Raw genomic sequence first — 72,089 nt, forward strand, 5'->3', positions numbered from 1 at the left:
TTCATATAACGTTAGACTAGTCACTAATGAATTGGTTTGTACTTTAAAAGGTTCCCTTGAGGGGAACTAGTGAAGGTCTGTTATGCCCAAATCTATGTCTTCTTTAATTAGTCAGCTCTAATGAAAGGAATGGGTTCTAATCTTAGCTTCAACTTAGATGTATCACTTAACTTGTTTGTGTCTCAATTTGTTCATCTAAAAAAATCATTGGCTGATCCATTCATAATATGTGGCATTCTGTTTATCATTGTTTATAACGCAATAGTATTCTATCACAATCATATACCAACAACTTGTTCAGCCATTTCCCAATTGATGGGCATCCACTCAATTTCTACTTCTTTGACACCATAAAAAGATCTACTTTAAATATATTTTTACAAATAAGTCCTTTCCTTTTTATTTCTTTGTATATTTTTAATCTTTAATTGATGCTCTTTTCCCTTCTCTTATTTTTGCATCACTATCCCTACTTATTAATTCCTTCCACCAAGAAGTCCTTCTTTGTAAGCTTTATTAGTAAAAAAAAAATCAATGTATTTGCTTACTAACTTGTATATTCCTTGCACACCAAGATTCCTCCCCCCAAATTCTGGCTTCTTTTTAAGAATTTTGACAATGAACACAAACATTGTTGTTGATTTTCCACAGAACTTGCTGCCAAGAGATGGGAAACATTTCTCCATTAATTTTCTGAAGTCGTAATTAGTCACTGATTCAATTAGAGCTCTGAATTATTTCAGTTGTTTGTCTTTACATTATTGTGGTCATCTGTTTCTGCTCACTTCACTCTGCATTAGTTAATCCAAGTTTCTCCAGATTTCTTTGAAACTGTCATATTCTTCATTTCTTAAAACATAATGGTATTCTGTTAACTTATATACTCCATTTTGTACAGTCACTCCCCAGTTGGTGGGTAGGCATTTTAGTTCTAGATCTTTGCTAAAACAAAAAGTGCTGATACACACCCACAGACACAAACCCACACCTGCACCCACCCACTCACCTACACATACACATTCTTTTGTTTTTAGGGTATATGACTTGTCATAATATCACAGAGTTAAAGGGAATGAATAGTTTCATGCCCTCTGGGGTAGAGTTCCAGATATTTTTTCATAATGTTGGACCAATTTATAATTTTACTGAAGAACACTAGTGGCCTGCCCTTCCATAGCAGTTCTAATAATTGCCACTTTTCTCTTTTTTCCCATCTATCTATTGGAGGAGATAAAACCCACAGTTTAATGTGCATTTCTCTTACTATTAGTGATTTGGAACATTGTTTTGATTATTTATTTTGCACACGGCTGCCTATAGATTATAATTCTTCATGTACTTTGGCCATTTTCCTATTGAGAGTGGATCTCTTAAATGCATCAATTCCTTGTATATTTTGGATATCAATATTTTATCAAAAATTTGCTGCCACATTATTTTTTCCCAGTTAACTTCTTCCCTTCTAATACTAACTATATTTATTTTGCTTGCACAAAAGCTTTTCACTGATGTAATTGAAATTGTCTGTTTTATCTTTTATGATCATCTATATCCCTTCTTAGTTCAACACTCTCTCTCTAGTCATAGTTGTAGGTTTCTTCCCTTCTTGAATTTGTTCATGATACATATTTTTAGATTTAGGTTATGTATCCATTTGGAGCTTAATGTAGTATAATGTGATCTATTGGTCTAGCCCCATTTCTGTCAGATTTATTTCAAGTTTTCCCATACTTTTTCTAAAAAACCGTTAGTTGTTAATTTAACATAATACTACTATATTCAGGGTCTTATGGGCCTAATTGGATTAATCTATCAACTTTTAATTTGTAACTGTAAATATTTATGATATTGCTTTGTGTTATAGGTTAAGATCTGTTCATGCTAAGTCCCTTTTATTTCATTTTTTTGTTATTTCTTTTGAGATTCTTTACCATTTTTATACGTTAATTTTATTAATATCTAAATAATATTACCAATATTAGTTTAGTATTCCGCAAAGCAATCCTTTGATAACATAATCTGTATAGCACTAAATCTATAAATTATTTGAGATAGGATTGATATGGTCTAACCATGGGCAATTACTATGATTCCAATTGTTGTCTTCCTTGACCTCTTTAAGCTTCAGTTTCCTCATCTGTAAAATGAAAACGTTGGACTAAATGACCTTCGTTCAGTCTCTACTCTCAAATCCTTTGACGTCATGATCTTATGATTTTATGGTAAAGAACCATTTCCTCAGGCACTCTGCCTCCAGAGATCATTTAGTATTTTTAACTATGGAAATTAAAGAACTCTGCTGGCAGAGACCATCTTCCCCACTCTAGTTTTCATTTGTGCTACATTTCCTTTTTGATTTTGCTTACAGACACAATAGTCATGGGATTAGCAATAGCTCACACTTATAGGAGTACTTGAAGGCTCACAGAGTCTTTACACACATAATCTCATTTAAGCCTTATAGCCACCCTGTAAGGCAGGCGCTTTTATCACCGCAGTTTTACAGATGAAGAAACTGAGCCTGAGAGAGGCTAAGTAACTCTCCTAGTATCCCACAACTATTAAGTAAAATTCAAACCTACGTCTTCTTGGCTCTACGTGTAGCACTTTTCCCACTATGCCAAACTGCCTCTATTAATGAACCCTCAGCCAGTTAAGTAATTAATCTCTCACAAGTAGCTGCCTCAGGATATTTGGAGGATATTTACTGTGCCACCTTCTCCATGAAGCCATTACTGATTCTCCCAGCTGATAATGCCTCCCCCACCCCAATTATCTTCTACTGATAGTGTACATATGTATATGCTTATTTTGTATATTTTCATACTTGTACCATGCAATCTCTCCCAACAGACTTGAGGACTGGGATTGCTTCATTTCTGCCTAAGTATTTTCAGCACCTTGCACAGCACCTGGCACACAACAGGCATTTAATAAATGCTTGGTGATGGATTGATTTGTAAATACGGTGTTTTATGGAGCTTCGGAGGTTTCCAGAAACAGCCCTCCATAAACCACTTTTGTGAATTCAGTTAAAGTCTTCAAGCGGGGGACGAAGCCCGAGGAACTACGGTTCCGGTTCGGCGGCTCCTGGTTTCCCAAGGATCTTTGCTCCGTGTTGGAGTGAAGCTCCTGGGACTAGCAGACCTTGCTCCCCATAGTAGCTAAAATGCTTCTCCGTCCTTTCCCCTCACGCAATGAAAGAAGCTTCGATGAGCTGCAGGTGGTGGAGTAATGACAGGGAAGGAACCAGGAGATTAATTTTAGCTGCTAATGAGCTGAGCTTTTGTGAAGCGGCAATATAAACCACACATGCCTCTGCAGCCCCAGTAGCCAGAGGCACCCAGCTTTTCAGCTCCAGAAAATCCAGCCAAGCCTCAGCCAGAATGGAGGGGGAGGGCCAAGAATATGTGCGAGACTTTGATGCATTGGAAGTAACTGACAAGAAACCGTAATGTAGGAAATCAGAACAGCTGGGAGCACCTCAAAAGCAGCAGATGGGTATGTGGGGAATGCTGTACAGTTTTAATCACATTTAACATGCCTGTCATAAAATTGGGCTCATCAGAGTATTAATTCGTGTTTTATAGCATTGTTTGTCAGAGTCCGCCCTTACCCGGCATAAAACCCTGAAAGATGCCCAGAAACAAAAATAAAATCTATCTGATATTTCAGCAGAGAACAGCTCTAGAGAGCTGTAGTTGTGCCAGGGCCAGCTAGTTTGAGAGGGTGATGGTAACCTAAGCTTTTGTCTGGGGAGGTAAACAAGAGGGCAAAGCCTGGACAGACAAGGAAATGGAACAATTCTCCACAATGGTATTTTGTGACAGGTTGGGGCAGAGGGAAGAGAAGGTGCCAGATTCCCAGTTTCTCTCCTTCCCTTCTGCGTGACCTCAAGAAATCAATTCACCTCTATGGGCTTTGGGTGTTTCTTACCTGTAAAAGTGAAGATGGGGGGCAGCAGCCAGAGCCTGGAGTAAAAAAATTCTGAGTTCAAATCCAGCCTTAGGCATTTGCTAGTTACTTTAACCCCAATTTGCCTTATTCCTCATCTGTAAAATGGGACATACTGGAGAAGAAAATGGCAAACTGCTCTGATATCTTTGTTAAAAATGCCTCATGTATGTGTAAAACTCAATGGAATTGCTACTTGGCTATGGGAGGGGAAGGGAGGGAAGGAAAGAACTTGAATCACGTAACCATGGAAAATTTTCTAAGTTAGGTAATTAAAGAAATACATTAAAAAATAAAAATGCCTTATGGACAAAGTACACGGGGTCACATAGAGTCGACAACAACCTGTAAGAAGAAAGACTTAAAATGAGATAATCTCCAAAGTTCCTTTCAGCTGCAAATCCTATAAACTCAGCAGCAAATAATGGAAGCAACCTGTAGACGAGGTCCAGATTTTTGGCAGTTGTTTGGCGGTTGGTTTTTTTTAATAGTGAATTTAGTGCTTGTAGGAAAGGTGGTGGATGTGCAGCTGTGCAAAATATCTTCCCTTTAGCTACACACTGAGCTAGGCAAATGTCAGCTTGCTGGCAGCCCTGTGGCAATCATCCTTAGCCGTCCTTGCTACAGACCAACCCCAAGTGTTAGGTTTTATGTTGTTGTCAGAAAAAAAGATAAACCTCAAACAAAATCAATTACCAAAGATCTACCTGTATATGACACTATCTTGAATGAAGCACAAAACACAGGGGACCTGCTATATCCCCAGTCCTCAAGGAGTTTACAATCAAATTCCTAAATGGTGAGCAGATTAGGAATTTGCAAAGTAAATTCTGAAGCAAACACTGAGATAGGATCACAGAAACAAAAGCTGTTAAGAGTTGTAAGGGACCTTAGAGATCACCTTTTTAAAGATCCCTAATTTTAGAGATTCCAGCTAGGAGCTGGAATCAAGAAGATCTGAGTTCAAATGTGATTCTCAAACATTTGAAGGTGTGACCCTGGAAAAGTCACTTACCTCTGTTCGTCTCAGTTTCTACATCTATGAAATGAGTGGGGGAAGTAAATGGCAAACCACTCAATTATCTTTGCCAAGAAAATCCCAGATGGGGTCATGAAGAGTTGGATATGACAAAAAACAAACAACAACAGATTTTAAAGGAAGACTAAGACCCAGATAGATGAAGTACTTGTTCAAGGTCATACAGCTAGTTAGGGCAGAGTAGGGACTGAAACCAAATCTGGTCCAATACCACTTAGGAATTTATGATTTGAATAAATATAATTAGAAATCTGTTTATAAAATCATAGATTTAAAGCTGAAGGGAATTAAAAAAATCTTACTTTCCATCTTAGGATCAATACTTTATAATAGTTCCAAGTCAGAAGAGTGGTAAGGACTCGGGCACTGGGGTTAAGTGACTAGTCCAAGGTCACATAGCTAGGAAGTGTTTGAGACTAGAATTGAACCAGGATTTGCCATCTCCAGGCCAGGATCTCTATCCACTGAGCAACCTAGCTGCCCCTGAAAGGTATTTTAAGAGGTTACCTAGAGTAAATCCAGGATTGTGCTAGTAAATATTTAAAAAGTTTTCTAGGGGGAGAGGTGGGGCGCAAAAAGCACACAGAATGTACTTTAAATTTAAACCTGCTTTAGATTGGCTAAAATACAGGGGAGAGTAATGAATGTTGGAGGGGATGTGGCAAAATTGGGACATTAATGCATTGCTGGTGGAGTTGTGAACTAATCCAACCATTCTGAATGGCAATTTGGAACTATGCTCAAAGGTCTTTAAAAGACTATCTGCCTTTTGATCCAGCCATAGCACTGATTGGATTATACCCCAAAGAGATAATAAGGAAAAAGACTTGTACAATAATATTTATAGCCGCACTCTTTGTGGTGGCAAAAAATTGGAAAATGAGAGAATGTCCTCTTGGGGAATGGCTGAACAAATTGTGGTATCTGTTGGTGATGGAATACTATTGTGCTCAAAGGAATAAAGAACTGGAGGAATTCCATGTGAACTGGAATGTCCCTCAGGAATTGATGCAGAGCGAAAGGAGCAAATCCGGGAGAACATTGTACACAGAGACGGATATACTGTGGTACAATTGAACATAACAGACTTCTCTACTAGCAGCAATGCAAGAATCCAGAGCAAAACTGAGGGACTTATGAGAAAGAAAACTAGCCACATTCAGAGGAAGAGGAGGAGAAACACAGAAGAAAAACAACTGCTTGAACACATGGACTGATGGGGATATTATTGGGGATGTAGACACTAAACGATAACTCTAGTCCCAACTATCAATAATATGGAATTAGATATTGATCAAGGATACATGTGAATCCCAGTGGAATTGTGCATTGGCTAGAAGGGGAGAGGGAAAGAACATGAAATATGTAACTATGGGAAAATATTCAAAATAAAAATTAAACCTGCTTTATTAACATTTTCTCCATCACTTTCTTAAGTCTAGCCAATCAACAAAACAATAAATCAAGCCCTGATTTGTAGTATTTGTTGATTTTGAGGTAGAAATTCTTACAATGAGAATTTAACATTTGCCTCAACTAGTTCAAGCAGACTGGCTCACCCCTGACTAAATCCTTTCCCTCCTCCTCCAGTTTTCTAAATGAGGATTCCAAGGCCCAGAAAAATTAAGTGGATTGTCCAAGGTCAGGTAGGTAGTATGTAACAGAGGTAGGATTTGAACCTAGATCATTAACAGCTAATGCTCTTTCTTCTGTACCATGTTAGGAGAATGAAGTAGTGGGAAGAACTATGGATTAGGAATCCAAAAAGTGAGGTTGTTGGTATAAATGACCTTAAAGTTTCCCTTCCAATTCTAAAATTCTATGATTTTGTGACCCATAAATGGACGGTTTTTAAAGTATCAGTTATTAACCTGTCTATAATGGCCCGAGGTTCAGACACTTTACCAAAGTTCAAAAACAAGAAGTTTAAGAAGTATCTGTAGTAATATTTGAACTTTGAAACTAGATTCAGCACTCAATTCACAATATTACCTTGCTTCTTTTGAGAACCAAAATTTAACTAAAGATTACCTTTTATATGAAGAAAAGGGAAAAGCGAATAAGAAAATGTAGGAGAGATATTAGAGTTGTTTTTGAATGTTTAAAAAAATTTTCTATTCTGCAATAACCTAAACATTGTAGATCCATTATTTCATGGATTTTGACAAGAAATCCATGTAAAAAGGATAAGGATTTTGAAAAAGCCTTGTTTTTTAGGATTTACAATTGGGATAGCTACTGTCTCCATTCATTCCTCAACATTTAGACTCAAGACTACATTGAAGAGAGAAAGGAGAAATATTTGCTCTTTGGACATCAGGCTATTGGGAATGCAGCTGATTCCTACTATTATATCTCAAGGTGATAAAACTTGGGAAATGGTAACAGGCCCATGATGCATTTGTGTGCCCTAAGTTCATAAATTGTAAATTTTTGCCTATTAGGGATTTTGAGCCTTCCCTATAACATGCAGTTGAACTTATTAAATAATAAATATCCAGGTTCAAGGGATATGGAATAAAATATTTACATATAGTCCACATTTTAGAGATCTGTCAAAAGGAATTGAAGATAGAGCTACAGGTAACAGGGCAGGGCAAAATGACTGACAAGGTGTCAAAAGATGTCCATGGGTCATGGATGGGGAAGCATGGTCAACAGCCACTTAGAAATATAGTCCTTTAGGTGAATTTTAGTTTGCTTCTTGGCCAACTGAGTTCAGTTTTTCAGGGCATGAAAGCAGTATTGTGGCAGTTCTTCCTTTCAGTACAGGTCACTGTGTTTGTCCTTAATTGAGGATTAAGCCAAGACTTTAGAATTCTTTTCAGAGCATTGACTAACCATAACCATTTTCAGAACTGAAAGTGAAAAATGCTTCCTACCTTTTGACAGAGGGGTGATGGGCTAGAGGTGAGGAATGCGACATACAATTTTAGACATTGCTAATGTGCAGATTTGTTTTCCTGGACTATAATTCTTGATTACAAGGGAGAGGTTGTAAAACATTGTAGGGTCAAGGAAATAATGAGTGTAGGGCAGGAAAAAATACTAATAAGAGCATTAGTGGAGCACTAAAAAGAGTTTACAGAAGAGAACAGAAGGAACATTGACAAGCAGGATAACTTTGGAATTAACATGTCAATTTATTATATGTTTTTTCACTTTTTCAAAAAATATGTAATTTTATTTAGTCAGTTTTCATAATCCAGATTCTTGATATCACTTGGATTCTATGTTTAATGGCCTTGACAGAAAGATTGCTTCTGACCTTAGGTCAAACCATCCCACTATTTCCATGAGTCTGAGTAACTTTTCCCTAGATCACTTTTGTTCAGTTGTTTTTTGCTTTGCATACACAGGTACATCTCTTACCTAAATAGAATTCAGTTTCATTCCAAGCATAGATCCCTTCAGTTTCAGAGGACCTGAATATTTTCTCTGGTTTCATAGACCTTCCTTGTAGTCAGCAAAAATGGCCATGCACCATGACTTTCCAGGCATTTTGCTGTTCTAAAGGTCCTCTTTCCAGCAGGCATCTCAGTTTCCAATGTGGCAGAAAGAGCTATTATATGCTTTTGAAAAGAGCATGCTTACATAATAAAGATATGATATTTCTACTTCCTATATGTGGACATATTCATAGTTATTGGTGTTGGCTAATTTCAGGAAAAAAAAAGACAGAAAATAAAGAAAAAAATTATGTCAGGATCCCAGGCATTCTTGCTCCCACATTGGACTTTCTACTCCAGTTCAGTTTATCATTCTGAATAGCTCAGAATGTCTCTCCTTGTTCTGAGTATCTCAGGAATACACCATTGCTCCTGGCTTACTGGGCAGTGCCATTGCAGACTCATCACAGCTCTTCTCCTTTCCAAAACAACTTAGCTTCTCCAATCTTGGTTTTTTTCAGGCTTTATGGTAAGGCAAACTACCCAGAGTTCCTTGAATCTAGACTTTGAAGGGGCCACTGATTTCAAAGGGGCCTTGAGGGTTAGAGAGTTGGAATCCAAGCCAAAGGGAGATGAATAAAAGCAGAGAGGATTAGGGCTGTTGATGAAATCACTTTGGAGACATCCCTCCTGAGCTCCTGGGGAACTGAAATCAGCTCTCCTCTTATTCAACCCTATTTCTCCTTACTTTAACGATTCCCTAATGAGAACTGGATACAGGGGAAAGTCAGCTATTCTTCTGCTGCCTCTCCTCTCCTCTCTTGTGAAAACATATTGTGACCATTTAAAAAACTGCTTGTTCTGTAAATAGCATTATTTTAAATGTTTCTCAGTGTATGTGACAATGTATTAAAATCTGGATGGCCATTCGATCTGTGCTCATTCTGCTTACTTGTAGGCTAGCAATGAGACTGGGAACAGATGGAGGGCAAAATCTGGAAGGGAAACATTTAAAATACTGAAGTTTAAAATGCCCAAATTTGGATTTGTCAGCATAAACCAGCTGGGGACCTGAATTTTATGTTGAATTGAGAGTAAAGTGCATTAAAAGGATAAAAAGAATATTTTCTTATTTCTTTTCTTATTCTATCATGTCCTTTCCAGCAGACTGAGCCCTCCATCATCTCCATTCACTATTCTATGGTGTCTCCTAGTCTACTAGACTTTTTCCCTGCTGCCTACAAACATGCCCATGTCTCCCCCATCCTCAAAAAGATCCCTCTTGTTCCAGCTGCCTGTCTTTCTACTTCACCTCTCTTTTGTCACTAGGATCCTTAATAAGGCTGCTTATGATCAGTGTTTTCACTTCCTTTTCTCTCTTTCTTTTCTTAACTCTCTATAAACTCACTTCTGAACTCTTCATTCAGCTGAAATTGCTGTCTCCAAAGTTATCAGTGATCTATTGATTGCCAAAATCATTCATCTTCTTTATCTCTCTTGAGCCTTTGACACTGTCCATTGCCTTCTCTTTAATACTTTCTTCTCTTCAGGTTTTCATGACATTGCTCTCTCTTGGATGTCCTACTTATCTGATTGCACTTTCTCAGTCTCCTTTGCTGGATATTCTTCTAGGTCATGCCCACAATGTGAGTGTCACCAAAGGTTGTGTCCTGGGTCTTCTTTTCTCCCTCTATACTATTTTACTTGGCTATCTCAATAGCTCTAATGTAGGTGATTCTCAGGTCTATTTATTCAACTTTAACCCCTTTCAACACCAGACTCACATCTTCAACTGTCCATTAGACATGTCAAAATGGGTGTCCTGAAGATATCTTAAATTGTAAGGGGGGGAAGGGTTTTTTTTGGTTCAATATATTAAAAGATGGTTGCCGGAGGACTGAACTATTATCCTCAATTATGAATAATCAAGTCAAAATCGACTTTTATGGAAGTTTATTTACAATTAAGAAGAGAGAGAGGAAATAAGGAAACAAGAATCTAACCCAGTAGGTAATTTATTACGATCCTCTAATTAATCCACAACACATTCAGGAGTTTCTAGTGATTTCCTTTCACTTCCAAGATCAAATATAAAAGTCTCTATTTGATTGAAAGCCTTTCATAACCTGGACCCTTCCTACCATTATAGTCTTCTTATACCTTATTCCCCTCTACCTAATATACAATACACTAACACTGGCCCCCTCATTATTCCTTTCATGGGACATGCCATCTCCATACTCCATGCATTTTCATTGGCTGTTCCCCATGACTGGACTTTTCTGCTTTCTCATCTCCATCCCCTAGCTTCCTTGACATACTTTAGGTAAAAGCTAAGATGCTCCCTATTGCAAGAAGCCTTTCCTGATTCCTATTAATTCTAGTGCCTTCCAAGGCCTTATTTCTCAATAGAAATGGTCAAACTGAGCCAAATTCATAAGAATACCAAACATTCTCCAATTGACAAATTGTCAAAGGATATGATGAACAAGCAAGAAATGCATCTAGCCTGTAGAGCCCCCAACCCACCCACCTCCCACCAAAGTAAACTAATCAGAGACAAGGGACAAGTGGTACATAGGATGGCCAATTAGGATGGGTTGAAATGGCAATAATAGAGGGGAAAATATATTGATGAAAAATCAGATCTCTCTGAATATTTGTGATTAAGGAAAAATAAATTCTAAGAAATGTTGCTCAGAATTAGATTTGAAGGAAAAATGTATTTATCAAATAAATAGAGAATGGAGTCAAGTATGAGAATATAAAGTATTCCTCAATTGACAAATGGTCAAAGACTATGAACGTGCAGTTTTCAGATGAAGAAATTTAAATTATCTTTAGTCATATGAAAAAATAGTTCAAATAACTACTGATTAGAGAAATGCAAATTAAAATAATTATGAGGTACCACCTCACATCTTTCAGACTGGTTAATATGAAAAAAAGGAAAATGATAAATGCTATAGGGCTTGTTTTAAAACTGGGACACTTTTACACTGTTGGTAGTGCTGTGACCTGATATAACTATTCTGGAAAGCAATTTGGAACCATGCCCAAGTGGCCATCAAATTGTATATGCCCTTTGACCCAGACTACTACTAGGTAACCACTACTAGGTTTATAGCCTAAGAGATCAAAGATAGGGGCAAAGGACCTACTTATACAAAAATATTTCGAGCAGCTCTTTTTTGGTAGCAAAGAACTGAAAATTGAAAGGATAGCCATCAATTGGGGAATGGCTAAACAAGTTGTGATATATGATTGAATGTAATAGTATTGTATTATGAGAAATGATGAAAAAGATAATCACAAAAAACATGAAAAAATTTATATGAATGGGTGCAAAGTGAAGAGAGTAGAACCAGGAGAAAGTTCTACCAACTAATAGTAATAAAGACTGATGATCAACTGGAATCACTTAACTAATATCAACAATGCAAGGATCCAGGACAACTCCGAGGGACTCAGGACAAGAAAGTCTATCCACCATTATAGAAGGAACTAATGGAGTCTCAATGCAGATCAAAGCATACTATTCTTCCCTTTATCTCCTCCATGAATTTTTCTCTAGTGTATGCATTATGTATCTTCATTCACAATATGATGGACATGGAAATGTGTATTATATGATAAAACATATACAATTTATGTTACCTACTATCTTGGGGATGGTAGAGAGGTGGAAGGTTGGAAAAGAATATGGATAGCTTATATACTTTTTGTATAGAGTTGTTTGCATATTATCTCCTCCTTTTGGACTATGAGATCCTTGAGAACAAGATGTATATTTTCCCTTTTTTTGTGTGTGTGTCACCAGCACTTAACACAGTACCTGGCTCATAATAATACCCTTTATTAAAAGGGTAGCTAGGTGGCAAAGTGGATAGAGTGCCAGGCATGGAGTCAAGAAGACTCATGTTCCTGAATTCAGTTCTAGCCTTAGGAACTTATTAGCCTGTGTGACCCTGGACAAGTCACTTAAAACTAGTTGCCTTAATTTTCTCATCTGTAAAGTGAATTGCAAAAGGAGATGGCAAAATTGCTTCAATATCTTTGCCAAGAAAACCCCAAATAGGGTCACAAAGCACAGGACACAACTGAAAATGATTGAACAACAGCAAAATGCTTGTTAACTTGGTTGATTTAATTCAAGATCATATGTCTTTTGAGATATGAGCTGATAAGCAAGTACCCAGGCTTCAGAGAGTCAGCTTCGTTGGTAGGTTATGTGTGAAAGGTAAACCATTCCTCCAAGGAAGTAAGCAGTTGGAAGACTGCTTTACCTCCCCCAAGTGAGGAGAATAGAGAGAGTTTCTCCTTTTTTCCCCACTCAATTCAGTTCAAAGGACCTTGCCCTGCATTGCTACCTGCTGCCTATATGTATGTTTATACAAAATAATATTTAAAATGGACTGATGTTATTCTCCCAGTTCTGCTTGTGAGTTCTAGGCAGTTGCCCATCTTGCTTACTGTTAGTTCTGTCTTTGGATAATCGTGATACTAGACTGTTAATCCTTTAGGCAGTGGAATTTGAACCAGAGCCATGGAAGTAAAAACTTCTGGATTCCATTACCCATCCCCTGGAGCATCAAATCTATCTGGTTTCTGTTTTTATCTATGATACAAAGGGAGGGGAGGAGTAGCAACTTGGGTTATTTTCACTCTACTCACTCAGGATCTCAGTCAATCTCATTTAACCTGTCTACCCCAGGAGGAGGAGGAGAAGACCTAGAGAGAACAAAGTACACCATTATGTTCTGGAATCCCAAGATTCACAGGGGGTGCAGCTGGTACAAAAACCATTGTTTTAAAATATTATTTTCCTCCTAAGAGAAAAATTACATTTCATTTGTTCTTTCTTCTCAAAGTGATGTGTTTTCTCACTGAACATACTCTCATTCTATTAGCCATTTAGCCTCGAGAAACCATGGGGATTGAGCATTGGAAGCAACTGTGAGGATTGAGCCAGTCTTACTCAATCTCTTTGGCTACACACATGCAGCAGATTAGAGCAGGGAAAAAGCAAAACTTTTGGAATAATATTTTTAAGGTAGGTATTTTAGCTGTTGTTGCAGAGTTGATCCTCCTGGAAAGATGAAGAGATAGAGACAACATTTGAGACCTCTTTGATTTGAAGCCCAGTGACTTCCGAATGCTATCATTATCAGGTGGCCTTCCTTGTGTGCCTCTGTTGCCTGTGCCCATGGAAAAATGGATGTGTTGGACTGTGTAGAGAGCTGTCCAAGGTCTCTTGGGCTTGAAGAATAACAATAACAAAAATTGACCATGAAGAATCTTTGTCATAAATGAGTAAAAGATAATTATAGATACTTTTTGAATGAAGAACTCAAAGCCACATACAGGTAGAAGGAAAATGCTCTAAATCAGTACTGATTAGAGAAATGTAAACCAAAACAGTTCTGAGGTATTACCTCACACCCATCAGATTGGCTAAAATGACAAAAGGACAAAATGATTGGAGAGGATGTGGAAAAACGGGGACCCTAATATACTGTTGGCAGAACTGTGAACTGAACCAACTATTTTGAAGAACAATTTGGAATTATACCCAGAGAGATATAAAACTGTGTATACCCTTAATCCCAGTAATATCATTGCCGGGTCTGTTTCCCAAGGAGATCGGGGAAAAAGGAAAAGAACTATTTGTTCCAAAATACTTATGGCAGCTCTTTTTGTGGCGACAAAGAAGTGAAAATTGAGGGATGTCTATCAATTGGGGAATGGCTAAACAAATTGTGTGGCATATAAGAAATAATGACCAGGCTAATTTAAAAATATTTGGAAAACTACATGGTATAATGAACGTGGAAATATGTGTTATATGATAACATATGTAAAACCCATATCATATTGCCTATCTTTTGGGTGATGGGAAATGGGTGGGATGGAAAGAGAGAACATAGATTTCGAAATATCAGAAAACAAATACTGAAAAATTATATTGAAATGTAATCTGGAAAAAACCTTAACATTATTATAATAAAAATGTAATTGAGAAATATTTAAAAAATAAAAACTACAATAGAGCACACAAAATAAATGTTTATTGATTGACTAGAAGAAGAAGAATTGTAAGGAGGAGGATAGTTGCTCTTATGATCTGGCAAAATCTTCAGAATTTCCATAGGTTATTTCTCTCAGAGCTCAGGATGAGCCTCTGGGGTTGAGTGGGGGGTGACAGAGACAAGGGGTGCCTGTCTACTGATATTAACATCTAACTGAAACTGTTCTCAGGTTCATCCTGTAGGATTAATCAATAATGTTCTTGTAGCCTTTGAAGATTTTAATATAGGTATAATTAGCACTATTGTAGTCTGAGTATGTTCATTTTTTGACAGATCCCAAACCTAAGGCTGCTCAGGGCTAACAACATGTGCCTTTGATCCCAATCCCTCTCATTTCTCTGGCAGATTGCCTTTACAATCATCCCTTGTATCTTTCTAATCTTTAATCCCTTATTGTTGGCTGGTTTGCCTAACTAGGTAAATCTCAAGGCTCAGTTCTGGACTATCTAGATACATTCTTCCTAGAGTGAAATTATCAGTTCCTTTGCATTTAATTATCCTCTCTATACAGATGTTTTTCAGATCTATTTATCCAGCCTCAGTTTATTTCTTGAACTCCAGTTCTCTATTGCCAAGCACTGACATTCAGAAGTGAATGTTCCACAAACACTTCTAAAACAGAACTTTTTTGTCTTCTCCCTCAAAACCCACCCTTCTTCCAAACTTTTCTATTTTTGTCAAGGGCACTACTACCCTTCCAGTCACCCATGCTTTTGACATCGGTGACATCCTTCACTTCCCAGCTTCACTCATCTCATATGTCCATACCATTTCTACATCTCTTTAATGTCCCCTTCTCTTCACTTACACAATCATTAGCCTAGTTCAGCTGCTCATTTCCCTTTTCTAGACTATTGAAATAGTATCTCTGCCTTAAGTCTTCTCACTCCAATCAATCCTCCAAACATTTACCAAAGTGATTTTCCCAAAGCATGGTTCTGATCATGTCACCCTTCCTGCTCAAAGGGCTCCTTTTTTACTCTTTTTGTGGTTCAGTTTTTTTTCATTTGTGTCTGACTCTTCAGGACCTGATTTGGAGTTTTCTGAGCAAAGATCCTGGAATGGTTTGCCGTTTCTCTCTCCAACTCATTTTGCAGATGAAGAAACCAAGGCAAATAGGTTTAAATGACTTGTTCAGTGTCACATAACTAGTAAGTTTCTGAAACTGGATTTGAACTCCTGTCTTCCTGACTCCAGGCCCAGTACTCTATCCTTTCATCACCTAGCTGCCTAAGAATCATATATAAACTTTTAGTGACTTATAACCTAGCTCTATAACCTATCTTTTTAGATTTAATATACATTAATATACATTCTTCTCTCCTACACATGTTATTATGAACCAACTCAGACAACCTTCCTGCTGTTCCTCATGTTTGTCACTCCATCTTTCCTATCTGTAGCTATGGTCGGCAGTCAATCACACTTGAAATATACTTCCTTATTCAACTTCTGGGTTTCCTTATTTCCTTCAATATCCAGCTCAAGCTGCACTTTCTAGGAAAGGATTTTCTTGATCCTCTCAGTTGTTAGTTCCTCTACCCTCACCTTCAGGGTGGATATCCAGTATCTTTTAAAAAATAATACATTTTATTGATATTCCTTATTACTTATATTTCCCAACGCATCTCTTTTTCTTCCCCTTCCAGAGAGTAATCCTCTCTAACAAAGAATTAAAAAAAAAAAAAGAAAAAAAGTGAATTTAGTAAAAGCTAACACATCAAAAAAAAATCTGACAAATTCTATATTCTCAAAAAAAGTGGGTAGGAGTCTTCTAATATTTCTTCTTTGGGGCTAAGCTCTGGCATTATAATTTCATAGTATTGAATTTTGTTTATTTTGCAGTTATTTTCATTTACATCGTGGTAGTCATTGTGCATGTTGTTCCCCTGGTTCTGCTTATTTCACTTTGTTTTAGTCAATTTAAGTCCTCACCTTCATCACTAATCACCTCGAACTCTCATTCTTTTTCCTTTGTGTGCTGTTTTCTCACTTTAGCATGTAAATTTCTTAAAGGCAGGAACTGACTTACTAGCCTGTATTTTTATCCCCAGGACCTGCCACAAGGCCTAGGATATAGTAAGGACTTAATAAATACTTACTCCCTCTATTTCCTTCCTTCCTTCCCTTCTTTCTTTCTCCCTTCTTTCCTTCCTTCCTTCCTCCCCCCTCTATATATGTCTGTCTGTCTGTCTGTCTGTCTGTCTGTCTGTCCCTCTCTCTCTATATATATATAAAATCTTTCTATTTCTCCATCTTCATCTTTCTCCCTCTTTCTTTCCCTCCTCTCCCTCCATCCTCTCCCTCACTCCTCTCCTATACTTTCACTCAGATCCTTGTTAAATTCTGATAATCACCCCAAAATGGAATAAAATGAACTCTTTATTTCACACAAGGCACTTTTTAGTCATTGACTATCTAGCAAAATAAATGGCTGTTTTTTTCTTCACCAAGGTTTGTGGACCATACTTCCCATTTTCTGATATCTCTTAAGTACCCTGATGAACTGCAATTGTTCACTGCCTTTTTCAGCTACTCCCATTGGCTTTCTCTCCAGAAGCATCTCTAAATCTCCCTCCCCACTCTGGAGGAATCTGTCTCCTAATAATAAACTTAGTGCTGTGTTTTTGCCTCTCCTTTTATTCCTAGAATTTAGCACAGTTTCTAGCACATAGTAAGCATTTAGCAAATGCTTACTGATTGATTAATTGATTAAAAAACACTAGGACTGACTCTAGGGTTATTTGAAACTGCAGCAATTGTGTCCATGTGGGAATTCACTTTTATAGAAGCTCTGTTGATGACATAAAAACAAAATCAGAAGAATGATGAATAATCTACAAGGTAGAAAAATCTAACCACAGATGTTCTTATGTTGCATGATAACTGTCTTATGTTGTTCTTATGTTGCATGAACACTGTCAAGAGAAGATATTTAGATATCAGAGAGGAAAAGAAATTTGGAATGGGTCTGAAGACAAATAATGAGTTCAACCAAGGGGAGAAAAGTCATGGTTCAAGATAATGGTCTTCAACGATGTCATTTAGAAATCTGTAAGATGTTGTGCAGTAAAAGGCATAGTAGAAATCCAAGAGGTTGTTAATGATTCTGGCATCCAAAATGCATCTGGTCTCTTTCTTTGCTACCACAAAAAGTGCTGCTATAGATATTTTGTTGTATCTGGAGGTTTTTATTAAAAATTTCTTTCATTTTTTTTATCATATAATGGAATCTCTGGGTTAAAGCGTATAGACATTTTAGTCATTCTATTTGCATAATTCTGAATTGCTTTCTAAAAGGAACAATTAGAAATTTAAAACTAGAAGGTCTTGAGAGATGCCTTCCTACTATGTCATACTTCCTCTTCACTGGCTATAAAGACAAAGAATCTGAAGCAGAGGAAGCAGAAGGAGTGTGAAGGCAGAATCCAGAGAATCAAGGAGAGAGGGGAAAGCTCATGGTACAGGTGATCTGCATGTTGTATAATTGGCCTCTGAACATCACAGAATGTTACAAGGGACCTTAGAAATCATTGTCTAACTCTTTTATTTTCCAGGTTAGGAAAATGAGGCCCTCTAAAGGTCACTTTCTCTACCTAAGGTTGCACAGCTATTAAGTTATGAGACCAGAAATAAGATATAGGCTTTCCAAGACCAAGGCACTTTCCACTATAGCACACCAAAAAGCTTGCCACTGCATGGGAAGCTTGGTTTGCTTGAAGATTGTTGAAAATATAATCATAAAAGTAGCATTTGTGTAGTAGTTTAAGGTTTAAAAAACTCTGAATAAGTATTATCAATTTGATCCTTATAACAACCCTGGGAGATAGGAGTAATTACTATCACTATATTATAGATGAGGAAACTGAGGCAGACAGAGACTAAATAACTTCCCCAAAGTCATACAACTAGTACGATTTGATCTCATATCTTCCTGATTTCATAGTCAATTCACGTGGACATGAATCCAGTAGTGCATCTTATTAGTTGTGTGATGTTGCAAGTCACTTCACTTTAGAGTTTCCCTCATTTTGTGGAGAAAATATCAAAGTTCCTTGTGACTGAGTAATGAAGAAGTTACTGTGCAATAAGATCTTTCTACTCATTTCCTTATACCATATTCCTTTTTCAAATGAAAGTGCTTTGCTATCCTCGAACCTTTCTGGGAGGAAAATATATTGATTGATCTGTCTATCCATCTATCCATCCAGCCATCCAGCCAGCCACTTCTATTCATTCTTATTTAGGTATTTTTCTATCACCTCTGTCTTTCAGTGATTCCCAAAGTGGGTGCCCCTGCCCCCTGGTGGGTGCCGCAGTGATCCAGAGAGGCAGTGATGGCCACACTTTTTTTGTATTACATTCTATTTTGAGTTCAATAAATAGTTTCATAATTTCCAGGGGGTGCTATGTAATATTTTTTTCTGGAAAGGGGGAGGTAGGCCAAAAAAAGTTTGGGAACCACTGCATATCTATCTGTCTAGCTTTGGATCTATCCCTCCAGATCTATCTACTTTACTAGTTCATTCATCTGTTTATTCATTCACCCACTTATTCATTTATTTGTTTTTTGATTTGGACCTGTTCTTTCATCAGTGTAGAATTCTAAGAAACTATGTAAGCCAGCAAATCATTTGTAATTATCGTCTTAGAGATTTGCCTGGGGGAAACTCTAGATCTAATATTTTAGGAATCTGCAATTCCATGACAAACCAAGACAACTATGAACTTGGAAAATGAGCTCTTTGATGTTCAACAGTGAATTAATAATAACAACAATAACTGAGCTTTATACATGTTCAAAAAGCTGTTTTCACATTTTCTCTTTGATCTTCCCAAAAGTCATGTGAAATAGGCATTGCAGGTATTGTGATTCCCCATTTTACAGATGAAGAAATTGAGCATTAGAGAGGTCAGACTACTTGTCTATGAATATTTTTGCTTCTCATCTGCTATATGGCACAAATGTGTTGAGGCTAATCAATGAATTTTAATAGCTCAGAATCTGAATTGTGGATTTTATATTCCCTGTCAAGAGTCTGGTGCCAGGAGACATCTTATTATTTCTTCTGTAATTGTTTCTGCCGACCAAGGCTGGCCTTCGGATTAAATGGGAATCACCTCTGTGCTTTGAGGGGTATTAGGAAGGCATCCTTCCAAGAATAGTTCTCTACCACTGGCCTACCACAATGGCAGGGAACATGAACCATAGGGAAGAAAAGCTCTGCTGACTTCATGATTTTGCCTGGGGCGATCTCTGCTGCTGACAGTGGGGTTATATTTAGAAACTCTGCTGATTGGAGATAGAGTGGTGCTGACTGGAGCTTGTCTGGAATGATTTACTCATTTCGTGAAAGAATAGAACCCATGAAGATGGAACACAGAACATAGAATGTTAGCACTGGAAGAAACCTCAGTTATCATCTAGTTCAATTCTCTCATTTTCCAACTGGTGGAAATCGAGACTTATAATAAGTTAAATGATCCAGCAGCACAGTTAGCCAAAACCGTTCTATCAGAACTTTTGACTAAATGAGCTTCTCATTGATATCACATATCTCCTTCCCAGACTTTGGTCAGTGAAACCTATGAGAAAGCTCTGTATTTGGTTGAGAGATATTTATCTTCCTGGTGTTCTGTCCCATGGTCATTTTGTCTTTTTATTGCTTTCTCTATCCACTGAGCCACACTCTTCCCAACTGAGGTTATGAGGTTGAGTCTCATAATAATAATAATAATTGCATAATAAAAGCTTATAGTTCAACCCTCACTCAGCTGTCTTATAAAAGAAAATGATTGGGTATGAGAATGATCAGATAATGGAATGTGGATTATTCAATGCAAATCCTTCCCTTATAGGTGGCAAAAAACAAAAACAAAAAACCCAACCCAAACCACTGCATATGTACTGATGGTGGTCAGCAATGTCATCTCGTTGTATAATTTAATTCAATAAGCATTTGTTAAATGTCTTCTAGAACAGGGGTTGGCAACATATGGCTTTTTCTGCAGGAGCCATAAAGTCCATTTTTTTTTTCAGGCACTGTTACAGGAGCGCGCACTGTGAGCACTGTACGGCTCTCACGAAATTACATTTTAAAAAATGTGGCATTTATGGCTCTCACAGCCCAAAAGGTTGCTGACCCCTGTTCTAGAAAAACAGATTGATGTCAGTAGATAGAATGATGGCCCTGGAATCAGGATGTCCTGAGTTTGAATTCTGACATTGACATTTGATCTCTCAAAGCCTCAGTTTCCTCATCTATAAAATGGGTGTATGAGAGGGGGGTGAACAAAATCACTTCTGAGAGTTCTTTTAGTTCGCAATTTATGATCCTATGTCCATTTTGAGCCTCCTTGACTATAAAATGTGAATAATGAATGCCCATGGTATTTGCCCTTAAGATGTGGTTGTCATAAGAGTCAGTGAGTCAATGTTTGTAAAGTGCCTTGCAAATTTTGACATGTTATGCAAAATATAAAGTCCTTGAAAAAGAAAATACTCTAGCTTCTTAAAGGAAAAGAAAATGTCCTTTAACATGAAAGGTGGTTGTCCCTATTTTAAAATTTATTTCTCTTATGGAATTCTAGAATAATTGCAGTTGGAAACAACTTAATTTCTTTTTGCTTCACTTTTCACTTCAGGCTCAGCTCAGGTGCCACCTCTTACATGAAGGTTTTCGTGATTTCCCCCATTTTCATGTCTGGTGCTTTCCCTTCTGAAGTCTGTTTGCATTTACTTACCTGTTTATGAGCTGTATCTCCTGCAGCCCCAAGTAAAAAGTAAACTTCTGGAGGGCAGGGACTTTTTTTTTTTATCTTCGACTAGTCAATGTCTTTCACATAGTAGGTAAACTATCTTTTTTCTTTTTTAAAATAGTACACTGAATAAGAAAATAATTATAATAATTATTAACATTTATACAGTGCTTACTATGTGCCAGACACTGTGTTAAGTGCTTTATACATATTATCTAATTTGATCCTTACAATCATCCTAGGATGTAGGTGCTTTTATGAGCCTCTTTTTAAAGAGGAGGAAACTGAGGTTAATAGAGATCAAGTGACTTGTTTAAAATCACAAAGCTAGAAAGTGTCAGAGGCTGGATTTGAACTCAGTTCTTCTGGACTATAAGCACACTTGACACTTTATCTAAGCCACTTAGCTGCCCCTTATCTCTTCAGAATATTTGATCCCTAAACATTCAAACTTGGGGTTATCAACAAGGCAAACCCCAAAGCTTGTATGACCTAATAAATCTCTGTCTTGAAGGTGGTTTTCTAGGATCATACTAGGTTAGTCAGTTAAGCATTTTAGTAATCCTTGGAGAAAGCTTGGTTTTTATGCAGTGTCCTACCTTGGTAGCATGGCCAATGAGTTTTTGTTATTCATCCTTCTTTTTCAAAGAGGACCAGTGACATCACAAGGTGATGTCTTTGCTTGAGAATTGGATTCAGGTTGGGCAAAGTTGCACAAAGTCATCAGTCTTACTCTCTCTTCCAAAGTCATCGAAATCCAGTGGCAAGACAAAAGTCAGGAAGACTGGAGATGATCTGAAATGCTGTGGATTACCTTGCTATTTTCAATATCTGAGCAAGTTGTACGAGTTCCAAAATTCCTGCTTCAGTCACCTTCATGACCATTGGAACAAATTGTTCTCATCTACCTATTCCACTGGGAGAAGTTTTCATGTGATGGGGCTATATACCCCTAATTTACCAGTGGGGTTTGTTATTCTCAATCTGCTTTGGCATATCTGCTGAGAAGGTTTACCAGGTGTGGTCACTATGCATGCTACAGATTCTTGGAGCCCCAGGTGAGAGCTGGGTGAAACGTGGATACCAAAGGTAGATGAGCAACCCTGAAAAACCCTTGGCAAGCCCTCACACCAGCAGTGCTAGTCCTCCCTAAACACCTGGGACAATGAAAGTCAAAATGGGAAGTGGGCTGTTTGTTTATGTATATAGGTATATAATTTTCTGTGGGGAATCTGAAGAACAAGGTGGTACAATGAATTGGAGGAGACTGCATAGGACACTAGAAAAGAAGGAATCGCTGGAATTTTAATAGGTTGCTCTGATAGCAATTCCAATTTTGAGACCCTCTCAGGTATGCTAATGAACTACCTGGATGCTTTTTATATTTTTGTATTGATTTATGGGATTCTGAATCATTTTCATCTTCTGTGTGTTCTGTGAGTTGAATTAAAAAATAATTTAATTATCTACTATATTACTAAGTGCCAGTCATTGTGTTAAGTACTGTACAGATTTTGCATTTTGTCCCTGTGAAAAATAAGGGACATAGGTGTTATGATGATCATTATTCTATAGATAAGGAAATCAAGGCAAACAGGGTTAAGTGACTTGCTCAGGGTCACACAGCTAATAAGCGTCTGAGGTCATATTTGAAATCAAGCTTTCCTAACTCTAGAGCAGTGGTTCCCAAACTTTTTTTGGCCTACAACCCCCTTTCCAGAAAAAATATTACTTAGCGCACCTGGAAATTAATTTTTAAAAATTTTAATAGCAACAGGAAAGATAAATGCACCTGTAGCCATCACCACTTTCCTGGATTGCTGCAGCATCCATCGGGGGCGGTGGTGCAGACTTTGGGAATCACTGCTCTAGATCAAACACTTTATCCACTGCCCACCCTTCCAGGTATCCTATTCCATATTTGGATATGCTCCCTTGCGAATTGGTGAACCATTTACTTATACTTGGTGAAACCTAGAAGTGAACTATATATTCTGAATATCTTTTGGAGAGTTCCTGGGGTAACTACAGAGGAAGGCAATGAGCCAAGGAGAAAATGGATTTTTCTCGAGTCAGGCTTCCAGAATTAGACCTGCTTGAAATGAGTCTCTGGGCCATGAATTTCAATAATCATGCTCACATTTTTATACAGAAACACTTGAAGTTATACAAATCACTTCATAACTACCATATGAAAATAGTTCATATCCCTGTTTTATTAGCTATTGTTTCTCAGCAATCAATTATATTTATTTTGAGTATTATTTAATGTTTAATATTTTATTATTATTTTATTGATTTATTATTATTAATATTGTTTCAAATTAATTATTTATTAACAAAACAGTTATCCCTGTTTTGTTAGTGAAAAAACAGATGGTCAGAGAATATGATTTGCCTAGTGTTGAGAATTGAACCCAGGTCCCCCTTACCCAGAATTAGAACTTAAAATAATCCCCAGGTCTCCCGATTTTAACTAGTGTTCTTCCAATGCACCATGCTGTAAAAACTCCAAATGGATCACAGGATTTTGAACTTAGCCTGGAGGCTCTAAATTAGACAGATTTTAGTTTTCATTTTATATTTTTCTATTTGTATTTTAAAACTGTACATTGGAGGGGGCAGCTGGGTAGCTCAGTGGATTAGAGCCAGGCCTAGAGACAGGAAGTCCTAGGTTCAAATCTGACCTCAGACACTTCCCAGCTGTGTGACCCTGGGCAAGTCATTTGACCCCCATCGCCCACCCTCACCATTCTTCTGCCTATGAGCCAATACACAGAAGTTAAGGGTTTAAAAAAATAAAAATAATAAAATTAAAAAAAAAAACTGTACCTTGGAAAAAACAATACTTTATGGCACATTTCCTGAACTAAGTGTAAATAGGGATGAAATGAAGTGTTTATACTGGAGATCCATGGGGAATACTCTTAAGAAAATGGGTATATAGCTAAGGTGATATACTTTAGAGAACACTATAACAATTTGCAAAACCAAATTAATTTTGTTTCTATCTTATTTGTGGTGAAACTCGTAAAGTCTTTTTCCCCCCATACACTAATTACCTCCTGATTTCTATACTACTTTGATAATCGGATACAAATAGAAGAACCTTTTCATTGTGAGGATAATATGATGGACTACATACTCTGATTTACTTCAGGGAAATGTGTGGCTCTTGTATTTCCATTTTTAAGTCTCCCCCTCCTCTTGGGAGCCATTTCATGCTCACTGGGCATGGCAATAGAAAATAAAAACTAAAAGATGCAACAAACTTGCCTGGAATTTATTAACTCCAGCAGCTGTGAATGGCACTTGGATAAGGTGTTGATGGTCACAGCCAAAAATACTGAGTGCATCCAAAAGCTTGGTGTTTCTATCCTGTGCTTTCCTCTGCTACCTATGAGGGGGATGTCACTAGATTTAAGAGGGATATACTTCATGGACTATTGTGTGAGGATTTAAAACTGAAAAAAAATACCCCATCCCTAAATGGACAGTGTGAATGCTTGTACCTCTAATGACAGTGAGAAGCCATGAGTTAAAAGGAACTGGAGATGGGGATGGGGATCCAGGTGTTGGGAGATAGACCAGTACAAAATGGTGCAGCATACACACGTATTAGAAAGTCTCCTTGGGTTCTGAAGAGAGGAGAAAGAAAACAATAACTGCCATGAAAATTTCATTAATACCTAGATCGTATCAAACAGCCTCCAGACTGACAGAACCTTGGCTGGACTCTTGCCCTAGGAGTGCAATATTTGGATCCTTCCAAATCTAGTCCGTTCTTCCTCCCGCCAAAACATCTCGTATTCTTCCACCTAGTGACGCTGACTTCTTTATTGCAGTTCTTTGCACAAAAATTTTTTTGGTATCTCTTGACTTGGTGTAAGAGCAGAATGGGGTGAGTGGGAACCTTTGGGAAACTGGTTTGATTGACACAGACCTTTGGTTGAAGGAGAGCAAGGCATCTTGGGAAGGAGGAACCGGAAGTGAAGAGCTCGTGATCCGTCACGGGGCAGCTTCGTACTCTCCTCCTGAGTTCCTGAACCTAAAGCCCTTCAGTTCTGGTTCCTCCTTCCCAAGATGCCTTGCTCTCCTTCAACCAAGGGTCTGTGTCAATCAAGTCAGTTTCCTAACCTTCTAAAAGGTTCCACTTACTCCATTCTGCTCTTACAATGGCTATCCTTCAAATCTGGAATGCTCTCCCTCAACTCTGCCTCTTGGCTTCCCCGGCTTCCTTCAGGTCCCAGTTCAAATCCTATCTTCTATGGGAAGCCTTTCCTAATCACTCTTAATTCATGCCTTCCCTCTGTTAATTATTTCCTGTTTATCCTGTACAGAGCTTGTTCACACATATTTGTTTACATGTAGTTTCCCTTATTAAACTGTCAGCTCCTTTCCAGCAGGGACTGTCTTTTACCTTTCTTTATATCCTGAGGGCTTAGCATTATGCCTACCGTGTAGAAGGCTTTTAATATATGTTTATTGATTAATTAATAGTTGGCACTTATTAAATATTTATTAACCCACCGACCCAGTAGTTCAGATCACAACCATCCATGTCTTGTTATCTCTTGTGAATCTTATCTACTTCCTTCCATAAATCTTCCATAAAAGCTCTACCTAACATATTGGAAGCTTTCCTCTAGGTATTTTAATATTTTGTGAATACCAGTGTGGTCTTGAGCTGTCTGTTAGCCTTTTTTCTCTTTATTTTACTGACCTGTCTCTTTTCCCATTCATCTGTCTCCTTGATGTGACTTTTATGCAAGAATGTGCTTGTAAATTTAGGTAAGCATGGCACACTTTTAAGTTTAATTTGAATTGTTAACACTTTCTCCATCACCTTCTTAAGTCTAGACAATCAACAATACAATAAATCAAGCTTAGATTTGTAGTTTCCTGATTTCTGAGGGGGTAAATACTAAGGTAGGATTGAAGCTATTTTTGGTATGCCATTGCTTTCAAGTTATATTGTGCATCCAAATTATTGTCAGCATTTACTCATGGGTGGAGAATTTCTTTATATTCATATGCCATAATTAAGTGATCAGAATCATTAGAATGACATATAACTTTGTGAAGGTGAATAATTTTGAAAGATAAGAGTCAAATCAAAGTAATGACCAACAACCATGATTCCAGAGGATTGATGTTAAAGAATGATACCTGTCTCATGACAGAGAGAGGAGAGAATGAATATGTAGAATGAGAAACACATTTTTGACATGGGCAATGTGGGAATTTGTTTTACTTAATTATGCATCTTCATTACAAGGGTTTTCCTAGTCTTTTCTTTTTTTTCCAAGGAGGAGATGGAAATGTGAGTAAATCCTAGGTGGCACAGCAGTTAGAGTGCCATGCCTAAAGTCAGGAAAACTCAGCTTTCTGAGTTCAAATCTGACCACAGACACTTCTTATTTATATGATCCTGGGCAAGTTACTTAACCCCCATTTGGCTTCATTTTCCTCATCTGTAAAATTAACTGGAGGAGTAAATAACAAAATATTCCAGTATTTTTGATAAGAAAACCCTAAATAGGGTCACAAAAAGTCAAATGTGACTGAAAAATGACTGAACAACAACAAATTTGAAGAAAAAAAAGCAGTGATTAATTAGTGTTCGAGTGTTCCTGATTGCATTTCATCTATAAGAAATATTGTACTATTGAAGCTGATGAAGAGCACTACCCTTCTTCATGACACTCATCATAGTGTCATTTTATTTCAATGATTATGCCCAATTCTTTATGTGTCTGTGTGTGTGTGTCTGTGTCCTAAGGGACCTATTTTTAAGTCCTTAAATAAAAGACCAGGCTAAGGGAAGAAGTAAACTCATCTTCTTTTCCTTTGTACTGTTATCTTTACTTTTCAAAATGCTAAAATTCAAAATAATTGACTCCTCTACCACAGGAAACATAACTTTGAATTGAAACAAAATAAAGTCTCAGCCTGGAGCAAAATTATTCAAAAAGATCCAAGAGTTTCAATCCATGGCTTTTAATGCAAGTCGTCTTGCTGCTGAGAAGGTAGTAATTACAGGCAGGCTAATAGCTTAGCCATATGTTTACCAGTTTGAATTTGGAATACTGCTATCAATCTAAGTTTGCTTTCTTCTTATGTTTCTGCTTGCCTCTTCCCCTATTTCTTTGCCTCTGTCTCACATATTATTATTTCCTATATTCATTTTCCTTCCTCTATTGCCATGTGCACATCTCTATTTTTTTTTAAGTCTTCAAAATGAATTCTCCAGGCATTGGAAGAAGTAATTGCAGCCCTTGGAATTTATTGCCCCTCTCAATGCAGCTGAATTATAAAATGAGTCAGTTAAATGTAAGATGCTTGACAGAAAATTGTTTTCTCCAAAGGATCTTCTGTGATTCCCCAGAGAATTTCCTGTGTTGTCCTTTTCCTCAAGGAGGATCCTGAGGCTAGACAGAGAGAAATCTTGCAAATTTTATAAGTTTTCCAACTGAGTTTTGAAAATAAGGCAGCATGATTTACATTGTTTCTTAGGCTTGTTGCTATTAAATGAAGAGGTGTAGCCAAGATGGCAGAATATAGACAGTAACCCAATTGAATTCTCCCAACATTCCCCTCTAAACAACTTTAATATAATTTTTCAAATCAAATTTTGGAGAGGCAAAGCTGAAAAAAAATCAGAACGACATTTTTCCTGCTTGAGACAGCTTAGTAGGTCAGTGGGAGAGGTCTGTGACACTGGTCAGTTACAAGGGACCAGGGGCCTTGACCACAGTTTCAGAGCCCTGTTGAATGTTAATGCTTATAGCTTTGTGGGATAAAGAGCCCCTCCTGGGTAAAGGCTAGAGCATAGTCCAGGAAAGTAGTGACCACACCTTTCCTTAAAACATACAATCTCAGAAGGACTGAAAATTTAGTCTCCCATAACTAGCTACAAAAGCAGCAATATGAAAAAAACTTGAAGCTTGGGACAGTGCCTCCCTAACCTAGGTGGGAAGAACTCAATTTTGATATAAAGTTCAAATACAAGAAATAGACTGGGAAAATGAGCAAACAAACAAAAGAACTTGACCATAATAACTATTATAATGGCAGGAAAGATCAAGACATAAACTCTAAAGACAACAATATGAAAACAGCTACAAGAAAAATCTCAAAGAAAAAATACCAATTGGACACAAGGTCAGCTAGAATTCCTGGAAGAATGAAAGACAGATAAGTGGCAGAAGGAGAACTGAGAAAGGAAATGAGAATGATGCCAGAAAATTAATGTGAGAGAACAAACAACATCTTGGTAAAGAATCACACACACAAAATATTGAAGAAAAATAAAATCTTAAAAAACAAAATTGATCTAATAGTAAAAGAAGCACAAAAGTTTGCTGAAGAAAAGAATAAAAAAGCAGAATAGATTAATGGAAAAGAAGGTACACAAATTCACTGAAGAAAAGAACTCTTTAAAAGGTAGAATTGGCCAAATGGGAAAAAGTACAAAAACCCACTGAAGAAAATTATTCTTTGAAAATTAGAATTGGGCAAGTGGAAGCTAATGACTCTATGCGGCATCATAAAAAAATAAAACAAAGTCAAAAGAAAAAGAAGAAAATGTGAATGATCTCATCTTGCTTGGAAAACTAATTGAGAAGAGATATAAGAATTATTGGACTACCTGAAAGTTATAAAAAAGAGCCTAGACACCATACTTTAGGAAATTGTAAAGGAAAACTTTCTCTGATATCTTAGATCCAGAAGAGAAACATTCCCAGGGATATTATAGCCAAATTCCAATTTAATGAAGAGATGAGAAAAGTTCCAAATGACTGAAGTTATTTGTTTTTTTATACTAATCTTTAGTAGTCTTATTTTCCTCTCCTATCTGTCCCTCCTCCCCCAGTAGAAAAAAAAAGAAAAACAAAACTCTTGTAACACATTTTTTGGGGCATGTCCAAAACATTCCTTAATACATCTCAATTTGTATGTTGACTCCATTACCATTGTGTGTCAGGAGGTGGGTAGCTTGTTTTAGCATAAGTCCTTTGAAATTGGTTGGTCATTGCATTGTTCTCTTTATTCTTTTTTCCTGTAGACAAGAGGAGTCACTTGAGGTTTTTGTGTAGAGGAGTGAAGTGATCATGAGATAGATTAGGAAGAAGAATATTCAAGTAGTCATGGTGTTATTCATAGTTGTTGGACCAGCTTTCCTATTGCTAACTTCTCAGTATTCTAGAATCCCTTACTCTTTTTCCCCACAACTTCCCTTAAGGAAGTATATAGTCCTTCTGGCTAAGTCCATAGAAACCTAGGTCCCTATATAAGCAATAGAAATATATACTGTGAGTTCCCATTTAAAAAAAAAAAAGAGCCAGAATGCTCTTTTACATAGGGTTACAGTACAGTATAAGCAGGATATACTACATCTTTAATCTTCACTATCTTTACTGTATATGGATCTTATGAGTTTAGGTAAAAAGATTGTGGGGGGAAGAACTAAAGATTTAACAACTTAAGATTTAAGTACTTTGACATCTCCCATTATTAGCTTTCATCATTTCAGTGCTGGTTTAGTTGACCTCATGTTCAGCAAACTAGGGTTGCCCTCTCTTCTTGAATATCCAACATGTATTTTATTATTTTTGTAGCAAAATACATCTTGGGTTCCTTGGCTATGCTTTGTTGTTTCTGAAATAATGAAATGGGCTTCCTTGGCTTCTAGCCTCAAGTCCTTTTGTCCTGCAAAATAGAGTGTTCAAACTTCTTTGATGAGATCTAGCTGAGTTGAATTGGCCTTTTTTAGGTCTCTCTAGGTAATATCTTCTGAACTAATGATTACAATTTTGAATAGTTCTTATAAAGTTGCTTTTCCATCCTTGTTTACATTTCTTCCTTCTCTCATATACCTTCCTCTCTCCTGGGCTTCATGCTGGCCTCTGATGGCCTTAGTAATCCTTTACAGATCTTCTTGATGATTTTACTAACCAATCAACCAATTATTCAAAAAGTATTTATAATGCATTTACTATTAGCCAGGCAATGTTGGGGATACAAAGGTAATGATGAAGCAGTCCCTACCCTCAAAGAGGCTTACATTCTCTCAGGAGAGATGCACACATATAAGTATAAATGAAATATATGTGAAATAAAGGCAAAGTGATTTTGTGGAGAAAGAACTAGGTACTTTTAGGATTATGAAAGGCCTTAAGTAAGAGATGGCATTTAAAGTGAGTTTTTAAGGAAATTAGGGGGTCTAGAGCTGGAGGTAAGGCAAAAATCAATTCCAAGTATAGTGGATGGTATGTTAAAAGACAGGAGATGAATGTCATCAGTGATGGCAAATAAAAAAAGCCATTGCCTGAATGGATGAGTGCATGAAGAGGGTGATATATGTAACAAGTGGGTAAAGGGGCCTTAAGCTAGTAATGAAACTAGAAGGAGGAAGGTGCTAGTTGAAAGGATGGAATGAGCTGTACCCGGGCTGAGCTTGAAACTAGTTATAAATGTATCAAGGATCCAACCCTGGTTAACTGAGTGTCAAGTGAACTCCCACCGCTAGACACCAGGCTCCTTTAAGATGTCAGCTTTCAGCCCTTTTCTTGCTGAGGAAGTAGCCTCCTATTGGTGTATGGTAGGTTGACAGGAAGTGAATATTGAACTTCTTGCCCTTCAGCAATGGAGTTTATTCCTGCTGAAACTGCTCAGAACCCTTGCTTTTGGTTGACCCTGCTTGGTCTTAGATGGTAGCAAATAACCACAGAGTTCTCAGGTTAAGCCTAAGGGGTTTATTGATAACAGAGTAATGGGACTAAGGCAGTGGAAAGAGGGTTAGGAAATACTGAGAAGTAAGGGTGAAAGATTTATCTGATTCAGGTTGCTAATAGGTCTTGTCTAGATGCTCTTCTGCTGACCCAGGGCTGCAGTCTCTAGATAATAAATAAAGTTGATCTTTGATAAAGGTTTGCCAGTAGTGCTGATAGTATTGATAAGTTCTGCAGGATTGGTTTAACCTTATCCTAGGCCTAACTACCCACATTCCCACTCCCACCTCCCAGGGCCCCAGGGAGTATGGGGTAAGTGAGTGGTGAGGGAGAAGTCAGGGAAGAACTGAACCAGCCCTGGGTCTCCAGGGCTTTATATATTCTTGGCCCAAGTGGCAGTTGGTGCTTGCCCCGTGGCTCATACCATGGTCAACATTCCAACCAGGAACTGACAGGTTGCCCCAAGCAAACATGGCAATGTTAATAATCCTATATTACATATATAAGAAGGCTGGAAAAGCAGCCTTGAGCTTAATTAAGATAGAGGGGGTGGAAAATGGAACAAGTATTAAGTGCGTATGTTCCAAGAGAGCATCTAGGTGATGCAGTGGAGTAATGGGCCTCAGGTCAGGAAGATTCATCTTCAGGAGTTCAAATCTGGCCTCAGACACTTATTAGCTTGTGACCGTGAGCAATTCACTTACCGGTTTGCCTCAGTTTCCTCATCTATAAAATGAACTGGAGAATGAATTGGCAAACTACTCCAGTATCCTTGCCAAAAATACCCTTATGGGGTCACATTTGTTGTTTAGTTGTTTTTAGTTGTGTCTCAAAGAGTGGGACACAACTAAAAACAACTAAACAACAACTATTCCAAGCACCATGTTAAGTGTTTTACAAATGCCAAACAAAGGAGCTTATATTACTTGTGGGAGTCACTGGAATTCATTTAGTAGGGGAATGACACTCAGACCTATGCTTTAGCAATATCATTTTGGCAGCTATGTGGAGGACGAATTAGACAGGAGGGAGCCTTAAATCAGGAAGACCAATTGGGAGGCTGTTATAATAGACTAAGCAAAAGATAATGAGTACCTGAACTGGAATAATGGCTAGGAAAAGGGACAGATGTGACAAGGACAGGAAGAAACAATAAGACTCAGTAACTGAGAAGGTATGCAAGGTAAAGGGGAATGAGGAAGGAGAATGACGACTTTGAGATTGACCCTTCCAAAACAGGAGAGGGCAGACAATTTGATTTCCCCCTAAATCTCCTTCCTGGTATATGTTATTAGGGATTATCCCCTCCAGAGGGGATATTGATCAGAGTAGGGTTGTTTAAAAGAAAGGATGGGGAGTCTTGAATGGAAATGGTACCACATATTGATAAAATGTTGGTGTTAGGGCTTCTGAAGGCAAAGCACCTCTTTTATGTTTTTGCCTTGAGTTGATCCTACTTTTGTAGCATGATTATGCTTCTGTAAAAAGATTCACCTTCCAGTTACCTCCTCTTTCTCAAGTTGCCAACATCAACCAGGTCTGAAGTAGCTGACATCACTCTAGTGTTCAAAGCAGATGAAAAGCAAAACTTGCTGAATCTTAGTGTTCATTTTTAGTAGCTTATCCAGCTTTATTTCTGTATTATCAATCTCCATTCTAGTCAAATTACTCTGTAGGCTGTTCTCTGAGACATTCCGTCTTCTATCCCTTTGCATACTATTCTCCATGTTTGACTTTCATTCCTTCTTCATGTTGGTTTATTAGAATCCATAACTTTTTCCAAAGTACAGCTTGGGTTTCCCTTTCTAAGTGAGATTTTTTCCCCCTGATATATCTGGTTGTTAGTATTCTCTTACTCTTGAAATTACTTTGTAAATACCTTGCATTTAGATGAGTATATATTATATCCTCCAGTAGAACAGAAGCTGTTTGAGGGCAAGAATGATTGTTTTAAACTTTATGTCCCCAAGACCTAACACAGTGCTTTCTACACAGTAGGTGCTTAAAAATACTTATTAGTTTGGATTGGATTGAGTGGAAGATGAGGAAATGGAAGTAACGTAAATGACAATTTCTAGCAATATAACAGGAAGCTCTACAGGATGGCAAGGATAAATGAAGGTTTCTTAAACATAGAGGAAGACCTTGTCAGAAAAGGAGACATATACAAAGGGAAATAGAGGAATATTTGAGGAGACAAACTTCCAGAGTAGACTGCAAAGGATAGGAACAAGATGAAAAGAGGGTTAATTTTGGAAAAAAGAATAGCCAATAGAATCTTATCAGAGGCTTAAGCAAAGTTGGAGAGATGTGGGGCTGGTTAAGAGAGGTTTTGAGGTGTGGAGCAGAGAAGAATAAGAAATTCAAGTAAGAGTCAAGATTTTTCATTGAAAAGAACATATTGTAGGAGTGTTGGAGAGAAGAGGTTTGAAATAATTTCTGTGGACATTGTGATAGAGAGTAAGCCTAAAATGATTAAAGGGATTGTTTTGTAGCAGTTAGGATCCAAGTTGGATTAGAAGACAAAAGTTATAACAAATGTAACGAACCTAGTGTTGGGGTTTGGCAACAGATGACTAATGATTGCACAAGGCACAGGAGAGATTCAAGGATCTGAACAGTCTCAGCAATAGTAAAGTTGGTTCAGCTACTATGAATAGCACCATTTATGGCCCTGTCCCATCTATCCTCCAACTTCCAGAGTAATGTTCCTAATCCATCCCTATGATCATTCACCCCTCTATATAACATTCATAAATGTTTTTCTCTTATCTATTGAATAAAATATAAGCTCATGATTATGGCATTTAAGACTCTTCACAATTTGACTCCAATCCACTTGTCTAGCTTTATTTCACAGTATTTTTCTTTGTTCCAATCAGTCAGAACTATTCATCCTCACCCATTTCCAATGTCTTTGACTATATTGTCCTATATGCCTTCCCACCTCCATCATCATCAATTAATATTCATTTCCTTCTTCAAGGTCCAACTCATACGTCACCTCTTTCAGGAATCCTCCCCTTCATCTGTCATTTCCACCTTCACATCTCTTGTATACATTCCCTTCTTTCTGCTCACACAGGCACCACCAAAATAGGAGCCCTCTGCTCCTGCATCCCCTCTGACCTATACTATTGCAATTGCCTCCCAACTGGCATCTCTACTTCAGACCTATTCTTATTTAAACCGGTCAGCAGCCAAAATGATTTTCCCAAAACAATGGTCTACTCAGTCAACTCCAGTGGTTCTCTTTTGCTTCCAGAATCAAATTTTAAGTCCCCTGTTAGGTATTTAAAATTCCTTGCAACCTAGCACTTCCTATTTTTTCAATCTTCTCTAACACTTACTCCCCTTCATATACTCTGTGATATAGCTACATTGGCCTATGTGCTCTTCCTCACTATAATGGTCTTTCTGCCTCTCAACTCTGTATCTTCTCAATGACAATCCATTATGCCTGAAATTCCATTTTGCCATATTTCTGCTTCCTGGCTTCCCTGGATTTCTTCAAGACTCAGCTCAAATCCTACTTTCTAAAGAAAGCTTTTCTGGTCGTTTTGATGCTAGTGCCTCCCCTGCTGAGTTTATCTTTTATTGACATGGTATGCATATCTTATATGGATATAGTTATTTACCTGTAGACTTCTTCATTAGAATAGCATTGGGAACAACTTTTTTGGCCTCTTTCTGGGTCTTTCATACTTAGCTCAGTGCCTGGCACTTAGTAATACCTTAATGAGTGCTTGATGATGTACCTTTTAAATTTTGGGTTAAGTATGCATTTATGAGTTTCCAAAATTTTTCTGCATCATTTGCTGGCCTTTCTGTGTCACCTACAACTTCCTCAAAACTCCTCCCAAATTCCCATTTAATTTCTTATACTGACTTATGATGGGGCAAAGTCGTGATTTGGAAGGGATAACTGTAAACATAATTCTGGTGAAAGAAAAGAGGAAGATCACTCATTTTTTGACATTTAAAAATACTATATTTTAAAATTTTTATGAAAATAATAAAAATGCAACAATGTAGAAAAAGTCCAGATTCATTATCATCTATTCCCTCATCTGGGTCTTACTCTTTCTTGCTGCCTTTTCTTCCAAAGTTTGACCATTGCCAACAGTTTGAGGTTAGGTTAGTTTGCAGCATTTTCTGGAAAGATGTAATAGTAATACTCTTCCCAGACATCATCAGATCCATCTTTAGCCTGTACTTTTCTTCTTAACTTTCTGTAATATGAATATTCCCATTCTCTTTATATAAGATTCTATTCTAAATCCATCTTCAGAGTTTCACTGGTACTCTAGTAACACAGCTTTTTCTTCCTTCTTTTCACAATTTCTCATAATTTTGTTGACTTCTTCACACATTTATCTTCATTTAAACCTTTCTCATTTCCTGCAGATAGTTCAAATTGGGTAAAACTGATCCATACTTTAACATGTGTTTGTTGTAGCAATTTTTGGTATAACTTTTTTTTTAGATTCTGGTTCAATTTCAAAATTTGTAGGATTTCCAAAGCATCCACGGAATGTCTAAGTATGATTGGCTAATAGCCAACTAATATATTGTCTGCACTGTCTCAATATCTCCAAGAATTGATCCAAGAATTAGATCGTTGATGTGCAATTTCCTGGTGCAAATTCCAGGGTTTTTTTTGTGAATTTGCTGGCACCAGTCAAATTCTTGAAGCTGTATCTCTAATTCAGTATAGGCTTTAAACAATTTGTTTTTAGAACACTGGCCAATAGAAGTTTCCAATGTTCTTCTGGCAAATAGTAGATTTTTCTGTCTTATTTCAAACTGGGCACATAGTAGCCATATTTTGGCAAATATAAACTCTTTGTGAGGAATTAAATCCAAACAAGCATTATTTTTGTACCCTCTGGGTTCCTTTGCCTCCAAATCTTCATAAAGTGCACAGCTGCTCCATAGATATCTATTTTGCTTTGTTATGATGATAATAACAGATAATTTGGAGAAGCAGATAAATATGTCAGGGTCAGTAGACCTTCAAGTCACAGGCACTAATTGACAGGTTTCAGTGAGAAAGGAGGGGGTTAGACACTCCTGGATCTCAAACCCCTCCCCACTAAGCAGTTGATGTTTCAGTTGGAAAATGGAGACTGGTTAAGATTCTTCTGGTAAGTTTCTGTTATGGCTGAACCCCAATGATGTTCCCTTTCTTTAATTTATATTCCTCACAGGTCTGATAGAGGAATAAGTAGAAGCTACCTATCTAACTGTTGAGGACAGAGATAAATGATCTTCTTAAAACTGGCAGCAGACAGGATTCAAACTAGATGACCAGACTTGAGTTGTGAGTATTCCCCCAAATAATTTCCAGGCACAAATATTGAAGGTAAAGGTTATATTAAGAAGTAAAAAGGAAAACTAGAGGAGTTTAATGAAGGTATTTGAATAAGGAAAGGTGACCCTGATCTATTAGGTTGAAGCTGCCCTTCCCCCCCACAGGAGGGGGTGAAGGCACCTACTGGACTGGCTCTTTTGTTAGATAATTTATATATCTAATTCACTAAATCACTAAATAATTATTATATTGATATTGTTAAAGATTAATTCTAACAAACAGGCTAACCCCTGAGTAGAAACCACACTGGCTTATGCCACAATGGCCACTCGGGTGAACCCCCAAGACAAGAGCAGTAAGCAGAGTGTCTGCTCACCTCAACCCCTGCAAAGCAACTGCCAACTCTTTTCAACTGCCCCCTCACCCAAAGTTCTCCAGGGGGGTCCCCTGGAATTCTGGGTGAGGCTGTCCCTGTATCTTTGCAGGGATTCCATGCATCCATCTCTACATAACAGCTTCCAGTACCTCTTCTTTTGTGCCATGTTGACAATGGCTCTTTCATACACCTCTCCCATAGTGTTTGGTTTTACATCACTTTCCACCAACTGCAAATAATCAAATCAGACATCATAATTGTGTGGATTAACCCACACCTCCTCTTAATAACTGGAAGCTATAATCACCAATACACAAGTTTCTTTTCTTTTTTTAATTTCTTTTTCCACCCTTAAGTTTCTTTTCAAAGAATGTGTAAATTTTAAAGAGTTTTTGTGCTTTGTGTTTTTAGATCCTATCCAGGGCATATTTGTAGACCGTTCATAACCTTTCAAATTCTTTCTGATTTTCTTCAAACTTACAAAGGCCACATAGGAATATTCAAATATATACTCATCTCCAAAGAATTCCACATATCTATCTTATACTTTCCTTGCATGAGCAAACGAACCATATTTTTCTTCAAATTGAGCATATTTGATCTAAGTTTTTTTTATATCAAGGAACATGAAGACACATTTTTTATATATGTAATCAATTTCTTTGTACTCAGATCAGAGCTGGTATAGAGTACCATTATTGTTCCTCAGTTTGCCATTCTATCCCTAGTTCAAATACTTGTGGATCTCAAGCAATATTTCCCAACATCTCCTCCATATGGATGTATTTGTACAAGAACTGGTTGACTCAGGAAGAGTTGTGATGGCCTATCCCAGATATTTTGGATATGATTTACTTAACCAATTCTTGTGAATTTCAAAATTAATATCCAATATTCTTAGAATTATATTTAATAAGATTTATTAATTATAACTAACATAGAAAAACTAGAGCAAAAAGCTACCTTCCTCAGCCCCGCATATGGGAAAAGAGAGGAAGAGGAAACACAGCAACCTATATATAAAACATTACCACGCAATGGTAGTGGAGAGATCGAAAGGAATTCCGGGAAATATAGTTCAAAACTTGTTTTTTTTTTAAGATTTTCTAATTATACATTCTTCATTTCCATTTCTGTATATTTTAGCCAGAAAATGCTATTTTTATAGTTGACATCTAAGCCTGTCTTAGAATCAATACTGTCTATTGGTTCCAAGGTAGAAGAGTGATAAGGGCTGGGGAACTGGGGTTAAATGACTTTTCCAGGGTCACACAGCTAGGAAATGTCTGATGCCAGGTTTGAACCCAGGACTTCATATCTCTAGGTCTGGCTCTCAAACCACAGAGCCACCTAGCTGCCCCACACTCCTTGAATTTCTTTTGGACTCTTTTCCCATTGTGTTTATGTTATCCAATTATTAACGACAGTTCTGTTCTTCCTTATATTGTTCTCAAAAGTCTTTCTTTTCCATAGTTTATAATCATTTAATTCTTCATTTGTGATTTGTTGAGGAGGTGGTAGAAGCTCAACCTCTCTCTTTTTTTTTTAGTTTCCTTTAAAAGTTGTTTTCTTGTGATCTGTGTACTTGAGCAGAGACTGTTTTTCACATTGGCCACTTTAGGGATATGCAGCTTTCCAGCCACAGTGGAAGGCCACCATGGATGGGCCATGACCCTGTCAGAGCTGACTCCAATTCACTGGTTGCTTTCTTTTAAGCTGCCTGCAACTGCTCCAACTCATCCCCTGCCAGGTCAAGAAGACCTATTCTATGTTCTGTAGACTCAGGAGTACTGGAATAGCACAGCTGATCACTTCCACAGGCAGCTAGGTGATACAGTGGGTAAAACACCGGCCTGAAGACAAGAAGATTCATTTTTCTGAATTCAACTATCCTCAGACACTAACTGTGTGAACTTCGGCAAGTCATTTTTACCTTGTTTGTTTCTTTATCTGTAAAATGAGCTGGAGAAGGATACAGCAAACCACCCTGGTTTTTTTGTCAAGAATGCCTCAAATGGGGTCATAGAGTTGGACACAACTGAACAACAACCAACATTCCACAGAACACTGCTTTTCTAACATATTCCAATAGTGTTGGACTCTTGGACTCAAAGTCCAACAGGATTAAAAGGCCCAGATTAAAGCATAAAGTCCAAATATAGACACCAATTGGCAAAGGAAAGTAGAAAGAAAGATGCTGAAGGGGAAAGGATGGTGTGAAACAATCTTGGGGGGAAAAAAGGCTTGGGGAAGCAGGAAAATGAAGGAAGTATGCATTTTTTTGTAATGGAATCTGATTCCCTGTTACAATGTTTAATTCCAACGTTTTTATTCAGAGGGTCTCTCTGGCTTACCACATACTGGACATGTGGTTCCTTTTTTATTACTTTCTGGAGCCGTAAGACTAATGTGGCCAGAAGAAAACTGGCATAGTAACAGAGGCCCAAGAGTAATCATTGCTTGGGAGATTAATATTTGTGTGTGTGTGTGTGTGTGTGTGTGTGTGTGTGTGTATGTGTGTGTTTATTTTAATGAAGAAATTGGAGGACTTTTCAAAAGCAAACACCTGCATATAAAACTGAGATAGGAAAATTCAGTTATCCATGTTCTCTATAATTTACTTATCTAGATAACTCTCATCTCCTAAAGTGGAAGTTAGGAAGCAAAGGGCCAGTAGCCACCATTTTTTTCCATTCTAGATGACAAGTAGAATATCTGTTTTTTTTTCCTTAAAAATATTCTACTCACTTTTCCTGAAAGGAGAAAGGAAAAGACCAGACAACTCTTGGATTTTGAAGCTGGGATACTTGGAGGGCAGAGGAAATAGAGAGGAGGGCACCACCTTCATCTTTAATATGAAGATAAAAATAGGATTCTTATGAGGATTCAATGAAATAATATTTGTAAAGTGCTTTGCGAACTTTAAAACATATGAATACTAATTATCATAATTATGTGTCATTTTTGACTGTAGAACCATGTTCCATTGATCATTTCTGTTTTCTCTCTCATATTCAACCTATTCCTTTCTACTGGCTCTTTCCCTATTACCCACAAACATTCTGAGGTATCCCTATCCAAAAATGAAACAAAACAATGTGGTACAGTAGAAAAAGCAGTAGATCTCAAATTAGAGGACTAAGGTTCAAATCCTGCCTCAATGTTTTCTAGGTCTGTGGTCCTTGGGCAAGTCATGCAAGCTCCTTGTACTTTAGTTTTCTCATCTGTAAAATAAGAGGATTAAATTATGTGATCTCTAAGGTCTCTTTCAGTCTTGGAACTATGACCTTCTGATCTTATAAAAACAAAACAAAAATCAATAAAATTCTTCAGTTGGCCCTATCATTTCCTCAAACCATCATTTTCTTTTGGCTTTCATGACATATTTTGTTAAGAGTCAACTTTGACTTGTTCTTCAATCTTTGCAGATTCCAAAGTCATCTTTCAACAATCAAATCAAATAGATGGTTTTCCTTTATTTTGTTACAAATATTTAAACATTTCTTGACTCTCTTCTCATTTTTGATGCTCTTTCTGCTCTTGGCTTTCAGGAAACTTATTTCTCTCTTGCTTCTTCTCCTACCTATCTCATGTCTTATTTTATAATTCATATTTGTCCCTCTGTTATATAAATATGGGTTTCCTGAAAATGAGGAAAAGAAACCAAAAGCCCAGAAGAATTGTTAAGGGAAAACTTATTCAGGTTCAATGATGAGACTAAATGAAGGACTTGCAAGTCATTGAATATTTACACAAAAAGAGTTTTACTTTGCCCTAAGACAGTAAGGATATGCAAAAAGAATACAGTGACATTTTCTCTGGTTGCAGTCCCTCTCTCCTCCACATTGGTGTATCTGGTCAGTTGGGCAGGATATGTTGACTAGTGTGATGTTTAGAAATACAAGTCAAGATGGCCACAGGATGATACTTTTTATACCTATTGGTAACTAGGAAGTTCTATGAAGAGAGACAGAGGACAATTAATTTTCAGGAACAACTTTATTGTCTTTCAGGGGATAATAATCTTTATGGCAGAGAAATGGGATATCTTGGTCCTATCAAAATACTGTTCAGTCATGTCCAATTCTTTGTGACCCCATTTGGGGTTTTCTTGGCCAAGATACTGGAATGGTTGGCTATTTCCTTCTTCAGTTTACTTTATAGATGAGGAAACTGAGGCAAACAGGGTTAAATGAGTTCCCCAAGGTCACATAACTAGTAAGTGTCTAAGGCTGGATTTGAATTTAGGAAAATAAACCTTCTGACTCCAGGCCCAGGGCTCTATTTACTGAACAAGCTAGCTGCCCCCTATTGGGATAGTAAAATATAAAAACAAATTTATGTCTTATTCGATGAGGTGGAAAAGAATTTCAGTTCAGTATAAAATTTTTAAGCATTCCTTTCTTTGTTCACATTTGTTTTTGCTGTTCATGTTTGTCTATCAGATTTCTAAATATGTATCTTCTTATTTTCTATCCTAGACTCCCTTCTGGTCTCTCCCTCACTGGTCTTATCTATTCCTATAGCTTCAATGAAGGGTAACCCATTTTTGCAAGTGTCTTCCAGATTTATATATCAACCACAACATCTCTCTTGGCCTCTACGCCCACACTTTCATCTGATGACTGGAGAAAAATTTTGATATCTCATTAAGCCAATACTTCAAATTCAACATGGGGAAAACACATTTTATAGGATTTAGATTTGGAAGGTGCTTCATTTTACGAATGAGAAAACTAAGTCCCAAAGAGGTAAATAACTTGCCTAAATAATTGACAGGGTCAGGGTTTGAATTTAAGTCCTCAGGCTACAAATACAGTGCTTCTTCCATGAAAATATACATCTTATAGCCTACTAAACCTTCTGGTTTCCAATTCTCCTGTTTCTTTTCTTTTCTTTTCTTTCTTTTTTTTTTTTTAGTAAGAAAAACCAAGTCTTTAATCTTGAGAAGGATAAATGGTACTATCCTTAGGACTCCACACACACACTCCACACAGGCTCAAAACCCACACAGAGCCCGAGCCTATGGCTACTCTGGGTACTGTGTCCCTGGGAGTGTCACCTCACTAGATGACAACTCCAAAGCACCATAGAATCTGGGGAACTTATATGCCTTTTGGGGAACCAAGGGACAGGGAAATATGACTAATTGGCATTACCATGGCTACGAGGAAAATGAAATATGGACCATTTCTTGTCAAGGGTTTTGCAGAAAGACATGATTTCTGGGGATTCTCTTAACAGTCTCAGGGTGCTGCTTCCACAGTTGTGCACCCCTCTGCACTGGGTCCCCACACAAAGTCCGTGCCTGCACTCAGAATCTGGGTCTATAGCTGTGACTGAGCCTGCGCTCAGGGTCTGTGTTCAAAGTCTGCGCACATTCTTTAGCCTCTTGGGGTCTTAAGTCTTGCTGCTTTCAGGAGCAGGCCCTGGTGACCCCAGGTAGCAGCCAGTGACTTAATGGGTGCCCCAAACTTGCTCTAACTCTTGTGCACTGGCTTTGGCCCTGTAGGTGGTGTGGGGGAAGGGGGTTGCTCAGCTCGAGTTTTAGTGAGAGCTTTTTCACCCCCTTAGAGCATGGAAATGCCAGATCCCATATAACTTCAATGCTGCGCCCTGTCGTGGGGTCCCTTCATTCATCTGGATTTGTTTTATGTCCCCTTGAGGAGTCCTATATGTTTTGGTTAGGAGAGGTTAAGCAGCTGCTCCTTACTCTGCAGCCATCTTAACCCAGAAGCCAACCTGTCTCCTGTTTCTTTTGAAGGCATCTTTCTAGTTTATATCTTGTTTACCCCTACCTCTATCATGTCCACATCCCATTAGTTATTATCTAGTTCTACAATCTCAACTTTGAGACTACCCTAGTTCAAAGTTTCTTATCTTCTTAATTAAAAAAAATTATTATTATGAACTTGACAAGAGTAAAAAAATGTACTCTAACTTCTATGTAAAATGAATAGAAAAAGGGATATGTATATGTATATACATATATATACACACACACATACATATATATATATATATATATATACGATGAATCTCTCTTGTGATTGGCTTTTTAAAAAATAATCTATAACAAATTCAACATAATTCTAAAACTGGCCTTTTTATGTCTTCCTCTGATCTTCCAATTGCTCTATTCTGTGGATTTAAAAATGCCTCTTTTTTTTTCTTTTGTCATCACTATCACTATTCTATTTCTTTCCTTCATAACTCCCTTTCTTCCTTCAGAGAAGTATTCCTTTCTACCAAGTAAGCATATTTAAGTAAAACAAATCCACAGAATGATTGTGTTTGAAAATATATGTTTTATTCCTCACCTCTATTCCATCACTTCTCTGTCAAGGGGTAGAAAGCATGTTTCATCATTAGTCTTTTGGAATCATGAAGGATTTTTACCTTGGACAGAGTTAAGTCTTTCAGAGTCCTTTATGCTTTTATTTGCACAAATTATTTTCCTGGTTTTGCTCACTTCACTCTTCATTAATTTACACAAGTGTTCCCCACTTTCTCCGACTCTGTCCCCTATCAAAAGGGATGGCAGGGGGCAGCTGAGTAGCTCAGTGGATTGAGAGTTGGGCCTAGAGACAGGAGGTCCTAGGTTCAAATCTGGCCTCAGACACTTCCCAGCTGTGTGACCCTGGGCAAGTCACTAGACCCCCATTGCCCACCTTTACCACTCTTCTATCCACAAGCCAATGCACAGAAGTTAAGGGTTTAAAAAAAAACAAAACAAAACAAAGCAAAAGGGACGGCAGAAACTCTTTCTTTCCTTGAGGTTCCTTGCTGCTAAATTTTCCTCTCATCTTTTCCCCCTCTTTCCTGCCAGTGGCTAGAAAGAATCACTATCTGACACCTCTTTTGGAATATATGGCACTACGATTGAGTCCCTTCATTGAGTATAAGGAGTAAGAAACCCCTCATAGCCAGACCTTGAAGATTAAATCTGTGAAGATGTTTATGCTGGTTGTTTATGGCATGGATTTGGGATATTGAATAGGAGTGCCAAATATTCAGTTCTTTAATGTCATGTCATGAAATTTTTACCTTATACCATGTTTCTAACTCCTATTTTGTGGATTCTACTTTAATGATTATCTAGTTCCTTCTTTTTTTCTGAGAATATCGGGTTGGAGATGTTTGTATGAAACAACTTCATGATCTTACTGCTTAGGAGATTCTTCGTGTCCTTTAGAATCAATTTTCTTTTTTTCTGATTCCAACACCCCCCAACTCTTGTCTACATCCCTTTTCCTTTCCTTTTTAAAGAAACTATATATAGAATTATAGATTAGAGTTGTAAAGGTCTTTAGAAATGATCTATCTTAATGCCAATGCTTCATTTTACAGGTGAGGAACTGTGATAATTGAAATTTTTGAAATATATTGTTTGATTTTATGGTTATGTGATAGGATCCCAGTATGGAGTCACTTAGGCTACATAGTCCTAAAGACTATAAATATATAAGCAATGACAAATAGACTTTAATTTTATACCGTCCTGACTCATTCTGACCTTTTGTCAAACATGTGAACCAGAGGTGTCAAATTGACCCAATTCCAAGGGAACCAGATTAAAATGTAATTAGGAAATATTTAAAAAATAAATAAAAATGCAACATAAATAATATTAATTTATGATTTTTAAAAAACATCAATATGTGGACTTGCAGAGATCTGTTTCTATTTGAGTTTAACACCACTGATGTAATTAATTATGGATCCTGATTGGACAAGGCTTCTGATCTGTAGCAGCTTCAAGCCAACACCCATTTCTGGGATCACCAGTTATGCATTCAATTCCTCACCCAGTTTCTGTTCTGGATTAGAGAACTCCCTCACTTGATTCTGGTATTGATAAGCAACCTGGGGAATTTCCCAACACATGTGGGTCCGATTAGAAATGCCCCCTCCCATATCTGGCATTGATTACCTGTTTATAGCCAAGCCCATCTTTAAGGTATAAAACTGCTCGGACCCCTCTCAGTGTGTATGTACTCCCACTGAGATCTTTCCTATAGTACACATCTCCCTCACATGAGTGACCCTCTTCTGGTGTGTGGCTGAATCTCTGTGTGTGTTGCCAAATAAAGTGTGTGTGTGTGTGTGTGTGTGTGTGTGTGCTCACATGTGAGTGTGGTCTTCTGTTTTTTTTTTTTTTTCCTGCTTGCTCTGATGCACAGTAATAAACCTCTGGCTTGTATTAGTTTCCCTAGGACCAATTTTCTGTAAGTCCTGTATTAGAGACCTTTGCTCTAACTTGAGCCATAAGACCAAATAAAGCAAGAGCTAAAGCTTTCAGCCCTTAAATTACTTGAGTGAAGTCAAACAGGCAGCAAATAAAAGAATGGGAATTTGAACTCCATCTCTCTGATATCAAATACAGCACTCTTTATGCTATGGTCTTGAACTCTTTGGTCTATCTTGCTTTCAACTCCATCTGTCTGAACCCAGTTTCTAGAGGATTAGGATCTGAATTCCAGTTATTAGAGGTGAAAGGCCAGAGTGCAGGAGACATGGTTCCCTATTCTTCTATGCCTCCTTTTGCACCAAAGTAACCAGGCACTAAATGACATGTTTATTTATTTCGGAAAAACTTATCAAATTGTGTGTAGTATTTCTTCACCTCCTTATTCTCTGAAACAAATTTTAGTACATCAGATGAAAACATCATGGTGATGTTTTTAAAGTTGTTTATCATGAATGCATATGAGATAACCAAGATTCCCCTGATGTTTCTTATTACTTTGAGATACCTGTTAAAATCAACTCCTCCAGCCATTTTTTTTGTCTTTGAAAGAAAATACGAGAGATTTCCTTCCATTTAGCTGCAACTTCTCTTCATCTTCTGATCCATTCATAGTGAGAATGTATAGATTGTTATGAGTCAGTTCTTCTATGGTAAGTTCATTCATTGGTCCCTGGGCAAAGATCTCATATTTAGTGTATATCTTATAAATTAATATTTAGGAGGGAAGACCCTTCCTTTCCTCCCTCCCTCCCTCCATTCTTTGTTTTCTTCCTTCCCATTTCATGGATAGCCATGGCCAAAAAATCACTATCCATTCAATCAATCAATTGGTTATTTATTATGTACCAAGTAGGTATCAGGCATTGTTCTAGGCACTGGTGTAACAAATGCAAAGAATCAAACAATCTGTCCTTTTAGTGGTCTAATTTTCTAAGGAGGGGAGAAACTAATACATACAAAATATATACAGCACAAATTTAAGGGTAATAAATACAAATATATAGAATGTAGTTAAATATAAAATAATTTGGGAGGAAGTACATTAGCAGCTGAGGGCAGCAGGAAAGGCTTCATTCAGAAGACAATGCTTGAGATGCATCTTTAAGGAAGAAAGGGCAGAGATAATGATGGAATACATTTCAAGCATGGGAGACAGCATAGGCAAAAGCGAAAAGATGTAAGATGGAGTACCTCGCATGAAGAATAGAGAAGGTCAGTTTGATTTCATTGAAGAGTTCAAGAGGGAGAAAAGTATTCAATAAACCTCAAAAGATGGGTTGAGATCAAGTTGATTTTATCTTAGAGGCAATAGAAAGCCACTAAAGATAGTCAAACTATATAATCAGATCTACATTTAAGGAAAATTACTTTGACAATAGCGTATAAGATGGACTGAAGTGGAGAGAGACTCAAGGGAGACCAATGTGAAGTTGTTGCAATAATTTAGGCAAAAAACTATAATTACAATGATCTGTGATAACTCCAAAGGACTTAGGATGCAAAATGCTATCCACCTTCAGATAAAAACCTCATAGACTCTGAGTGCAGTTTGAAGCACATTTTTTCTCTTTCTTTTTCTTACTTTTCTTTGGCAACATACATGACTAATGTGGTAATCTGTTTTGAATGATTTCATATGTATAATGGGCATTATTATTTCTTGCCTTCTCAATGGATAGGTCAAGGGAGGGAGACAATTTGGAAGTAAAAATTAAAAAAAAAGTTAAGGCAAGAGATGATGAGCTGCATGAGTGGAGAGAGGATATCAGTTGTGAGAAAAGTTGTGAAGGCATATCCTTTGATCCAGTATACCACTCTTAAGTCTATATGCCAAAGAGATAATATAAAAGATTGTGGGGAAGGACTGAGTTGTAAGCTCTTTTCGTGGTGTTAAAGAATTCAGAATTGAAGGGATGTCCATCAATTAGGGAATGGCTAAAGGAATTGTGATACATGATTGTAATGGAATTCTATTGTTTAAGAAATAATGAACGGGATGATTTCAGAAAAAACTGGAAAGATCTCTAAGAACTGATGTAGAGTGAAGTAAACAAAGCCAGAAGAACATTGCACACAATGACAGCAGTATCATATGATGATTAACTGTGAAAGACTTAGCTACTCTCAGGAATACAATGATCCAGAACAATTCTTTAGGACACCGAATGCTATCCACCTCCAGAGAAAGAACTGTTGGAGTCTGAGTGCAGATCAAAGTATACTATACCATGTATCACTTTACTTAATTTGTGTTTTTATTTTGGGGTTTTGGTTTTATATGAGTGTTCTTTTACAATAATGACCAATATGGAAAAATATGTTTTGCGTGATTACGCATGTGCAACCCAGATCAAATTGCTCATCATCTTAGGGCTGGGCTAGGGAATTGGGTCTTATAATTTCAGAAAACATATGTTAAAATTGCTATTACATGTAATTGGGGAAAATAAAATATTTTTAAAAGGCCAAAGTGGCAAAGGTCATTAATAAATTGGATATGAAGGATGAGCGAGGGTGAGGAACCCAGGAATATGGTGGGATTATGAGCCTGAGCCACTGGAAAGATGGTGGTGACTCTAGCAGAAATAGGGAAATTTATTTTTATTTTTTCATTTAAAATTTTAATTTTTTAAAAATATTTTTTCTTGTTTACATGATTCATTTTCTTTCTCTCCCCACTCACAGAACCAACAAGCAATTCTACTAGGTTATACAAATATTATCATTTGATAAGAAATAGGGAAATTTAGAGGGAAAAATAAAAAGTTCAGTTTAGAAATGATGAATTTAAGATGTCTCCAGTATATTCATTTTGAAATACTCAATAAGCAACTGATGAGAGCTAGTCTCCTAAAAGCATATATTACATATATAAAGTCTTTCCAACTAGCTTTTGTTCTGTTGAACTATCCCTCAAGAACAGGGTCACTTCCACATCATAGTGAGAAATGGGAGTAGGATATTTTGGATCTTTGCAAATAATAGATGACTATTTTAAAAACTGATTTGAGTTTCACTATATGTTGAAAGACTTTGAGCTTTCACTATGATGAAGGTAACTTGATATCCCAAAATAAATGCCAACCTACCACATAGAGAGGGGATTTTCCAACACTAAAAATAGGCTTTTGCGCACTTTTTTCTTTACTGCAGACAGTAGTCACAAAATCAACTTAAAGGTGCTCCTTTTATTTTCTGTTGATTATATATATAAAAAAAAAGCATTTGATGTGGTAAAGTAAAATTCAGCCTGAATTGCTTTCCTCCAAGAAATCTCGCGCCTATGTTAAGATCTTACAAAGTTCCTTGCCAATGCAAACACAGAAAAATAATGTTGTTCAATGAACCTGTAATTATTAGAAACAAGCAAGCCACAAAACAGAGAAATATTTGCTTGCCGGTAGTGCTTGTCACTGTCGTGGATGATGTCTTGTTCAGGCTCCAAATACAAGCTGGGTTCTCTGTAGATGTTGAGATCTCCTGTAGGTTTCTGTTGGCAGATGGAATTGTACTGAGTGCATCAAGGTTCAGAACAGGGCTTCCTCAATGAGAGAGTCTTAATCACTTAAAAAAGATTACCTAATAATTTATAGGGGAAAAATTAGATAGTTGAAAAATGCCTGTTGTCCAAATGATGACATATAACTCTATGGCTAGTCCATTGAGTTAGAATATCAGGCCATATATCTGAAATAGTCCCTGTAGAATGGTAATAAATTGGTCCCAGGAGTGAAACAGAGGAAGAAAGTGGGCTGGATTGCATTTGAGAAGTAGGTAGTGCTTTTTAATGATTCCAAGCTGTTCTCCAGTACAAAAAAAAAAGACACCAAAAAAATCAAACAATTTTATCTTTCTTATAAGTACTGATATTCTCCCAAGACTGTATGACTATGAACCTTGGGACATTATAATACCTGGAGAATTCATATTGAAGGCATTTCTCCTTCCTTTAAAAACAAATGAGGAGATACGCGGTGATGGTACACAGGCTGTGGTGTGTTTCTGGTGATGATTTATGGATAGTAATTGACATGAAAGACATCCTTGAGGATATTATCAGAAAAAAAAAGCAGGTTTTGTGACCCTACCAAGGGATTAGCACTTTGAGACAACTGGGTAGACATCTTGGCATCAGTGGGTCATCGTCTTTATGTGTGGAGGTGTCTGGGGCCAGGCCTGACTCTCACTAGTCTGTCTGGTGGTTCAGGATTAGGATTGGAGTGAAATGAGATTCTTGTGGAACAGCTAAGATTTAACAGCAAGGTGAGGTCAGGAAGACCTGAATTCAAATCCTATCTAATCTACTAGCTGGGTGACCTTGGGCAAGTCATTTAACCACTGTTTGCCTCAGTTTCCTCATCTGTAAATTTAGGATAATAATGCCACCTACCTTCCAAAATTGTGAGGATAAAATGAGGTATTTGTAAAGTGTTTGCAAGCCTTAAAATGCTCTGCAAAAGTTAGCAGAAAGTTTATTTTACAATGATGTGCAAAGTATAATTAGCAAGGATATAGCATTTTGAGCAAGTAGACACATTGCTTCTGGCCTACTTACTTGCTTTAATGACTTACCAGGTCATTAAATACCTGCTTGGCAACTGGAAATCCATGCAGTGTAAGGAGTACTGATCCCTCATTAGCATGGTTTTTTTATTCCTTAGGTTACTGAAAGTTATTTCATTGGTTGAAACCAAAGTCTTTTGAACCAGTTAAATCCCAAGGAAGCTTTCCTTGCCTTTTTAGAGAGAGAGAAGCTTAGTTTATGACCCAGCTATCATTTCTACTAGAGGAAGGAATACTTACATTAGTGATATCATAGATTCACTGAAGAATTAGGGTATAACTACATCTGTATTTAATCCCTAAAATATTAAGAAGTGTCTCTTTACTGCATCCCACTGTGTACTGCCCCTTAGGCAATTACTGATCTTATACCTAACCCTGGTCTTGGCTTTGTCCAGAAATGTTTCTTTTTTTTGTTTTTCACCCAAATCTTCATTCTGAGAAAATCACAGACTAAATCTGAGCTCTATGTACTAAAAATCCTGTATTCTTCCTCTTATTTCACATATATCTATGTTGTTTTGGTTATGTCCAACTTTTCATGTCCCCACTTGGGCTTTCTTGGCAAAGATATCAAACAAAGGAGTGATTTGCCATTTCCTTCTCCAGATTATTTTAAAAATGAGGAAACTATGGAAAACAGGGTTAAATGACTTGTTCAGTCATACGCATCCACTGTACCAACTAGTTGCCCATATACATGGATAGATGGATTTATATATTTTATATATGTATATATTTATATATATAAAGAGATATTGAGAAAGACAGAGAGACAGAGGCAGAGACAGAGAGAGTAAATGTCTTGTAAGTTTATCTTCATTGAACTTGAGAAGTGAGCACTGTTCTTTTTGGTGTATTTGTTTGGATGTTTTTTAATAGGCAATTGGGGTTAAGTGACTTGCCTAGGATCACATAGTTATTTGAAGATTTGAAGCCAGGTCCTCCAAACTCCAGACCTGGCACTATCCACTGTGCCATATAGCTGCCCCAAGTGCTATTTTACTTTATAGAGAAAATTTCCATAAATTATTTTATTTTGCTTGTTTTTAAATGATATTTGGGTATTGTTTATATTCATATATATCTCTCTATACATATTAAACTCATGTTATATCTTACTATCATTACATATATCAGAAAGAAAACTCTGAAATAATTATATAACATATATAATTATATAACAATAATTACTTGTAAATTTCTTTTACACATTAATTTAATAAAATAAACTACATAAAGAGATGGAGACCAGGGAAACAAATTGTCTGAGTGAATAATAATGTGGGGAGAGTAGATAAAGAAGAGACAAGATATTGTGGATAGTTACCTTGGCATGTTAGCAGTGGCTTCAATGGTAAGTATAAAATATGATTGAGAAAAAGTAATATAATCATTGATGTATAGCTGTAAGGGATTTTAGAAGGCATCTAGCTCAAGCTCTTCATTTGACAGGTGTGGAAATAAAATCTTGGGTCAACTAAGTAACACAATGGAAAGAGCACCAGGGCTGGAGTCAGGAAGATCTGGGTTCAAATCTGGCCTCCAACACTTCATAGCTGGATGACCTGGGCAAATCACTTAATCCTGATTGCCTCGCTTTTGCCATTCTTCTCTTAGAATTAATACAAAGACAGAAGGGAAAGGATTTTTTAAAAGTAATATGGCATTCTATGTATAACCATATTATGTTCCATATATCTGAGCAATATAATTCTGTTATTTACTCACTAATGCATTTTAACTAAACCCATGGTAAAATCATGAAACCTTACCGTAATGTCATTTGGCCAATGGTTCATTTATGACATTAGTCTTATGAAAGTAACTGCCCCTTGGCATACTGCTTCACCTAACACTATTTTTTTCAGGATATGCCCCTATACAGGGGGACAGCTGGTTCTGGGAGTTACAGCTTGATTTGTAACAGGTGAGAAGGAATTCACACGCCTTTAAGGATTTTCCATGCACAATGCCTAAACCTGGGATCAAAGAAACAACTGCGAAGTCATCCAAAAGCCAATAACAAATTCAAGACATAAGAAATCCAGTGGGGTAGGCAGGAACTGAATTTTGGAGTAATAGGTTCACATCAAGGTGAATCCACACAAAAGGGAATCAGGGTCACAACTCAGAGTGATGAAGGGATTTTAACTTATGATGATTTGCTTCATGCAGAGAATTGGTTTGATTTGGGATCATGCCATGTTAATGGTTATTATGTTGGCCATTACTTTCCTTCCATCCCACATACTCACATTAGGTTAAAGGTGATGCAAGTATGGGCTCAGCCATCATTGTGAATGTAAATAATTTATTAATATAACAAGGCTTTAAAGGAGGCTCCCTTCTATCTGACAGAGCTATGAAAGATAAGCCCCAAGGCAACCAGGTAGCTCAGTGGATAGAGAGAAAGGAGGTCCTAGGTTCAGATATGACCTCCGATAGCTGTGTGACCTTGCCTAACCTTTACTGCTCTTCTGCCTTGGAACTGATGCTATTGCTTCTAAGATAGAAGACAAAGATTATAAAAAATAAAAAGAAAGATGAGCAGCCAAATGTAGCAGAGGTATGCAGTATAGAGATCCAGCTCTATATTAACAGGGATTTAAATGGCCTGAAGTGGCATTGGATTGATAAGGACGAAACAGAAATTTGAGAACAGCCAGGCTAATGGTTAGCTCAAGACTGCTCAAAAAAAGTCTATGAGCATTCTTTATTTTATACCATTTCAAAGAACAGTTTCTCACAAAGCATAATGGAGTTTCACAGCTGTACAGACACCCAAGGTTACAGAGTTACATCATGATTGACATATGACTTACAAAAAATTTCTCTCATGAAGATTATGCCTGCATGAGACAAGGTCCAAGGTTAAAAATGAGTCTCACTTTATCTAAAAGTTATTTTAGTAAAAAGCTTCCATACTTCAAAGAATAAGCCTTTAAGATAGTGGGGTAAATTTAGTCATTGGAAAGTACTTAAGTGTGGAATTTTGCCTGGATCTTCCTACAATGTCCTTGGGCTGTCTGAAGCAAGGAAAAAGAGATACAGGGCAGCTTCAGCTAATTTCTGCTTTTTTCAGCTTGGGGAAAAATTTTTAACTCCTGAACTGCTGGTTTACTATATGGTACTTAGAGGCTTTCTATAAAACTTAAGACTATCCTAGAGGATTAAATTGATATGTATTCAATAATAAAAGGAGCCACCAGGAGGGGTCCAGCTTTTTATCTCAGCTAAGCCATCCTGTCTGTCTTCTGACTTGCAGGGCAGAAAAATCAAGTGTAGGGCTTTGCCAAACTACATTGATTCTTGATTGGGGTCCAGATAAAAAGATTCTATTATATGACCCTGTTTCTCTGAGTGGCTCCCAACAATGCAGAGTATTAGGGTACCCCTCAGCTTGCCACTAGACTCATTATCATATTCATTCATATATTCCTTTTTTCTCCTACTTGTTGATTTCTAAATTATCTTTTAAAGATCAATTAAATTTTATGAAGCCTTCTCTCATCTTTCCTCACTAAGTAATAATCTTTCCCACTTTGGGTTTGGATATAATAATTCTTTTGATCTGATCTCATGCACTTATCATGTATTACTTCGTCTTAGATCTACCACTCTAGTAGACTGTAGCTTTATAAGGTCAAGGATAATATCCTATTTAAACTGATCTGTGAGTTTATCAATTTGGATGTTTTCTACAATCAGGGTTATTGTGAGGTTCTGAGGTAGCTATGTGAATAGAACACTTGGAATTAGGAAGAATCGAGTTCAAATTTGGCTTGAGACATTTCCTAGATTCTGGGCAAATCATTTAACCCTATTTGACTTAGTTTCCTCATTTGTCTGATAAGCTAGAGAAGGAAATGAGAAACTACTCCAGTACTCCAGTATCTTTGCTAAGAAAATCCCAAATGGTTTCATGAGGAGTGGACCACAGCTGAAAACATTAACCGACAACATTGTGAATTTCAAATGAAATGACAAATATAAAGCCCTTTACCAACCTTATAGCTCTCTGCAAATGACAGTTATTTTAAAATTATTTTCCTTGTTATTATTATTTTAAGCCTGTAGTCACTAGACCTCCAGACTGGTGACAGCCTTATTACCTGAACCTTCTTCCATATTTCTGCTAAGCTCAAACAATATTTAAAGAGCTACTCTTTAAATGTGTGTGCTGATAAATATTTTACAACTGGGCTCTGGGGAAATAATATATGCAGACACTTTTAAGTTTAATCTGCATTATTAACATTGTATACTTTTGTTATTTATTTATTTATTTTTAATTGTTGTGCAAAACAAACTTCCATATTGGTCATTGTTGTGAGAGCACACTCATATATAATTCAAACCCCCAAATAAAACCAAATATATACTGATATAAAACAGTTCGTTCTCTAGAGTTAATATTTTCTTAAGTCCTGATAATCATCTAAATAATAAACCAAGACTTTATGTATAGTGATTGCTGATTTCTGAGGTGTAAAAATTTTAAATTTAACAAGTCATCAGCTGGTTAGATCTCCCTACATGATACAGATCAATAGTTCAGGCATGCTATCTCTCTGTGCCACTCTTGTCCTATGATTTTCCATAAGTTTGCCATAGCAGTTCTACCCAATATCCTGGAGACACTCCTTTATTCATATCATTGAAAGGATAGCAATATGGAGTACTCAGGATGTCTTCCTGGACTCTCTAATTCCTTCCATACATCCAACGTTTTCTATTCATTCCAACATTTCCCTGATAACACCTTTTACTCTTGTTCTTGAAAGTTCCTAATTTATTACATTTCACAGCTTGCTTACCCCAATCCATATATCTATCCATTGTCTTCTTTGTGACGTTCCTTTTGGACTCCTTGAAAACTGTTGTGTTTCACCTCTCAGAGAAGGCAAAGAAGAAGTAGAATACCTAGTATTAGAAAGATAAGCATTTGTTTCTGGATTGGAACTCAGTTTCAAGCAGACTTGTGGTTACTAAAGGAGATTTTTCAGTGATGTGAAGGCAATTCAATCTGATAAACTCTATATTTTGTCCATCCAAATGCATGTCATATTCTGGGCAATAAAATTTCTTTAGACCATTGGTCTTTCAGGAAGTTTTGCAATATTCCACAGATTGATTCTACACACACAGTATCATGCACAAATAGGAATATCTGGTATACTGTACCATCCACAGAGAATCTGTTTTTATGTCATTTCTAAGAGGAGCAACGTGTCATAATAGAGAGCCAACCAGAAAGTTGTCTCAACTTGTTATTCAAAAAAAAATGAAACACTGTGACTAAGCTGTGCAACTATAATTTGCTGACCTCTATAGAATGTGTCCCTAGTATAGCCAAATAATTTCTTGAAGTCAAGTGACTGCCTAGATGTGGTGTCACCAATCAATTTGCTCCTAGGGAACAGTTCAAAAGGAATTGCATGACTTTCTTGGGCCCATGATTTAAAGAGGAGAGACCATTATGTTCCCCTTAACTGCTCTTAAGGAGGTACATGATGAAACCAATGGTGAATGAAGGGAGTCTTTGATTTGGGGGAAGCTTCAATATTTGCTCTCCAACTTTGATGATAATATCAATTGGCACATCTCCCTGGATTTACAGATGAGGAAACTCAGGTTGCATTAGTTATATGAATGACTTCCATGACCCCACAGAATAAGTCTATTGTGAAGCCTGAACCTAAAAGTTTGATCCCCTTATTTTCTAATTCATTTCTCTTGTCTCTTAGGGAAATCAGTGTTTTGTCTTCAATTTGCAGAATTTTATTATTGTACTTTCACTGAAAAGATAGTTGGAACACCTTTCTATTAATACACCTGACTAATGTGTATGTATTTACTTTCTTATGGACCTTCAGAGATGATATCCTTTCACCTTCTGCCTTCCAGCTCCTGGGGTGAGTTAATCCTTTCACCTTTGGAACTTCCACCCTGGAATTGATTTATCCTTATTGGTAAGTGAGTGCAAACTTGCCTAATTCACTGTATTTGGCAGGCCCCAGACAATGCTTTACATTCCATCCAGCAGTAATCCAAAAGGAAACTATGATTACTCATCTTTTAAGGTTCAGGGTTTAAGGTTTAAGGTTCGTGTCTTCTGTAAAGTCTCTCAAGTTTCCTCTTTCAGATCTCACATATTCTTATATATATGTTATACAATATTATTTTGTATTGTTGTTTGTTCATGTGGTCTAGTCCCCTACTAGACCCCACAAAGGCAGGAACTTTGTTTTATTTAAACTTCATACCTTATTCAAAACTTAGGACTGTTTTATACTTACCAGGCTCTTGATAAATGTTAAAATTATGGTTGAATTAAACTTAATGGCTGTCAACGTAGGTGTCACAGACATTACTAGCTTTATCAGGGACAACGGACATAAGTGATAAAGCTAGATAATATAGTGGATAGTGTTTAAAGACCTGTGTTCAAATTCTGCCTCACACTCTAACTAATTGTGTGACCTTGGAGAAGCCACTTCATTTCTCTCCTTATCAGTTTCTTTATCAATAACTTCATCTGTAGGGGATGTACCTACTTCACAGGATTGTTATGGGGGTTAAATTATACTTTATATATACACAGACACACATATGTATACATATACATATATATATATATATACACACATACACATATGAACTATATGCACTTTGCAAACCATTAAGTTACCATACAAATGGGAGCTATTCTGATGATGATAACAGTAAAGTTTGGAGGAGAAGAGAGAGCCTGAGTCTCTACCTAACCAAAGCATCATCTTATCTATAGGACCTGGGGAAGTAGAAATTAGTTAATGTCTATGATGATGATTAACACAACTCTTTAAGAACACACATTATGCAAAGAAAAGTACACCTTTGCTGTATTCACATTGTTGAAAAGCACATTTTTTTGGCTTCAGGGTTCTGAGCAAAGAAAAAGAGAAATTTTGCTTTTATAGAAAATTTCCCCAAATACAAAAAATTTTGTGTTCTCTCTCTCTCTCTCTTTCTCTCTCTCTCTCTCTCTCTCTCTCTCTCTCTCTCTCTNTCTCTCTCTCTCTCTCTTTCTCTCTCTCTCTCTCTCTCTCTCTCTCTGTCAGTCTGTCTGTCTGTCTGTCTGTCTCTCCCCTCCCAAATGAGACATTTAAGAGTTAGTGGGAATATAGATTTCCCTTTTGAACATAAGGGATGAGATTTCATAGGATTTCCCTTTGAATTATGGAGGGAGATACTTTAAAAAAATTTAGAGCCCAAATTGACATTCAAGGACACTTAGCAATGGTGCCATCCTTTCCAAACTTATCAAGGAAGGGTGTAAATTTGTGATTTGCATTTACTTTGTATGAAGGCGGGGAGCTGGCACAAGGCTAAGGGCCATCTGCTCCCTTTTTTCTCCTTTGCTCAAGTGAGGGTTTAAGAGCTCAGCTTTGGAGTAGGTGAGTGTGTTCTCTCCACTCTGCACCTATATTAAAGTGCCATTTGCTGAAATAAGGTAATTTGCCCATGATCTGATTTTTAACTTGTCCCTTGCTTTGGTTATTTATCTTGTGGAGACAAACACACACACACAAATACACATATGCACATTTCCTAAAGACTAGTTTGGTAGCTAGCCTTTATATGTTCAAAGGCACATGTTTTAACATGATTTTTTCCTTTTCACCCTCCTTTTTTTTTTGCTCTGAGTTCATTGTTTTTAGAAACTACCTTCACTGTGCTGCCTCAGTGGGTGGAGTCCCTCTGAGGTTTAGAGTCTCTCAAAGAGAAAAAGCCCAAAGCAAAACTCGCCAGCCTAGACACCCTGGATTAACTTAAGCCATCCTACATTGCCCTTTTGGTGAAATTGAAGCTTTCCCAGCCTGAGCCGCCAGCAGGACATCCTGTTCGAGTTTAGAAATCACCCCCTACCCCCTCTGTCCCATTTCCCTTCTCTCTCTTTCCATCTCCACCCTCTTCTCCCCCTTTTCCCCCAACTACCAATAAAACAAAGAAACCTGAGAAATAATCTCTTACAGAGGAGGCTTCTCAGGCAGTGATTGTCACACTGGCATGGGGCCAAGCTTTAGTGTGGCACAAAAATGGACCCAGGAGGGGAGCTACTGGAAGGCAGTCAGAGAGCCCCTGAAAAGGGAAGTCATTAAACTACTAGCAACAACAAAACTCTCATTTATCCAGCTTTCATTTTTTTAAACGATAAATTCAAAGCCTACGAAGTAGTCTTTCAGGCCGGTAATAAAATTCCAGACCTGCTTGTTCATACATTGCCAAATTGAAGGAGGAGTGTGTTTGTGCACATAAGGAGATGTGTGTGTGTGTGTGTGTGTGTGTGTTTATAAGCTGGTTCATAACTGGACTTGTAAAATTATCCCAGGTCACAAGCTTCCTGAAGAACTATAGGAGAGGTTAGAGTATAGCAGCTTTCAACTTACAAGTGCTTTTGTCATGGGGATAATGTTATGAAAGGGGAGCTTTAATTTGCCACTACTTTGAAAGAATAAAAATGACCACAAGGGAAGGAGCCTATTAATTTATGGGGCTTGGGGGTGGGAGTGAAGGTCGGGGTTGGGAGACGAAAATTTTTCAGAGGGGGAAAAGTGGAAGTAAGGGCAAACAGCAATAAAAAGGAGAGTAAAAAAAAAAAAACCAACAAAAACATGGCAGGACTCCTTTGGTGTGCAGGAAGTAGAGGATAATAAGCCTCATTTTAAAGTTTACCAAATCAAAAAGAAAGTGCCATTGGGTGATTGAAGAAAGCTCTTGGCACCTAATCCAATAAAAATGAAGTTTTTCCTTTCGCAAGGGACTGGTGGGAGATGCAATTCGTCTTTCACACTTTTCTTTCAAAGGATAAGGTCTAGGACTGAGTGGGCTATGTGGTTTGCATATATGTCTTAATGGTAATTGGCCTAGTTGACAGGAGCAGATCAACAGTGAGGGAGCAATTAACCAAATGAATGAAGCAAGAAGTTAAGTGTTTTGGCAGAAGACAAAGAACTTCATTAGGTAATGTTTACTTTTTCTTGTAGCTAAATTCTATGTTTTTAATTAGCACCAGGATGTTTTCTCTCCAGCCATTTGGAGAACTACACCGGCTAGAGTTTCTTTGATATAGTGTGCTGCTGCTTTGGGTTGAAGGGGGAAAGGGAGAAGGAAAGAGAGAGAGAAAGGAAAAGAAAAGAAAAGGAGACAAGAAAAGAGAAACCAAAAAAAAAAAAAAAAAAAAAAAAAAAAGAAAAGAAAAGGAGAAATAAAAGAAAATCCTTTTTCTATTGCAGGAAGGTAAGCTTCCTTGGTTCTAACCAGCTGATGTGAGTCAATTGTATTGGAAGCTGACTCTGGTCTGATTCTAAACATTCATTTTGCAGAAGTCCAAGCCATGGGTTTACTCACTTTCACACAATTAGCAATATTCATTACATATTCAAGCTAGGAGATGCTATGTTAACAGAGACAAAGGAAAAGAAAATATAGTATTTAATAAGATACTTCTGTCCATTAAAACAAAAACAAAAGGAAAAACAATGAATAAAACCTCTCGCCTCTTAATCACACCTACTTTCATCATAGAACCTTTCCTTATAACAAAGAAGAGTTAATCTTAGTCATGTCCTTGTGTGTAGCTTGGTAGATGTAATATTCTATCACTCCTATTTAAATATTCTATCCCTTTGAATTGAATTTCTCTATCTCGCCTGGCTGCATTTTGGTAATATATGCAAAGACTGCTGATTTGTATGGTCTTATTTTAGATCTTTCCACTTTGCTGAAATTGCCAATTTTATCTATTAACTTTTAGTTGACTCTCTAGGATTCTTTAAATAAGCTATCATTTCATCTGCAGAAAGTGATTGTTTTATTTCCTCTTTGTTTATTTCCTCAATTTCATTTTCATTACTCTTTTCTTTTTTCCCCCTATAACTAACATTTCTAGTACTACATTAAATAATAGTCATGAAAATGGAATCCTTTGCTTTACCACCAATCTTATTGGAAAGACCTCTATTCTACTCTACTCTACTCTACTCTACTCTACTCTACTCTATCTATCTATCTATCTATCTATCTATCTATCTTCTAGCTTTTCAGTTTAAAGAGACACTCCCCCTCCCAATAGGTTTTTTTTTTTAAATAGCTTCTGGTTTGGAGCTTTTAGCTTTATTAATCTCTTTATTTTTCAGAATTTCTCTTTTGGCATTTAGATTTATTTATTATTTCTATGATTTGCTCTTTGACTCACAGTTCTTTGGGATTAAGTTATTTAGACTCCAATTAATTTTTAATCTTTTCCTCAGAGGCCTTTAATTGAATATAATATACATGTGTGTGTATATATATATATCATTCATACGTTATTTAGTTATTCAGTTATAACCAACTCTTCATGACTCCATGATCCATATTGAGAGAGAGACAGAGAAAGAGAGAGAAAGTCATTATCTAGTGTGCCTTTGAGCATAATGTATTGTTTCTCTAACTCTTTTAATCTACTCTTTTTATTGTTGTCTTCTCTGATATCACAATTGCTATCTTTACTTTTTTTTGGAGTTTACTGGAAATATAATGGATTCTGTTCCAATCCCTTATTTTAATATTCTGTGAGTTTGTGCTTTAAAATCTGCCTCCTTTAAACATTATATTATTGGATCTTCTCTCTAATCAGTTCTGCTGCCTTCTTGTGTTTTATAGATGAGCTCATTACAATTATAATTATTAATTGTATGCATCCAACCAGCTTGTTCCTTTATGTATTTTTTTCTCTTTGTGCTCTGTTCCTCACTTTAAGGATAAGAAGAGAGTTTTGAAAGAGGGCATCATCAACATGAATGATCTATATTTGAATCAGTCTCATTTCATTTCACTATTATTTTCTTTCTTTCACTCAATTTGTGATCACAGATTCTTACATTTTTATTTCTTTTCTTTTCTTCTTCCCTTCACACTGTATTCTCTGATGACAGATTTTGATTATGACTAATCCTTCCCCATTAACTCATCTTTCTGTTTTTCCTCTTTATGACTAATACCCTCTTGAGTTTAGTGTAGTTCTACATCAAACATGGTATGTGTGTGTATGGGTGTTCAAATGTGCATTCAACTTTCATTTTTCCAGTTCAGATGAAAGTAAGGTTCATTTGTAGCTTGCTCCCTCCATTCTCTTCTTCTATGTTTGTAGCTTCTTATGTAGCTGGATTACTTGAGAGAGTAAATTCTACCTCCTTTCTCCTTTTTTCTCTTGCTTTTTCTTTTCTCTTAAGATTATCCAAATATAAAAAAAATACTTTTCTTTGGTCCTCTGTTTTATACACCAATTTCTTCTCTCCTTATAATATAAATATTTCATGATTACATATTCCTTTCCAAGTGCTCAAATGTATTTACCTTTCTAGGTTTCTCTTATTTCTTGTATTTTCATTTAGAATGATGACTTAGCTCTGGTCTCTTCACCAAGAATACTTTGAAATTCTCAATTTCATTAAGGATCCTTTGTACAATTTTTTTTCCTGCTTTTCTGGGTAGGTTATTCTTGATTATAATCTTTTCTCTTTTGCTTTCTGTAATATCAAATTCCTAACTCTTTTTTTCTTTAAAGTGTTAGAGGCCAGATATTTGTTTTACCCTGACCAGATTTCTTTGCTACTTGAATTCTTATAGTCCATTTAGATTTTGTAGGGTCAGAAGATGATGAAGAGGGTGGAAGGAGGGGCTACTGGGATTTTGATCCAAGGAGCTGAAATTTAGATGATGCTGAAACCATTTCAGTATTATGAAACAATTAAGTTTAGCCCTTTCTTGGCAACCTTAATTACTAAGAATAGAAAACTATAGGAGCATCCTTCCTGTAGCAACCACACCCTAAGTGAGTTCTTTGATAACTCCGCCCCCACTATCCCCTCTGCTATTCTGGGCCAGACTTAGCTCAGGCAAGTCCAAGCTTGGAATTAGACTGCATAAAGTTCAATAAAATAACTTTAATTTTGAAATTAAAAAAAAACATAATACCTAGTTAAATTAAGCTCATATTTTAACTCACTTGCATTACCAGGAGGGCATTAGATTTGGCTTAACTATGGGGATGGTTTTTTAAAAATTATTGCTGAGGCACATGATTCTGACTGGTTCTTCCCCTCTTTAGTGAAAGCAAGAAAATCCTGCCCGTGAAACGACTGATTTCGGTCTTGGTCAGCACTCATGAATTTAAGGGGAAAAGGCAGTTTTCTATCCCTTAAAGGTTAAGGGTTGAGATCCTTGGCCTTTACCTTTGGGTCCTCAGTCACAGTGCCATACTTATCAGGATATCTGTGTGACTGCCTACGGTCCTAGATCTAGCAGGGAAATATAAGGTTCCCCAGCCAAATTTTTGGGTTTAAGTCTTGAATCACCGAACTATAAACCTTTGGGATATCTGTTCAATGGTATGACTAGTTGGTTACCTTTCTGGACCACAGTTCATGAGCCTAGGGGTGGGGAGGGAGGTATAGTAGTTTCAGACATCCCTATTACTAGAACCTCTGGTTCAGAAACCCAGTCCCTGTTCTCTTTGGGATGGATAGGAGGTGAATTGGCATTGCCTGTCTCTGTCTATAGAGGTACAGCATCTGGGAATCTTTTAGTCATAGCTCTGGTCAGTGGTCCAGCAACTGAAAGGAGATAATCATGGCCCCAGCTTGTCCTATTTTCCATTTGGCCAAATTCTCTCAGAAAGGGACAACTCCAAAATTCTTTGCGGAGGTTTGATGAGTGGCAAATTGATACTAACCAATAATAGCAGTTAGTGGGTAGTTTTACAGAAAGGCTGAATGACAGCAGCAAGACTAAAATGGAGACAAAGGAACGAAGAGGGGCAGACTCCAAAGGAGTCTCATATAGAGTTAGGTGATCCCTGAAGGACAGACAAGAGGTCTCTGGACATCTGCTGAGGGTAGAAGACATTCAGGTTTTCACCTTATCCCTATTTTTGCCATTTGCCCCCTGAATATTGTTTGTGTTACTTACCCTTGATATAAAAACTCCTCATTACAACTCTGGAAGACATGTAGATAAAAAATGAATTGTTGAAGAATTATAGTAAAGCATAGACAATCTTTTATAGGCATAAGTGGAACAAAGATGACATCATATCCATTATAAATCTTGAGAAACCTTATGGGAGGCAGATGTAACAGGTGCATATTTAACAAGAATATAAGTCATAGGAGCCCATCAGCATCACAACTAACTGGTGACCAAAAAAAAAAGCTGATATTTTCCTCCTTCCCATGGTGTGGCTTACAGTGAAGATGATGAAATTCAAGGAATTATTTTGTTATTTAGTCCTGTTTGACTCTTCATCACTTCATGGATCAGCCCTTCTATCCTCCACTATCTCGTAAAGTCTGTCCAAGGACTTAAGGAATTTTCTTTTGTCAATGACAAGAATTGTAAGATTTCATGGTTGGAAGGACCTTCCAAGCCTATTTAGTCCATCCTTTAGCTGTTCCTTCCATATTTGGCCACTATTTCTCCCTGGGTTTCAAGTCTGTTGCCTTGACTTGGCAATGTCCTTTTTAGTCATCTTAGTGGCCTCTTCTCATGGGGATAATCCTTACATCTCATGTAAATCCTTGAAACCCTAAACCAGATTGTCACTGTTTCAACCAGCTGGATTGTCACTGTCCTTTGTATCATGGGGCACGATATTCACAACCTCTGACTCTTTTTTGGTTGCTTACACATCTAATTAGTTGTCAAATCCTGTTAATTCTCCCTTTCTAGCATTTTTTCACACGTATCCTCTTTTCTTCACTCACAGATACATTACCCTTGTTCAGGCCCTCATTACTTCTTTCCTGAACTATTGTAATAGTTTCCTAATTGTTCTCCCTGCCTGAAATCTCTCTCTTCATCTACCCCATATCAGTCAAAACAAGAGGCTGACCATATGACTCTCTACTGGTCAAGTACAAACTCTTTTGTTGGACATTTAAAGTCTTTTATAATGTGATTGTAATCTACCTTTCTAGATTTATTTATTACTCTTGTAGTCTCTATAGAGCAGGGGTTGGCAAAGTATGGCTCTTTCTGCAAGAGCCATAAAGTTAATTTTTTTTTCAGGAGGTTACAGGAGCGCGCACTGTGAGCACTGTACGGCTCTCACGAAATTGCATTTTAAAAAATGTGGCGTTTATGGCTCTCACGGCCAAAAAGGTTGCTGACCCCTGCTATAGAGTATTCCAAAAATCTTAGTGTAGTTTTAAGATTCGGACTTTTGGATCACCCTATAGAATCTAGGAATATCCTTATCCCAACTCACTCTCATTTTCAAGTTGAGTTCTCAGGGGTCAGCTAGCTATATACCATTTGAGGATCCTATCCAAATTCCCACTCTGGATTCTCAGATAAAAATTATCTTCCCCTTAGGACTCAACCTCTGCCTCTGAGGAGCTGAGATTATTTTTCTTATGTCATTGGCATAAATCTTTATTCTGGCATATTCTCTCCATTATCAATTAACAATTATAGTTAGTATCGCATCTCCTTCATCACTGATACTATATGGTGATTGTATATCAGTATTATTAAACTAATGGGCATCAATTAGCTTTTTAAAACTACTAATATTTTATTAACTCAACTACATGAAAAAATTTTAACTTTCATTTTCTTTAAGTTTGAGCCAAATTCTCACCCTTCCCCCCATCCCTGCCTCCCAGAGATGGCAAGCTATCTAAAGACTTTACCTGTGTAATAGGGTAAAACATCTTTCCATATTAGTTCTTTTGTGAAAGAGAACTTGAAGAAATGAAAGAAAAGTGAAGAAATAAAGTGAAATATAGTATGTCTTGGTCTGTATTCAGACTTCATCACTTCTTTCTTGGGAGGTGGATGACATTTTTCATAATAAGTCCTGGAGGATTTTCTTGGATCATTGCTAGGAATAGCTAAATTATTAATAAATGTTCATGATATAAAATTGCTATTATTGTGTACAGGGTTCTGGTTCTGCTCATTTCACTTTGCATCAGCTCATGTAGGTCTTCCCAGGCCTTTCTTAAATCATCCTTCACATCATTTCTTATAGCATGGTAGTATCCATTATAATCATATTCCACAACTTGTCCATCCATTTCCCAATTGATGGATATCCCCGCAGGTTCCAATTCTTTGCCACCACACAAAGAGCTTCTATAAATATTCTTACACAAACACATCCTTTTCCTCCTTTTAAAATCTTTTTGTAATACAGACCTAGTAGTAGTATTGCTGGGTCAAAGGGAATGCAAAATTTTAAAGTCATTTGGGCATAGTTCTAAATTGTTCTCTTGAATTGTTCTCAATTAACAATAGCACATTAGTGTCCCAATTTTGTCACATCCCCTTCAGAATTTTCATTTTCCCTTTCTGTCAGTATAGGTATGAGGTTCCTCAGCATTGTTTTAATTTGAATTTCTCTAATCAAGAGTGACTTAGAACATTTGTTCATGTGATTATATATCACATTGGTTTCTTCATTTGAAAACAGCCTGTTCATATTCTTTAGCCAATTTATCAATTGGGGAATGATTTGTATTCTTACAGTTCATCAATTAAAGCTTTTATAAAAAATTTATCAAGAAGATAGAGTGAGAATAGAATAACCATTTTTGTGAACCAAGGACATACTCTTCTCTGTGCCACCTTGATCCCTAGGGAAAGTAAGCTCAATCTTAAGTGGTTGTGACTAAGTGTTCAGACTCATCAAGTTCTGTTCTGAATATGGTTTAGCCAACAAATGAATGGCTTCCTCGGCTGCTGTGGTCAAGAAGATTGGCTTCTGGTGAACTCTGGTATCAATTCAAAATCCTGGACTTTTTGAGATATCACAAGGCTCCATCTTAGTCCTTGTCTTCCCCAGCATTTACTAATCTAAGAGTAGAAGAGAACAAACCAAGAGATAAAGAATCAGGGGCATTGTATTCATGGCTACATGTTAGCCAGGTTAAAGAAGTAAGTAGCTGGCAGCAGGAGGCTGCTGCAGCCTCTGCTTCTATCTCTCTTCTCATCCTGAAGCATACACAGGCTTCTGTGGGTACCTTGCTCAGTAGCCAACCAAAATGCTATTTCTTTACCACACACAATAAGGAATAGGAAACAGTTGTAGAATATCTGTGCATGCCCAAAGTCCATATGGGGGATGGTGCCTCCCATGAAGCTGCACATGCTTGTGAAGATGGGACTTGCATTGTCCGGTCCTTCATTGTACTTCCCTTCAGGCAGGCTATAGTTTGATCAGAGTGGCTTTCTTGCTGTTCTTCACACACTAATATGCCATTTCCCATTTCTAGGTCTTTGCAAAGGGTTCCATACAACTGGAATATAATTCCTTCTTGCTTCCACCTCTTGAAACCTCTAGTTTCCTTCAAAGTTAAGTTCAAAAGCAACCTTCTACATGAATTCATAAGTAATTATCTCCTATCTCCAGCTATCTTGTATTTATTTTGTACATATTTTATGTATGTTTATATGGAAAGGTATTTCTATATGTATATCCTATAGGGTATAACCTTGAGGGCAGGGACTGTTCCATTAATTTCTTTTTCTCTCTAGTTCATAGTCCAGTATCTGGCCCACAGTAGGTGTTTAATTAATGCTTCATGATTAATTGATTACCATGATAATCAGCTAAATTAAGAACTTAAAAAGGTTAAATGGTTTGTTCTTAAAGGTCAGATATCTTCTGATTTTTAAAAAAAAACCCTAGCCTATCAAAGATTCAATACTGTATATTGCTTCTAAGGCCATAGACTGGTAAGGGTGAGGGACAGACAGCTAGGAAATGTCTGAGATCAGGTTTGAACCCAGAACTGCCCATCTTCTTCCTGTGAGTTTTAATTATTTCTCTGACAATTCACATTTCTTGGTCTGGCGTTCAGACTTTCCACTCTCTGACTTCTGGTTGTCTTTCCACTGCTTTTCCACCTCCATACCTTTGTTCATGGTGCTCCCCATGCTTCTAAAGTTCTTCCTGCCCCCTCTTAGGTTGTTGGATTCCTACACATTTGAAAAGCCCTTCATCCGTGAAGTTTCCCCTGATCCTGCCTGCCAGTAGCTCCCTTTCTTCTTAAGACCTCACCTAGCGCTTTGTTTTGTCTCACACCACACATTTTGAATGTCTTTTTCTGCTGCCCTCTGGCTTTTCTGACTGCATACCATCCTTACTTGCCCATGTGGGATCTGCTTTGCCTCTGCTTGCACACACATGGCTTGTGTCTCCCCCCATACACTCCTCACCCCCCATTCTATATGTCCTCATTGATTTGGGTCACGTTTAGCTTTAACTGTACTTGATTAAGTGCAGGACCAAACAAGCAGATGCTGATAATTAAGAAATCACAGGCACATACCTTTCCCATAGCATAACAGTACAGTGCAGCCGGAAAGAAGGCTTGTGCCAGTGTCTTGACAAGTCTAATGCTGTAGTTCCTTGTGCAAACAGTTCCACCCATCCATTGCAGATGAAAAAACCTTACTTTTCAGGACTGGAGAAGACTGATTTTATACACCGGGAACCATTCCATTCTTCATCATGGGAGGACCTTGTCATACTTGAGTTTCTTTGGTCTAGTTGGAATATTTAGCTTTTGGGGGTAGAAGCTTGGCTATAGATAGAAGGGACTGCTCAGTAATCCTCTCAAATGTTTGATAATGATGATAAGATTATTTTGCCTCCTTTCCTTTTTGAGTTAGTTTTATTAAAGCCTTTTGTTTTGACACCACAATCATTTTCCCTAAAGCAATCTCAATCAGTCAATCTACAGGCATTTATTTAAATGCTAGGCACCTAATACAAAAACAAAAAAGCAACAATCTCTAATCTCAAAGTGTTTATATTCTGTTAGGAGAGTTAATGTGTATGTATATGTAGTATGTGTATAAATAATTTATATGTATGCATGGGCTTTTGTTCATCTATTTCAGTTGTCTGATTCTTCATGCCTCCATTTGGGGTATTGCTGTAAAGATTCTGAGGTGGTTTGCCATTTTATTCTTTAGTTCTTTATAGGTGAGGAAATGGAGGCAAATAAGATCAAGTGACTTATCCAAGGTCACAAAGTGAGGCCAAATTTTAACTTAGGAAGCGGAATCTTCTTGAATCCAGGTCTTTTACTCTATTCATTGCCCGTTCTCACAGCCCATTTGCATATCTATTTCTCTATATAGATATAGATAGATGATAGGTAGACAAATATCTCTGCCTATATACCTATATGCAATCAAATCTTGGTACTGGATAGTTTTGGAACTCATCAAATTTGATATTCTATACATTTCCACGAGAAAAAATTGTCATGGTATTCGACATTTGCTTGGCACTTGGTGTGCTTGCTAGAACTTGTCGGCGTTATGATCTCAGGGAGCATATGCCCACTGGAGCCAAAAGGAAAGATCATGTGTTAGTTCAGGGGTATAAAGAAGAGCTCAGCACCGAGGAGCTGCAGGAATTTCAAAGGGAGCGACCACAGCTGGTGGCAGGGGAATTTTCTTCAGATGAGGAAGAGGAGGCGAAGGAGGATGTCCCCACTTCATTAATGAAGGAAACGTGTGCAGAATGGGTGGAAGTACAATATTTTGTTGAAAAATATCACCCTGTACAGCTTTAACAAGCAGAGTTGTAAATTTGTTAAATAACCAGACCATTTCTCCCTTTAGAGGAATTTTGAAAGGCAGACAAAACCAAACATCATCGGAAAGGTTTCTTATGAAGCTTATATCTGGTGAATCTCAAGCTGAGTTCAGTGGTGATAAGGGACAGAAAAGAGAAAGAGAAAGAACTTCAGAAGGGCACTTGCCCTCAGATATCAGGGAAGGGGATTCCTCTTCCAGAGAGTTAACATTTCTCTTCTCCACCATCCTTTTAAGTCATAAACTCCTCTCAATAGAGGTAGAGTTAAATTAGAATTATTTTATTTTATTTTATTATTGTTTTTATTTTAAATTGTTCATGTTTATTTTGTAAAATACATCTCCATTAATACATATAATGCCTTCTAAAATCTGGGTTTTCTGACTGTCTGAAACAGATTAATTCAATTTACATTATTCCTTATGGGAAAATTCATTTGGTGCTCACCTTTTTGGTACTCAACTTACCTTCTGGAATGAATTAATGATGAGTACCAAGGTACCACACACATGAATATGTATATGCACAGATTTTTATGCATATGCGTGCACATTTATGTATATATGTTTATTAATACGTATGTGTTGAACTATTGCAAAAAGGTTACAAAATAAATGTAAGATAATTTGGGGGTAGGAGACCCTATAGGTGATATCAGAAAAGGGTCCAAGTAGGAATACAGATAGAGATAAAACTCAAAGGAAGCTAGATCTTCTATGAACCTTCCTTTGTAATAAAGACAAAAAGTTAAGCAAAATTAGACAACCTGGTATTTTGCCTTATAGAATAAGTGTATCACTTTCTATATCTGGAGCCAATGGCCTTAACATTAAGAAGAATGAAATGTATTTCATCATTATTTCTTCAGGACTGAGACTGATCATTATAACCATCAAAAATCTGATTGGCTTTTAGTGTCGTATTATTCATTTTCATTATTGTAGGCATTGTGATAATTGTTCTTCTGGGTCTGCTCACTTCATTCCTCCTCATACTGAATTCTTCATAATAATTTCTTAAGACATAATATTAATTTTCATACTTACATATATCACAGTTTATTTGGACATCCCTTGATAGAAGGTCATCTACTTTATTTTCAATTTTTTGCCTCCATAAATTTTTTCCATCAGTTCCTTTGTTATTCTTGACTTTTTATGCTTCCAAATGAATTTTGTTAATATTTTTCCTAGTTCAATAAATTTTGGGGTATAATTTAGTTGAGATGGCATTGACTAAGTAGATTAGTCTAAGGAGGATTGTTATTTTAATTATATTGACTTTATTTGTATGAAAATGTTTTATAATTATGTTCATGTAATTCAAAGGTTTGTTTTGGCAGATATACTTCTAGGAATCTTATTCTGTTTATGGTTATTTTAAATGGATTATCTCTTAGTAGCTCTTCTTGAAGGGTTTTGCTGGTGATGTACAAAATACTGATGATTTATGTGAGTTTATCCTGTTACTTTGCTAAAATTATTGATAGTTTCAACTAATTTTTTAGTTGAATCTCTAACATTTCCCATGTTTATTATCATGTCATCTGTGAAAACAGATAATTTTATTACCCTTTTGCCCATTCTTATTCTTTTAATTTCTTTTTCTTCTCTTATTGCTAGGATTTCCTTTATTTTTTTTTTTAACCCTCACCTTCTTTATTAAAATCAGTACTATCTATTGGTTCCAAGGCAGGAGAGTGGTAAGGGCTGGCAGTGGGTTAAATGACTTACCCAGAGTCACACAGTGAGGAAGTATTGATAATCAGATTTGACCTATTTCCAGGCCTGGCTATCTATCTAGTAAGCCACATAGCTGCCCTCTATTGCTAGCATTTCTAAGGGTAAGCAATATTAAATAATATTTGTAATAATGGATATCCCTATTTCACTCTTGATTTTATAGGAAAGGTTTCAACTTATCCCCATTACAGATAATATTTGCTAATAGTTTTAGGTATACAATTCTTGTCATTCTAAGGAAAAAATCCATTGATATCTATGCTTTCAAGTGTTTTAAAAAGGACTGTGTTGTATTTTGTCAAAGCGTTTTTCTATATTTGATATAATCATATAATTTTTATCGCCCATGTTGTTGATATAATTTATTAGATTAATATTTTCCTTACAGTAAACTATCTCTGTATACCTGGTCTAATTCCTGTTTAGCATATTGTTGTAGTCTCCTAGCTAATAATTTATTTAGGATTTTTACATCTCTATCCATTAATGAAATCTGTCTATAATTTTCTTTTTCTGTTTTTGCTCTTCCTGGTTTAGGCATCATTACCATATATGTTTCAGAATTACCAGAATTCCTTCTTTACCAATTACTCTAAATAATTTATTTATTATTGGAATTTTACAGTCTTAAACTGTTAGGTAGAACTCACTTGTAAATCAATTTAGTCCTGATTTTTTTCCCCTTAGGAAGTTCATTTATGGCTTGTTCAATTTCTTTTTCTAAAAGAGGTTTAGATATTTTATTTCCTCCTATGCTAGTCTAGACAGTTTATATTTTTGTAAACATTCTTCCATTTCACATGAGTTGTTTAACTTATTGATACATAATCTGACAAAATTGCTCCTAATAGTTGTTTTGATTTCATCTTTACTAGTAATAAATTCATGCTTTTCATTTTTGATGCTAATGATTTGGTTTTCTCTATTTAAAAAATAAAAATTGATTTATCTATTTTGTTGGTTTTTTTCATAAAATCAGTTCTTAGTTTTACTTATTAATTAAATGATTTTCTTACATTCCATTTTGTTAATTTCACCTTTAATTTTTTGGAATTTAAATTTAGTATTTAATTGGTGATTTATAATTTGTTTCTTTTTTCCTATTTGTTTAAAATTGCATACTCAGTTCATTGATTTGTTCCTTTTCTATTTTATTGATATAAGCATTTTGTGATATAAATTTTCCTCTAATTGCTGCTATTGTTGTATCCCATATGCTTTGGTATATTGTTTAATTATCATTTTCTTTATAAATGATTCATTATTTCTACAACTTGATTTTTAACACATTCATTTTTTAAGATCAAGTTATTTAGTCTCCAATTATTTTTATTCTGTGTTTCTATGCTCCCTTATTAAATAAAAATTTTATTGCATTGTAGCCTGAAAAGAATGCCTTTAGCATTTTTGCTTGTCTGCGTTCAACTCTAAAGTTCTTATTATTTACTATATAGTCAATTTATGTAAAGGTATTATGTGCCATTGAGATAAAGGTATAGATATTCCTTTTCATTCCCATTCATATCTCTCCAGATATCTATGAAATCTAGCTAATGTAAGATTTTATTCAGCTTCTTGACTTTTTTATTATTAATTTTTTTGGTTAAATTTATCTAGTTCCAAGAGGAGAAAGTTATAGTCCTCCACTATTATAGTTTTATCTATTTCTACCTGTAATTTATTTATCTTTAAAAAAATATGGATACTGTAATATTTGGTATATACTGATTTAGTATTGATAATGCTTAATAATCTATGGTATCATTTAACATAATGTAGTTTCCCCATTTATTCTTTTAATTAGATATATTTTTGCTTTATCTGAGATCATTATTGCTACCCATATTTTTTTAATCAGCTGAAGCACAATATATTCTACTATAGACCTTTATTTTTCCTCTATTTGTGTTTTTCATTTTCAGATATGTTTTTTTTAACATTTATTAATAATCATTTTTAACATGGTTACATGTTTCATGCTCCTATTTTCCCCTTCACCCCCCGCACTCCCCCCACCCCTGGCCGATGCACTTTTCCACTGGTTTTGTCATGTGTCCTTGATCAAGACCAATTTCCCGATTGTTGGTGGTTGCATTGGTGTGGTAGTTTCGAGTCCACACCCTCAATCATGTCCGCCCCAACCCATGCGTTCAAGCAGTTGCTTTTCTTATATGTTTCCTCTCCTGTAGTCCTTCCTCTGAATGTGGGTAGCATTCTTTACCATAAATCCCTC

At 36.8% G+C, this 72,089-nt stretch overlaps 2 pseudogenes; both read right to left on the reverse strand.

Annotated features, from left to right (window-relative positions):
• Positions 1-8,180: 8,180 nt before the first annotated feature.
• On the reverse strand, positions 8,181-8,494 carry LOC123250439 (annotated as a pseudogene).
• Positions 8,495-35,030: 26,536 nt separating this feature from the next.
• On the reverse strand, positions 35,031-38,324 carry LOC123250445 (annotated as a pseudogene).
• Between the last annotated feature and the right edge of the window lie 33,765 nt (positions 38,325-72,089).

Source organism: Gracilinanus agilis, chromosome 1 (genome assembly GCF_016433145.1).
Source record: "Gracilinanus agilis isolate LMUSP501 chromosome 1, AgileGrace, whole genome shotgun sequence".
NCBI lineage: Eukaryota > Metazoa > Chordata > Mammalia > Didelphimorphia > Didelphidae > Gracilinanus > Gracilinanus agilis.